This window comes from Tasmannia lanceolata, unplaced genomic scaffold (genome assembly GCF_043159265.1).
Source record: "Tasmannia lanceolata isolate RefF3 unplaced genomic scaffold, GAP_Taslan_0.1 ptg000026l, whole genome shotgun sequence".
In the NCBI taxonomy this organism is placed as follows: domain Eukaryota; kingdom Viridiplantae; phylum Streptophyta; class Magnoliopsida; order Canellales; family Winteraceae; genus Tasmannia; species Tasmannia lanceolata.
In genome coordinates this window covers 149,151-214,511 of record NW_027518703.1, presented here as the reverse complement: position 1 = coordinate 214,511, position 65,361 = coordinate 149,151, and the positions used below count along the sequence as shown (strand labels likewise).

At 38.3% G+C, this 65,361-nt stretch overlaps 3 protein-coding genes, 1 long non-coding RNA gene and 1 pseudogene across 10 annotated transcripts; 4 read left to right on the top strand and 1 right to left on the bottom strand.

The window, feature by feature from the left end:
- Positions 1–4,804: 4,804 nt before the first annotated feature.
- Positions 4,805–20,939, top strand: LOC143858605 (putative E3 ubiquitin-protein ligase XBOS34). Its single transcript, XM_077369295.1, has 9 exons — positions 4,805–5,339; positions 5,692–5,806; positions 11,555–11,635; positions 11,788–11,876; positions 12,004–12,095; positions 12,319–12,400; positions 14,381–14,483; positions 18,367–18,542; positions 19,886–20,939. The coding sequence occupies exons 1-9, from the start codon at positions 5,238–5,240 to the stop codon at positions 20,597–20,599; spliced, it is 1,554 nt and encodes a 517-aa protein (XP_077225410.1). The 5' UTR covers positions 4,805–5,237; the 3' UTR covers positions 20,600–20,939.
- Positions 12,862–12,971, top strand: LOC143858858 (U6 spliceosomal RNA; annotated as a pseudogene).
- A 2,265-nt stretch (positions 20,940–23,204) lies between the features above and the next one.
- Positions 23,205–39,148, top strand: LOC143858524 (putative E3 ubiquitin-protein ligase XBOS34). The gene is made up of 9 exons (XM_077369168.1): positions 23,205–23,509; positions 23,760–23,874; positions 26,804–26,884; positions 27,058–27,146; positions 27,273–27,364; positions 27,609–27,699; positions 32,310–32,409; positions 33,175–33,260; positions 38,048–39,148. Exons 1-9 carry the CDS (start codon positions 23,408–23,410, stop codon positions 38,759–38,761), a joined length of 1,470 nt encoding a protein of 489 aa, XP_077225283.1. The 5' UTR covers positions 23,205–23,407; the 3' UTR covers positions 38,762–39,148.
- A 2,259-nt stretch (positions 39,149–41,407) lies between these two features.
- LOC143858364 (putative E3 ubiquitin-protein ligase XBOS34) lies at positions 41,408–54,045 on the top strand. 5 transcript variants are annotated; one of them, XM_077368997.1, is made up of 10 exons: positions 41,408–41,596; positions 42,099–42,225; positions 42,520–42,634; positions 44,660–44,740; positions 44,913–45,001; positions 45,130–45,230; positions 45,475–45,556; positions 48,913–49,015; positions 49,744–49,829; positions 52,753–54,045. In XM_077368997.1, the coding sequence occupies exons 2-10, from the start codon at positions 42,124–42,126 to the stop codon at positions 53,467–53,469; spliced, it is 1,476 nt and encodes a 491-aa protein (XP_077225112.1). In that variant the 5' UTR covers positions 41,408–41,596; positions 42,099–42,123; the 3' UTR covers positions 53,470–54,045. The 5 variants fall into 5 exon arrangements, with proteins under 5 accessions (XP_077225112.1, XP_077225111.1, XP_077225113.1 ...); XM_077368996.1 differs by having other exon boundaries at positions 42,092–42,225; XM_077368998.1 differs by having other exon boundaries at positions 41,409–41,596; positions 42,116–42,225.
- Positions 54,046–55,625: 1,580 nt separating this feature from the next.
- LOC143858670 (uncharacterized) lies at positions 55,626–57,610 on the bottom strand. Of its 3 annotated transcripts, XR_013238994.1 has the most exons (5): positions 57,477–57,610; positions 57,056–57,161; positions 56,649–56,749; positions 55,752–55,816; positions 55,626–55,665 (listed from the first exon to the last, which is right to left on the bottom strand). It is a non-coding gene; the product is annotated as an uncharacterized LOC143858670 (long non-coding RNA). The 3 variants fall into 3 exon arrangements; XR_013238993.1 differs by having other exon boundaries at positions 56,649–57,161; XR_013238995.1 differs by having other exon boundaries at positions 55,629–55,658; positions 56,649–57,161.
- Between the last annotated feature and the right edge of the window lie 7,751 nt (positions 57,611–65,361).

The following is a 65,361-nucleotide window of genomic DNA, read 5'->3' as shown; positions in this document are numbered from 1 at the left end:
TGTTTTAATAAATAATGGCATTTAATCGAAATTTCGGACTGAAATCCGAAATTTGGTAAATGGTGAAAAATGAAATTTCGAAAAATTTCAGTTTCGGTCCCCACTGAAAACGGTCGAAATTTAAAACCATGGTTTTGAGTGCTAAATAGTGGTTCTTGGTGTTTAAATAGAGGTTAGGAGTAATAAATATGGGTTCTTTAGTGTTAAAACAATGGTTTCGAGTGTTAAATAGTGATTCTTAGTGTTTAAATAGTGGGCTGGAGTGCTAAATAGTGGTTCTTAGTGTTAAAACAGTGGTACTAAGGGTTAAAACAGTGGTTTTTAGTGTCAAAACAGTGCTTCTGATTGTTAAATAGTGGTTCTAAGTAACTAAATAATGGTTATTAGTGTTGAAATAGAGGTTCAAAGTAACAAAATAGTAGATCAGAGTAACTAAATAGTGGTTCTTATTGTTAGTGGTTCACTTACTCCTATCTTATCCTTGCAGGGTTTGTAAATATGGTAGAGCGAAGGGCTTCCTTTCTTATCCTTTCAGTGTAATTACAACCTGGTGAGCAAAAACAGAAAGAGGTCGACCTGTTCAGTGCAATTACAACATAATGAGCTAAGAAGTAAAGAGGTCGACTTGTAGGTCGACCTGTTCAGTGCAATTACAACCTGATGAGCTAAGACGGAAAGAGGTTGACGTGTTCCCCAACAAAAAAAAAAAAAATTCACGTCGATGTGCCCCACTTAATTTGACATCAAGGGCAAGGGACAAAGAATGAAATGGACAAAGATGAAAGGGAGATAGAAATAGATCTCACAAATAGGTGCCACACATTTACATTAAGTAACTTTAGAGATCGCCTTTCATTTACATTGTTTATATGTCTTCAAATCACCACCACCAACACCACACTGACTACTCCTCATACTCTCCTTTCGTTTACAATCAGAACATCTCTTCTACTTAGTATTTACTCTCATATACTCCATCTAAGACTAGTGCTACATCCCTCACTTGAAAGGGAACTACCTTCCCACCTATTAAGAATGAATTGCTTTTACATTGATAGGAACGTACCAAAGTGGTCAAAATTGCCTTGTGCAATTTGACACCTTCTAGGTTAACTAAATGACGAAATTGGCTTCTTTGTATCCATTTCTCATGGGCCTTCTTAAGATTCAAGGATTGGATGCGGTTGTGAAACTTGGAAGGACAACATCTAGATATAACGTAACTTGGCTGCATAAAAATGAGTTATCATAAAAATAGAAAAACTTACCATAGACTTAAAATGAATGAAAACTAATGCTTTAGGGTCCAAGTTACTCACCATGATCACTAGATGGTGAAAGTTCACTGTCCGTACTAATAAGTTTCTGCCTTTCTCCACAAAAAATATTTATGTTAAAAGATGTGAAATCAAATTATCAGAATATGAATTCAATTTGAAAGTAACAAAGACACTAAATTTGAGCTCTCTCTTCTTCTGGCTATTTAGATGGAATCAAACACAATGAAACTAAATTATACCTATTTAGATGGAATCCAATCCAGTGAAAACAAATTAGAACCTATTTAGATGGAATCCAACCCAATGAAAATTAATTACACCTATTTAGATGGAATCCGGAATCCGATCTAATGAATCCAAATTAGAACCTATTTAGATGGAATCCAAAGCAATGAATCCATATTAGACCCATTTACATGGAATCCAACCCAATAAATCCAAATTAGACCTATTTAGATGGAATCCTATCAAATGAAAACAAATTAGACCTATTTAGGTGGAATCCAATCCAACGAATACAGATTAGACCTATTTACATGGAATCCAATCCAATCAATCCAAATTATAACCTATTTAGATGGAATCCAAACTAATGAATCCAAATTAGACCTATTTAGATAGAATCCAACCCAATGAATCCAAATTAGACCTATTTAGATATAATCCAATCAAATGAATCCAATGTTTGAACCATTATTGAGACCCTCTAAACCATTAACAGAGCCTCTGAACCACTATTACTTCCTTGGAACCACCATTAAACCCTCTCAACCACTATTTACAATGTGTGAACCATTGTTGAGGCGGCTCTTTAAACCACTATTACACCCTTGGAACCATCGTTAGACCCTCTCAACCACTATTTACAATGTTTGAACTATTGTCGAGGCCCTTTGAACTACTGTTATACCCTAGGAACCACTGTTAGACATAATTACAGTGTTTCAATCACTATTGAGAACCTACGAACCACAATTGGACCCTTGAAATCACTATTGAGGTCCTCTTAACAACTATTAGACACTTGGAACCACTATTACACCCTTGGAACTACTATTCAGGCCCTTTAAACCACTATTAGACATTCAGAACCACTCTTGAGAGGTTTTGAACCTCTAATTACAATTTCAGAACCATAGTTGAGGCCCTTTGAACTACTATTATACCAATGAACCACTGTTAGATACTGGGAACCAACTCTTAGACCCTTGGAACTATTGTTGAGAGGTTACGAACCTCTATTACACCCTTGGAACCACTGTTAAAACATCTATTACACCCTTGGAACCACTGTTGAAACATCTATTACACCCTTGCAACCACTATTACGCCCATGGAATCACTATTTAGGCCTTATGAACCACTATTAGACATCTATTAGACCTTTGGAACCACTATTAGACCCGTGGAACCACTATTAAGGCTTTCTGAACCACTATTAGACATTTGGAACAATTGTTGAACTACTATTGAGGCTTTCTGAACAACTGTTGACTTTTAGAACCACTATTAGAGGCTTTCTAGACCACTATTGAGTTTCAGAACCACTATCACACCCTTGGAACCACTAGTGCAACCCTCTGAATAGTGGTTGAGAGGGTGTTTATAGTGGATCCAAGTGTGTCAATAGTGGTTCCGAGAGGCTTAATGATGGTTCCGAGCCAGAGGAAATAAAAAAAACGACACACGAAAATATGTTCGTTGAGAACCAGAGGAATGAGGTGAAGATGGAGATGGAGGGTCTCAAACTTCACCCTAAACTCAAAAGAACCCTAAACCCATATGGAAAAACGAATAAACTGGAGAAAATATAAAACGAGAAGGGACTAACCTCAACTTCGATTGCTCCAGGGGGTGGTTCTTGTTGCCGGTGGGAAATGGAGAAGAGGAGGCAAGCTACAGTGAAAATGGAGTTGGAGAAGATGAGGTAAAATGATGAAAGATGAAAAAGTAAAAAAATACATTGAAAAGCGCTACAAAGGGCATTCTCGTCCAGAAATGGGCTAAGTTTTCTCCCTCCTCCCTTCTTTGGTAATTTAGAGAACAACCCCCTTTTCTGACAATTTCAGTCAAAAGGTACATTTTTTAAATCATTTTCCCTTTTTTTTAAAATGTACGACTATTTCAGTTATTTAAATACATAATTTGAGATTTGAGGTTTATGAAATGCAATTGAAGGCGTGTTTTACTTACCCATCTAGAATCCTTGAAACATTTTTTAAGTAGTTTAAACTTAAAATCAATGGCCAAATATCCTATCAGATAAACGCCCTGCGATAGGGACATCCTTTTTTACACCACTTGAGACCATAAATTTTTATCATATAAAATATGGGAAGTGATATACTTGCCCCCTTTTCTATCCGGTCCGCCACCTTCTACTGAGAACGATTGTTTGTTTTTGTTTTCGCGCGGCCTATGAACGTGTGGTCATACTGATGCTTCCATTCTTTCTAATTTTCCCTTGTAAAGTAAGACCCAACATTCTCGACTTAAAAAATGATCCTTTGAATGTAATGCTACATTCAATAGCCATTCTCTATAGCATTATTGACGACCCCATTTCTTCAAATGCCACCTTTTCGAGTAGTGAAAATCAGTTTTTTCCTAGGCCAAATGAAGTTACTTGGGGCTTCGGGCAATCTGTTATAAAACTCCAACTTGGAGGGAAGGATCAGTCCTCATCTTTGCATAGACTGATAGACACGGTTTTGAGTTTGAAATTCTTCATTTGAAAAAGGCTACTTGCGTGTGTTATTCATACGAGCCCCTTGACCACTCCATCTAAATATTTTAACCCTCTATCTCTCATACTTCTACGCATACTAAACAACTATAGAGCAAAGTCAACAAATAACAAAATCTAAACTAATTTATTCCATCCCGAGTGGACCCATCTAGGCACGTAACACCACTCTCATTCTCCAATTTCTCCCCATTTTCTTCTTCTCAAAATGAGAAGCATTGTCATACTCATACCCCAAACCGCAAACTGGTCATTGCAAAACCTTAAACAATAAACCCCTAACCTTAGATTTTTTTTCAATTTATCATCTGAAATCTACAAAGATTTGGAACTTGATCTCATTGAAATGTGTATTCAACTACGAGGGTGAAGATCATTCTACAATTGGTTAGGACCCGAAATCCCCAAAACCCGAAATTTAGGCCTAAATTTCGGAAAAATGAATTTTGTTTTCAAAATTTTACTAATATTCGGAAATTTCGAATTAAAAAATGTAATTCAGTTTTGTTTTTTTTCTCGAAATTTAATAATAAAATTGGTGGGCCTTCAAAAAGCCCTCTAATAAAAGACCGGGACTATAGTAGTCCGGCAACAATAGAGTCCAAGGTCCGATGGACTCAGAAACTGGAAATGGATTGACTAGAATCAGATCAATCCCGCGTTTTTGACTGGACTTCTTCATTCCACGTTTGCTTCGCCCCGAAAGGAAATTTTAAGAAAATTTTGGGAAGTTTCGATTTTACCCTTTTTGGTGCTCTTAAAAAGGTAGTGTTCTTTTAAAAATTAAAAAGGAGTATTTCTTTTCATTTTGTGCTTTTTGGGGATTTGATCGTATTTTATTGTTGGGCTTTTTTGCCCTAGATTTTGTCCTAGGGTTTGAGGATCTCTACTATTTCTAGGGCGCTTTGATTCTCTTTTTTCCCGCTCTCAGAAGTTCTGTTTTTGTAATTGTCATTTGATTGGAATCTAGATTTTGCCCTAGGGTTTAGTCATTTCTATCATTTAAATCATAGTACAAACTGAAATTTTAGGGTTTAAGAAACGCTTTTGCTTTGATTTTCCCCTTGTTTTCTTTTCTCTGTACTCGTTTGAGAGATTTCTACTCTGCATTTAGTTTCGCTTTTCAAAATCCTCTGAGAAATCGAATCTTAGGGTTTGTTTTGTGAAAATTTTGTCTATGATTTTAGGGTTTTGTTTCTGAAGTGAGAAAAATGGGACAAACTCAATCCAAAGACCAGCTGCTTTATCAGCTGGTCAGTTGTGGAAACATAGAAGAAATCAAAGTTCTTCGCCGTGAAGGTGCTGGCCTTGAGGTACATGACATTGCATTTGGTTTTAAGTGTTTGTGACATTTTTATTATAGCTTGATTGCGTTCTGAGAATTTTCGCATTCATTACTGATTGGTTAGAGTTTAGACCTATGTATTATTCAACAATAACATGAATTAGTTATCAATGTATGGTTTGATTCCAATGCCGAATGATGATCGTGTGGTTTAACTTAAGTATTATGTTGTGGCACGCTATATTTTGTCCATTGGATTGACAAGGGGGGAAAAGCTTCCCTGATAGATTTTGAACAAAATCTGATTAGATCAACCAAATTCTGACATCTATGTATATTATAAGTGGAGGAATTTACATGACATGATAAATTTTGTGCAGTGGATTGACAGAGAAGGAAAAACTCCTCTGATTGTAGCATGCATGATGCCTGATGGTTTTCTTATTGCTAAAACTCTAATCGAATTGGGTGCCAATGTGAATGCTTACTGCCGAGGTATGACTATTATTGTTTAGTTGATTCTGTGTCTGTTATATTTACCTCTTTTTTTTTCTCTTAATCATTTCAATTTCTGATATGATTTCTTGTGGTGGATTGGCTTATTCAATTACCAAAGTTAGGTTATTAGTTTGATTAATCTAATGATTGTTACATATTGAGTACGTGGTTGGTTCCTGTTTATGGTTTTCATGCCCAGGTCATGCTCTGCTATACCTGTAATATACCAGGGCAAAACATGAAATAAGATGGAAAGAGCCTAAGAATATATTTGTTCCTGAAAAATTAAAAACTCTGCCACTGGGAACTATTAGAGTGAAATTTCCAAGATCTATACCAACTATTGAATATCAACTGATATTTTTACTGCTTTACTTTTCTCCCATCCTTTTTTTTTCATATGTTAGTTAGGTAGTGTAAGTGCTGTAGAATTGGCAAAAAGACCCTTTGGAAGCTTATTCCGAAATATGAATGTTAATTCACCTCAATACATTGGCCTTTTCTACTATTGTTGACCATTTGGTACCATATAGACGTCATACTTCATCTTCATTGTATTTAACTGTAAACTTCCTGAGAGGGAAATGATATTTCCATCCTCTTTAGGGGCATCACCACCCCTTTTTTTGTCTTTTTATATGAAGACCCACTGGGGTATGTGATGCAGATAATAGGCCAAATAAGTGGCATATTTGCCCATTAGGATTTCTAGGCATTTATTTTTCATGTTATTTACTTTTTAGGTTTTTATTTTTCATGTTATTTAGAATTAGGAAGTTTAGTCTTTTAGGAATTCTTATTTTAGTAGGTTTATATCTTTTAGGTTGTTAATTGCATGTTTATAGGCCTCTTTACAGCTTTATTGTGAACCTTTGATGAATTATTGAATTGAATTGAGAGCTTCTCCCCCATATTTCTTCCTTCCTCTATTCCTCTTTTCTTCTCCCCAAATTTCTTCTTCTTCTACTCTTCTATTATCTTCTTCCCCTACTCTTCTTTTATTCTTTTCCTTCTATTCTCTTCTTCCCCTATTCTTCTTCTCTTCTTCTCCCCTTTCTTCTATTTCTCTTCCATATCCTACAAATTTGGTATCAGAGCTAAAGATCCGAGAGCTCTTCGGCAAAATCCACCATTCACAACCACGAATCTCCAAAGCTACTTACAACCAAATCTATCTCCATTAAGCTCCTACCCCAAACCAGCCCCTGTTTTCAACCCAGACCCTCTCTTTCTTTCCTTATCTGCAGCCCTAAAGTCCACCATCAATCAGTCCCTCCTAGCCCAGCTACCATACTAAACTCAGAAAATCTCATACGAAACCCCAATTCATGCTGTCCCAAAAATCCTTTAGCAAAGCTTTTGGTTTCAGCCTTGTCTCTTACTCTTTATCTAATCCCAAAAGCACCCATACACTGCTACCCTTATTCCTTCACCAACTTAAATCGAAACCAGCATCAAACCCTCTTTCCATCCTTCTCCATTCTAGCATAGAAGACTCGTAGTTTCGCAGTTGCAGAGGTGTGTCTGTCTCGTCTCTCCATCTGCAAGAGGTTTCCACGGCCATTTCGGCTCGAAATTTGATTTCGCCATTCACACGAAAGTTGTTCTTGTTAACTTTTAGAACCTATGCAACACATTTTCAATAGCCAACAACAAGTGCAAGCATTACAATGACCAACTTTGGCCGTCTATCCGTTTTGGTCCTATCGCAGATCCGAGCCATCTGGAGTCTGATCTGAGATCTGCGAAAAGTATTGTGTTCCTTTCGACATGACATATATATCAGACGTTTGATTTCATTTATCGACACTGATCTCAATGGCTTCGCCATATGTTCCACTTTTTTATGGGTACGGCGATCAATATTTGGAACACCGTCACTACCGCTATTATGAGGATGCATGTCTATAGTGGATCTATGCTCTAGACGCATATCATGAGTCATGTTGCTATGATCACCGCAAGACTATCTCTCGAGCCAGAGATACTGTACTACGACAAGCCCAGTTGTTCTGGCTAGAGGTTGTGAGGGCGCGTCGAATTGCAGGTGCACCTCAATTCAGTCGATGGGAGGAGATCCGTTCTGAGTTTATGAGAAATTATGCATATCAGTATGAACAGAGATTGAAACGTGAGTGAGCAGTGTATAAACAAAGATTGATGCATGAAGAAGTTGCTCGACGGGCTGAATTTCAGGCAATCTTGTAAAGTACAGTGCGTTACTTGAATGAGAGGAAATTGGTACGTGAACGTAAAGCCGCAGCCCGCTGCGAAGAACATGAAGCCTTCGCTCGCCTTGAACGAAATATCGCAGACCGTCATGCACGAGAGACTGAAATTGAAGCAGCGAAGGAATTTGCGAACACTATTGACAAGCCAGACACAGATGATGCTATTGGTCCGACATATGACATTGTATATGAGACCATTATAGTTGTTGAGCCCATGATTATGTCAGATACAGAGTCTATGATGGCAGATACTGAGTTAGAGATATCTGATATAGAGCCAGAGAGTCCAGTGATTGCTGAGGCTGACGACAATGAGCATGACGATTCAGAGATTTCGACAGGGCCGATTGCCGAGCATCTAGAGAGATAGATTGGCACTTCCACAGTCGAGACAATTATTGTGACAGAGCCATGTGAGGCTGATCCTTTGACAGAGTCGACCGACCACCGTTATGAGTCAGAGGAGCATCATGGCAGTGTTGCGTCTCCAGTGGAAATTCCGACAGAGGATTTTAGCACACTAGTTGACATCACTGAGCCTGATACAGTTCTACCAGATGGTTTTGTTGCTGATTTCATTGAGCCGGATTTGATACCAGCAAGTGATATCTTTATTGAGGTTGGTCATGGATTGGTACCGCCCATAGCTGTTATGCCGATCCCATCGATCCAGGAGGAGTACGTTACCATTTTTCCAGCTTCGTTACTTATCAGGAGAGGTTCGCGTATTTATGATTCTACGTGGGCGATTTCTTCACTCTCATTCCATTGGCATTTCAGACGCTTCTTACGGTTATCACGCGCATTTTACATGACAGAGTTTGATGTGTTACCACTGCTATTGCTCGAGTTGCTCATCTACATATTTGATCCAGGTAGACTAGAACTCGAGGTCGAGTTCTTTTCAAGCGGGGGAGAATGACGTAGAGACAGAGTTGACCGACCACCGTTATGAGTCAGAGGAGCATCATGGCAGTGTTGCGTCTCCCGTGGAAATTCCGACAGAGGATTTTAGCACACTGGTTGACATCACTGAGCCTGATACAGTTCTAGCAGATGGTTTTGTTGCTGATTTCATTGAGCCGGATTTGATACCAGCAAGTGATATCTTTATTGAGGTTGGTCATGGATTGGTACCGCCCATAGCTGTTATGCCGATCCCACCGATCCAAGAGGAGTACGTTACCATTTTTCCAGCTTCGTTACTTATCAGGAGAGGTTCGCGTATTTATGATTCTACATGGGCGATTTTTTCACTCTCATTCCATTGGCATTTCAGACGCTTCTTACGGTTATCACACGCATTTTGCATGACAGAGTTTGATGTGTTACCACTGCTATTGCTCGAGTTGCTCATCTACATATTTGATCCAGGTGGACTAGAACTCGAGGTCGAGTTCTTTTCAAGCGGGGGAGAATGATGTAGATAATATGCCAAATAAGTGGCATATTTGCCCATTAAGATTTCTAGGCATTTATTTTCCATGTTATTTAGTTTTTAGGCTTTTATTTTCCATGTTATTTAGAATTAGGAAGTTTAGTCTTTTAGGAATTCTTGTTTTAGTAGGTTTCTATCTTTTAGGTTGTTAATTGCGTATTTATAGTCCTCTTTACAATTTTATTGTGAGCCTTTGATGAATTATTGAATTAAATTGAGAGCTTCTCCCCCATATTTCTTCCTTCCTCTTCCTCTTTTCTTCTCCCCAAATTTGTTCTTCTTTTTCTACTCTTCTATTCTCTTCTTCCCCTACTCTTCTATTCTTTTCCTTTTATTCACTTCTTCCCCTATTCTTATTCTCTTCTTCTCCCCTTTCTTCTATTTCTCTTCCCTATCTTCTATTTCTCTTCCCTATCCTACATCAGTATGGGGAAATCCCCCATCTTCATAGATTTCCATCCTCTTTTTATATGAATTTGGCTAGCTTCCTTTTCCCTTCTCCCAACCACAACAAAGTAAAAACTCCAGCCACTGAGGTCTGGCGAAATCTTCATAGATTTCTTGTATTCGTGCAAATAGAAATGCCATAATTTGATGAATTTTTCTCTGGAGAAAGTAGCTATTGAGGGGGAAGATTCAATAGGTAGGACAACGACCAAAACATTGTAATAAATCTCACTGGGTGCTCTGGGTACCAATAATGTCTTGATCCAGTACTCACCTAAAGTGGGTGAGAGGGAGGGAGATTTTGGTTATCGTTGCCACACCATTGGTTCTCCTCTTTACACTTTCTGCAGGCAAGAGAAATGGGGACAATAAGCCAAACCCATCAGTGTTCACCACGGCCTGAGCTTTCTGACCCTCCCTTCACCTATTTTTCACAAGTGAAAAATGGGGTTGATTTTAGCCTATGTCACAAATATCTCCGATATTTTCAAAATATAGCATTTTTATCACGAGATTTTGATAAAACGACAAAATCCTGAACTAATCCTGAGATTTTAAAAATATAGCGATATTTTTCGTTTTTATCATAAATATCGCGATATTTTTACGATATTTTTATTTTATATTTTTTTCTTAAATTTAATAATTATATATATATTTTTAATTAGTTTTAATTTTATCGCTTATTTCCCGATATAAACCCGAAAAAATTAATAAAAATTAATTTATCCCGAGATTTTCCCTTGCTGAGAAATTCCCGAGAACGACATTTGTGACATAGGTTTTAGCCCATAATCCATCAACTGACACACATATGAAGCTCATATTCGCTGCTTGCTATTGCTACTTTCCGTTATCGTCGCTGGTAATAATAAATGTTGCCGCCACTCGCTGCCTCATCTCCATCCTATCCATAGTTGTAAATTTCGTTTTGGTGGCCATTTCGTTTTGGCCACCGAAAAGAAATTTCGGAAAATTTCGAACAATTCAGATAATTTCGTTTGAAACTTTTCGGTAAATTTCAGCCGAAATCCGGTACGAAACGAAATTTCATCATTTCGTTCCGGTTTTCGGCCGAAACCGAAACGTTTCGTCCATTTCGGACGAAACGAAACGAAATTTACAACTATGATCCTATCTAATTTCTAATGCACCCTTTATTGTTCCGTCCGTACCAAACCCACCCACACTCCCAATTCCAAGCCTTTCACCTCCCAACTCCCAGCCTTTCACTGTCCCACCCACTGTTCCAACTCCCGGCCTTCGCTATCCCACGCGTACTCCCAACTCCTTGCCTTGTAATGTCCCACCCAAAGTCCCAACTCCCAATCTTTTGTTGTATCGTCTATCCCCATATCACCCCAAGGGTCATTCTTTAAATCACTTTGATTTGACCTATTAAAGAATTAATTTAAGGTGTTCTTACCTGCTTCGAATGTAATGGGGCAAAAAGGCACTGGCTAAGAGGGTAAAGGGTTGGAAAGGCAACAAAAGTGGATGGAAAATGTGGAAATATCATATAGGACACCTTTTTTATTTTTATCAATTGAAACTTGAAAGTACGATCGGGACTCAGGAGTACTTGTAAATGATAAAACCATGGATCTCATACCTCTTTATGTACTGTAGGGTCTCATGCAGGAACTCCTTTACATCATGCTGCAAAAAGAGGCCTGGAGGAGACTGTTACATTACTTCTTTCTCATGGAGGTACATTTTATTGACTTCATATGGTTTGAGCAATGTGCTAAAATGGTGTTTGGACTTTGGATTATAAGGTTTTCCGGGAACTAGGTCATTTTCGTTATTCTTCCGTGTATAATATTGATATTAATAGGTGATTGGATGTTAAAACATTTCAGCAAATGCTTTGGCTCTGAATGATGATTGCCATACTGCTCTCGATATGGCTAGAGCAAAGGGACATACCACAGTTGTCCGTGCTATCGAGGTATGCCACCTATCCCTAAGTTCTACACAAATTTTCTGCTTCTAAATTTAATAGGTTATCTATGCATGCATGCATTTTGCTTATGATTTCCTCAGCTAAAGACATTTTTTGATCAACTTGTACACAGAGCTACATTTGCCTTTTCTCTGGTTGGCTGCGGGAGCTGAATGGGCCGGGCTTTCTCGTAAAATTAGCTCCTAATTTGGTGTCACGAAAAATGTGGGTCTATTAGACTTTTGTTGACATTTGGGATCTTTGTTGCTACTTCTTTCTTCTCTTTCTTTATGTATAGTTTTCATTGTGAAAGGGCTGAATTTACTTGAAGAGTGGAAGTTGGAATTCAGTGCTATTTTGATCTTGCATTGTGGCTATCTTGCTATTTAACTGTTCCTTGTGAGAGTTGACATGGTATTTGTGGTGACTTTATTTGCATTATTTACAGTTGGGCTGTGGTCGTACCCTGTGAGTCTCGTAACCGTCGTAAGCTTCCCAAATTTGAGCTTGCTATATATCCTGGACCACAGGTATGACGGAACCCATACTTGTCATATTAGCATAAAGGATGGATTATCTGTTGTTATTGAGTATGATTTTCATTGGCTTTTTTCCTCCATTGCAGTTGGTTTATACAATCTATTATTATTTTAGTGCTTATCTCCTATTTAAATGACATTGGAAATACTCATCTCACCCTCGGGGCCTGTAGGAGTTTGCAAAAATATTGTCTTTTTTTTTTCTACTTCAAAATTATCCTTTTCTATGTTTTTCCTATCTACTTTTGCCTACATCTTAGTTGAGTTGAGTACTGTTGCCTAAATCTTAGTTCACATCAGTTCAGGTCTTGGTGTACAGTGTGGTTGAAAGTCTGGTTGTCATTGGGGGCAGACATTAGTTGCTCAGTTCATACTTTGAAGAGACAGATTTATGAGTTTATTCAAGATGTGCTTGGATCATAGATTCTCATATGATTTTTTTTTGAATGGGTATGATATTTTTTTATAATCCTATCCGATAATATTGGAATGCGACAGAGAAGATTAGCATGGCCCCTGCACAAGGATGACACGCTCAATTCCAGAAGTGGTCCAAATTTTTTTACTTTTCAAAAAATAAAAGAGAGAACTAAATGTTCCGTAGATTCAATAGTTTATTTTACATAGTTCTATAGATTCAATAGACATTGGCATCCATTGATATCAGCGAACATCCTGATATCTGGATCTTCCGGCCTCCCCCCATAACTAGGGATTTAGAGAACAAAAGGTTGTCCTTTGCACATTGTAGGTATCTATGATTGGCCAATTTTGAAACTTTTTATTAGACCTCTTGATTTGGCCTTGTCTATCATTTGGCTCAGCCCGTCCGCCAGAATCTTAAAGAGTAACGAGGATAAAGGATCTCCCTAACGAAAGCTTCTTGATGTCTTGAAAATGCCTTTTGGAGTCCATTAATCAGTCGAACACCATATAGATGACATGCACTTCATCATTTAACCTCTTTATATTCTTCCGAAGGCCATCTTACTCAAAAGATAGTCTATGAAATTCCATTCTGACTATTGTATGCTTTTACACCTCTTTATATTCTTCCGAAGGCCATCCTACTCAAAAGGTAGTCTATGAAATTCCATTCTGACTATTGTATGCTTTTACATGTTAACCTTACATAGGACTCCGGATTTGCCCACTTTGTGATAGTAATTAATGCACTCATTTTCGAGTACGCAGCCATCAAGGATCTGTATACTTTTAATGAACACACTTTGGACCTTTGAAATGATATCCCTTAAGACACTCCTTAGAATGTCTTCAAAGATTTTGTAGACACTCCCTCCATGGTTGGTGCGTCGAACCTACTTTCTACTATAATTAATCTTTTTTTTCTCCGGAAATGCACTTAATTTTCTTTGCAAGGTCAGGATGTTAAAACTTTTGTGTCAACTGGCTATGTGCAAAAAGAGAATTTTTTTCTTTCTTTGTATTTTATTTGTTAAGATGGTTCATTATGAAGGGAAAAAATATAAAAGACTAGCAAAGGTAAATGCTATTTTGGGAAGAAAAGGTGATGGCAATTTTTGAAATTTTACAATAAATTTTGACTGACAAAAATAGATATTGCTCACAAAGGTGGCAAAAGTGATGTTTTTTCAATTGTATGTGGCAGAAAATTAGGCTTCCTTTTAAATTTTCTGTACCTGGGCACAAACTTGGAGCGAACTGAGAAATAACTAAGACCAGACTGGGAGGAATTTGAGCTCCAACTGGGCTGCGATTAATGACCCAGATATACTTGAATTCTTACAAAACCAATATAAACTGTGGCTTTGTTGCCCAATTTTGCAGCGGCTTACACAAAATCTGGTAGCTGTGTTTTGTAACTTTAATGACCATATTCTGCATTAGTTTTCCTCAAAATTTCTTCATCGGGGATTGAATATTGTCTCATCTAAAACAGTATCATAAACTCTGTAATTTGTTGAGATGGAGCTTTTGATGAATGAGCAGGTTGCCCGGCCTAGTACAGTTATTCCACTGTGGAAGGTTAAAATTGAGGAATTAGATTTAAATCATCCAGCTCCAGCAGTGGCTATTACTGACAAAGCAACCAGTAAGTTCTCTTATTTGAGAATGTTATCTTTAGTAATTTGTTCTGGGCATGTAATGGGAGATCTTTTGAAAAATTACTCTATGACCATGTTTAACTGATGAATACTGGTATAAAACATGTGACAGGAAAATGTTCTCTCTCCTCTTCCAAACCAGGCACTTATAAGATGATAAACGAGCCACCTTTGTTATCTCTATGATTTAGCCGACACTTTGAATTTACAGCTGACACGCGTGTCCTGCCGTGTCCGATACGACAAGCTTGTCCACACGTGTTGACACTCCTTTGGACACTTTTAAATGTGTTGCAAGGAGTGTTAGAGTGTTAGAGTTAATGTGAGTGTGTTGACACGTATTTGTGTAATAATCAATAATCTTATATGTATGTACGTGTCACCATTTATAGATTTATAGATGTTGCCATGCCAGACAACTTATATCCGTGTGGAAACTCGACACACAAATCCATATCGACAAACTATGATTATATATGCTCTCTATTTTAGCCGTGTCCCCCCGTTTCTAAATTTTGGGGGTTTGCCGTGTCCGACACTCTGTATCAGTGTCGTCACGCTACATCCATGTCCGTGTCCACAAATCATAGGTTTATCTTATCCAATTTTGAACACACACACACACACACACACACACACAACAGACTTTCGCCTCCTGAGCATAACAAGCCATTATTATTTCATTTGTGTAAGTCTTCTGTGCTGAACTTATATGGTAAATTTTAAACACCTGATAGAAGTCTGCTCTCTGTACACTGTAGATGAGACTAAATCAGTGGTTACTGATTATTTTATTGCTAGTGCTCTTTTCTACTACGGTATTTCAGCTATTTGCAGCGTCCTATAAATGTTGGAGGTGTACATTCTTTTTTTTTTTTTGGAAATGGCGTGTTGGAGGTGTACATGTGAAATGTATTAAGAAAGAGTGCAACTTCTGTTTCCCTCATATTACACATCACTGCATTTTTTACGTTTTTAAGCTATTGTTGAAGATGGAGCTTTACATCACATTCGTGAAGGGTGGATGTAAGGACTTGGTTTACCATCGTACTATGTATCCAGTAACCGCATATGACAAAAATTGAAAGAATTGGCGAAAACTAAATTAAAAGTACACAAGCTAGACCACCACACAAACATGAGAAAACGGTTTCTACACACAAGTATAGATAAGTTATCTACACACTAGCTTGAAACACAATGGAGGGCATATTGTTTGGGTGATCCAAACCATTCATTTGATTAGCCCTCACATAGATAGGGTGTCCACAAAAAATCAGCTCCATAGGATCATCCCAACCCTACGATTTGTGGAGGTAAAATGGACGTGTATAAACCTTCACCAATCTGTCCATTTTTTGCCTCCACGGTTCGAAGGGTTAGGATGATCCTATGAAGCTGATTTTTTGGGCACACCCTATCTATGTGAGGGCCCATCAAATGAATGCTTTGGATCGCCCAAACAATGTGGGCCCCCACTGTATTTTAAGCTAATGTGTAGATAACTTATCTACACTTGTGTGTAGAAACCGTTCTCTCTCTCTCTCTCTCTCTCTCTCTATATATATATATATATATATATATATATATATATATATAGAGAGAGAGAGAGAGAGAGTAGAGAGAAGCTACACATACGTGTAGCTAACTTAGCTACACCGATGGCTTAAAATACAATGTGCCTACATTATTTGGGTGATCCAAACCATTCATTTGATAGGACCTCACATTGATAGGGTGTGCCCAAAAAATCAGCTCCATTGGATGATCTCAACCCTTCAAACTGTGGAGGCAAAAATGGACAGATTTGTGAAGGTTTTTACAGGTCCATTTTTGCCTCCACAAATCGTAGGGTTGGGATGATCCTATGGAGCTGATTTTTTGGGCACACCCTATCTATGTGAGGGCCCATCAAATGAATGGTTTGCATCACCCAAACAATGTGGGGCCCATTGTATTTTAAGCCGTCGGTGTAGCTAAGTTCGCTACACGTATGTGCAGCTACACTTTTCTCATATATATATATATGAGGAAAGTGTCTCTAGTCTGCCAACCAAAAACACATGGGTCCCACATTCTTGTGGTGATCTAAAGCATTCATTTGATGGGCCCCATTATAGATAGGGTGTCCACAACAAATCAGCTTCATAGCATCATCTTAACCCTTCGATTTGAGGAGCTAAAAAATGGACAGATTTGTGGCGGTTTATAGCCATCCATTTTAAGCTCCACAAATTGTAGGGTTGGGATGATCCTATGGAGCTGATTTTTTGTGGATACCGTCTCTATATCAGGGCCCATCAAATAAATGCTTTGCATCACCCAAATAAGGTGGGACCCATGTGTTTTTGGTCGGCGGACTAGAGAATGATCTCTAGTCGGCACACTAGAGACACTTTCCTCTCTCTCTCTCTCTCTCTCTCTCTCTATATATATATATATATATATATATATATATATATATATATATATATATATATATCCTGAGGTGGCGCTAGCGGTGGCTTATATGAGGTGGCGCTCACAAAACATTGGGGGCCCACTTTGTTTGGATGATCCAAAGCATTCATTTGATAGGCCCTCACCTAGATAGGGTGTGCCCAAAAAATCAACTTTATAGGATCATCCTAACCATTCCATTTGTGGAGGTTAAAATGGATGGGTATAAACCTCCATAAATCTAAACCTCCACAAATGGAAGGGTTAGGATGATCCTATGGAGCTGATTTTTTGTGGGCACCCTATCTATGTGAGGGCCTATCAAATGAATGCTTTGGATCATCCAAACAAAGTGGGCTCCCTATGTTTTGTGAGTGCCACCTCATATAAGCCACCACTACCGCCACCTCTGGAACTGTTTACTCATATATATATATATATATATATATATATATATATATAGTTTACTGTTCACAGCTTCCACAGCCGTGAACAGTAAACTCCAGCAGTGAACGGTAAACTCCCCTTCCTCTCTCTCTCTCTCTCTCTCTCTCTATATATATATATATATATATATATATATATATATATATAGAGAGAGAGAGAGAGAGAGAGAGAGAGAGAGAGAGAGAGAGAGAGAGAAGTGTTGTATCTACACGATCGAGTAGATAACTTGTCTACAAGAGAGAGAAGTGTTGTATCTACACAATCGAGTAGATAACTTGTCTACTCCATCGGCTTAAAATACAGTGGGCCCACATAGATAGGGTGTGCCTAAAAAATTCAGTTCCTTAGGATAATCGTAACCCTTTGAACTGTGGAGGTAAAAAATGGACAGATCTGTGAAGGTTTATATACCCTCCCTTTTTAACCTCCACAAACCGAAGGGTTGGGATGATCTTATGGATCTGATTTTTTGGGCACACCCTATCTATGTGAGCACCCATCAAATGAATGCCCATGAAATGAGTAAAGTGTTTTTGAGCTCAAGCTCAGATAACTTATCTGAGCTCGAGCATAAAAAACTCATAGGGGCCCACATTTTTGGGGTGATCCAAAGCATTCATTTGAAAGGCCCTTACATAGATAGGGTGTGTACCAAAAATCAGGTTTGTAGGATCATCCTAACCTAATTCATTTGTGGAGGGAAAAATGGACGGATACTGTTTCTCCACAGATCTGCCCATTTTCCCTCCACAAATAGAAGGGTTAGGATGATCCTAACCACCTTATTTTTTGTGGACACCTTATCTATGTAAGGGCCTTTCAAATGAATGCTTTGGATCACCCAAAAAATGTGGCCCACATGATTTTTCAACTACTGGTCCATTTTCACGTTTCTATGAAAAATTTGTTGATTAACACATTGAATGCAAATTTCTATATGCTTAACTATACTTGATTTTTTTAATTGTTGTGTGTCATATGCAGGGGTAAGGCTGCGTAAATCTAGGCCTCCCAGGACCCCGCAATGGCGGGAGCGTCGTGCACTGGGCCGCCCTTTTTATGTGTCATATACAGGAAGACAATTTAAGTTCTTATCTGGGAATGAGGGTGACAAGCAGCAAATACAGTGGTTTTTTAATGCCTGTATAGGTTTGCAACAGGTACTGTTATGATCGAGAGTTCTCAGATGATAAATTTTCAGTACTTAAAAAATTAAATCTTTTTTTTTAATGGCTGCCAAAAATTATATCTGTTGGGTCCCAACACTTGAAACTGCTTTGGTTGACTTTTAAGATTTTGCCTATTTCTTTTTTTTTTTGAAAGGCAACAGTTTTTATTTATAGCTGTCACCAGAATACAACCATGGGGACGCGTCCCACCAGTGTACAACATTTACAGCAAAAGCCCCCTAAAACTTCACAGATCCCCCATTACAAGATCCGACCTGAGAAACTAGTAAACATCATAATACGCCAGTACAGAAAATAATTTCTCCAAGTCTGTAGCCATAATATGTGTATTTACAGCAGAAACATAGTTCCTTCCCAATCCAGCAGCCTGTCCTTGATCAGCTTGACAAGGTCCCTCCTTTCTTCGATGATGTTCGCTAATGTCCACGGACCGATCGCTTTGTTGCTGGCCCAGACTATGACGTTTGATGAACCACCTTCTATTAGCAAAGGCGCCAAACCATGTTTCTCGTACCATCTCATGCCCCATAGTAACGCTCTTGCGTCCGCTTCGTTAGAGTCACAGACCCCCTGTCATGAGTACAATAGGATTGTATGCCCACTTGAGTTCCGGAAAAGGCTGAATGCTCGCTCGTCCTGGATTTCCTTCAGAGCTCCCATCAGAGTTCAGCATCACTTTGTTTTTTTTTTTCTTTTGTTCGAACACCATCACCTTCCCATTTCGTAAAATCTCCCCAAAACTATAGTGTCACAACTTTATCACTCCTACACCATTGGATAAGATCAGCCTTGATGTTTAGAGCAATCTTGACCTAACTTCACTTTTTATCCTCGAGTATGCCTTTGTTCCTTTACGAAGCTTTGGAAAGACCATGAGAGCACAAAGCTTTTGATGACGCACATTGAAAGATGGCAAGAGAAAGGGCAATGCACCAATAAATGCTCCAAAGATTCATCACTGAGCTTGCAAAGAATACACCAACTTGCTAAGCAGCTTTTCCTTCTATTGAAACGATTACACGTGCTGCTTCTTTTATTTACCTATACTCCTGGTGATTTGAAAAAAAGAACGACTTTATTCGACTGATTCCACACACTCCTTTGGGGTTGTATTTCATCCACCGATTTTGATCATATCATTCATGCAGTGAATTGAAATTAACATATCTTTATATTTTTCATCATTTGTGTTGTGATTGGGGCTAATTATCTGCTGGGCCACCAATCTGTGGTCCTGAATTAGGCCTAATACTTGTCATGTAGACTGTGACACCACAATTATGATTTGTTGAGGGATTGCATCTTGCCTGCAGGTCAACTTTCCCAATGTAGCGATTCCTGCAACTATGCCGGCACCTACTCCCGAGGATCTAGAGTTAGCCATGGCCATCAGTGCCTCTCTTCAGTCGGCTGTGGAAGATCGACCACCAGTCTTTCCTGACACCCACCTGGGCACTGAAATAAACAACACAAATGGTTGGGGAAACTCTGCAGACATTGCTAGTCACAATGGTTGGGGCCCACCAGAAGGAACTGTACGTCCTTCAAAATTGGGTAGCGGTGGATGGTCCGACAACTCTTCTAGTAGTTCACATAATGGCTGGGATATGCCATCTGGGCCAAGTGGCAATCCAACTCAGCTTGACCATAGCCGAAATACCACACCAGTTGTCGCATTATCAACACAAAGCGTCCCTCCTACAACTTCTGCAATTCCTTCAGCTCCACCAGTTCCCGAGGAGATCCCAGATGACGGCCCAATCCACTATCCCTTGATCGATTCCCGCCCCATTGATTTATCCATGCCAACGGTGGAGATCAAACCAGCAACAAGTGAACTGAAGGAAGAAGATGGTGCTTCTGACTTGTGTGTGATTTGTTTGGATGCCTCGAAAGAGGGGGCATGTGTTCCCTGTGGTCACGTGGTTGGTTGCATGTCGTGTTTGAACGAAGTTAAAGCCAAAGATTGGGGTTGCCCTGTTTGCCGTGCTAAGATCAATCAGGTTATAAGGATCTACACTGTTTGAGTCTCAATGCTGAAGACATGGATTCGGGTTGTTTATAAATTTATATAATTTTCAGTGGTGCAAGGAAGTCTTTGTATATGATGTGTATTGTGGTAGTGGCGCTCTGTTTATAATTCTTTACATGCTATGAAGTGCACAGATGTACAAACAACCCCTGAGCCTTGTAGTATCATCAAAAGAAGCAATGTTGCAGGTTCAAATTCCTGCTTGACGGTTTTAGTTTTTTGGTGCATCTTGTTATTATTCACATATGTAGACTTTTGTCTGTTGGATTCCTATGAAGGTGAAGGGCCTTGATATGAACTGTTCTTTATTCTCAGTGACGAGAAGCTTTACCTGATGACCAAACAGATACAGGTATGCTGTGACGCCATTTGGTTTCTGTTTCAGATCTGTGTAGAATTTTGGAGTTGACTGTTTTGATGCATATGCGATTCATGATCTTCTCCACCCAATATACAGGTAAATAATTCATATGTCAAGTAGTAGTCATTGTTGTCTTAGCTTGTTATTATTATTAGATATATGTTCAGGATTCGGTGGAAGAAAATGTGGAGGTATTAGACAAGGAGAAGCAGGCATTCCAGGAAGAATTTGACGAGATGTCAAAAATGGGTAAGACGTTGGGCATTGGCTTTGAGGAAAACACAGAGAAAACAAAGGAGATGCTTCTGGACATAGAGAAGCGAGATGCGATGGAAAAGGGCAAGGCACCGGGAAGGGGCAGCAGGGAGCTTAAGGCTCTAAAGAAGTGGGGTTCTTATTTTTTCCGGTGTAAATGTTTTTTGGCGGTTTTCTGTGGGTTGTTTTGGAGGTTTTAGTTTTTTGGAAGGATTAAGAAGGTTGGATGATAATGAGCTTATCTGAGAGTGCTCGAGGGACGTACTCGAGGAATTATCCTTTGTCAATCTCTATTTTGCTAGGGTGAATGGGTATCTGAAATGTTTTACGAATGATTGGGTTAAGATAGAGTAGGTTTTTGGTGAAAAGCTAATTTGTGGAAATGTAGTCGCCTTGTAGACTCAATAGGTTTACTTTTCAGTCGTATGCTTTTCATATTCTCTAATCAGGGAGACTCCTGGTCCCCTATGTTTTTGTAATGATCTCAGTATATGAATATATTGTCACTTTTCCAAAATAATTATTGGATATATGTTGCAGGTCTTGTATGGATATTTGGCCAGAGACATCTTCATGTGCATTCTGTTTACTCTTACATTCGGAAATCTATTTCACCTGTTAGGCTCCATTTGGTTGCTGCCCTGGGTGGAGAGGAAAATGAAGGAGAGATTTGTTTTCATCAAGGCAACCAAACGGAGCCTTAAAAAGTTCTCATCACAACTATTTCTTCCCTCAATTGTCTGGATTCCATTTCAAACGTGACTCAAATTCAGTGCTTGGCGGGTTTGTATTGGTACATCCCTCGTCAAGTTCTCTCCCCCAAAATAACTGGATTTGTGATGGCCAAAAATATTTAGGGGGGCCCCTGGGCTCATAACGTACATGCTTGACCCAATGGACATAAAGGATTTTAGACCCAATGTTTCCACCTAACACAAATCGGTGTGTGCTTTGGCAAGGAAAAATATTTCTCAAATTTTGTATCTTTTTTTATACACAAGAAAAGCCTTGAATCAATGTTACCCATAAGAATATAATCATGCCGTAGCACTAAGGTCCTGTTTTGCATCAAATATAGTTAGCAGTGAAAAATTTTGCTTTGTTAATGATGCAGATGCAGATTTGTTAATTATGAGGAAAGTGTTCCTAAGCTATAGCTTAGATAAGCTTATCTGAGCTATAGCTCAAAAACACATGTGGCTCTACATTTTTTGGGATCCAAAACATTCATTTGGACGGCCCTTCCATGCTGTTGAGGGGAAAAATGGGCAGAAACATGGACACACAGTGTCTGTCCATTTTCCACTCCACCTTTGATTATCAAAGGTTAGGATGATCCTATACGGCTAATTTTTGGTACACACTCTATCCATGAAAGGGCCTTCCAAATGAATGCTTTGGATCCCCTAAAAAATGTGGGGCCACATGTGTTTTTGAGCTATAGCTTAGATAAGCTAAGATAAGCTAAGATAAGTTATAGCTTAGGAACACTTTCCTCTTCAATTATTTCTTTTACCCTTTTTACCGCAAAGGCAACTTTTATTATTGCAACATCTCTTTTATGTGGTATAAGTATTTTTCATTTGATGAGCACACTGTAGGATGATCCAAACAGCCTATTTGATTGGCACACCGGAGGATGAGATTTTATGTGGTATAATATAGCTTGTATGGTTATTTTTCATTTGATGGGCCACAGTGTAAATAGGTTGTGGCCAAAAAATCATCCGAACCCTCTGATCTATAGAGGAACTGCATATTATGGAAACCTAGGACCGAAACTGAAATCCCCAAAGCCCGAAATTTTATGAAGAAAATGAATTTTGTTTTCAAAATTTTACAAAATTTCCGAAATTTCGAATTAAAAAAGGTAATTCAGTTTTTTTTTTCCCCAAATTTCGGCCGAAATTGCATAGTAAAATTGGTGGGCCTTCTTCAAAAGCCCATTAATAAACGACAGGGACCATAGTAGTCCGGCAAAAAAAGAGTCCAAGGTCCGATGGACTCATCAACTGGAAGCAGATTGACTAGAATTAGACAAATCCCACGTTTTTGCTGGACTAAATCAATTTGTTTGACTCTGCATTTAGTTTCTCTTTTCAAAATACTCTGAGAAATCAAATCTTAGGGTTTGTTTTGTGGAAATTTTGTGTACGATTTTAGGGTTTTGTTTCTGAAGTGAGAAAAATGGGACAAACTCAATCCAAAGACGAGCTGCTTTATCAGCAGGTCAGTTATGGAAACATAGAAGGAATCAAAGTTCTTCGTGGTGAAGGTGCAGGCCTTGAGGTATATGACATTGCATTTGGTTTTAAGCCTTTGTTCTAGCTTGATTTAGAGGATTTTCACATTCGTTCCGATTGTTTAGAGATTAGACCTATGTATTGTTCAACTGTAGCATGAATTAGTTATAAATTATGTTGTGGCACGCTATATTTTGTAAATTGCAAAGAGCGGGGGGAGATTACATTAGCAAAACTCTGATATCTATGTATGTTATTAGTGGAGGAAGTTACATGACATGATAAATTTTGTGCAGTGGACTGACAAAGAAGGAAAAACTCCTCTGATTGTAGCTTGCATGATGCCTAATGGTTTTCTTATTGCTAAAACTCTAATCGAATTGGGTGCCAATGTGAATGCTTACCGCCCAGGTATGACTATTATCGTTTTAATTCATTCTAATTCTATTATATTTACCTTTTTTTTCTTCTCCTAATCATTTCAATTTCTGATATGATTTCTTTTGGTGGATTGGGTGATTCAATTACCAAAGTTATGTTTTTAGTTTGATTAATCTAATGATTGTTACGTATTGAGTATGTGCTTGGTTCGTGTTTCTTGTTTTCATGCCCAGTTCATTCTCTGCTATACCTGTAATATACCAAGACAAAACGTGAAATAAAAAAAGGGCGGCCCAGTGCACGAGGCTCCCGCCATTGCAGGGTTTGGGGAGGCCTAGATGTACGCAGCGTTACCCCTGCTTGTTACCCCTGCTTTGCAGAGAGGCTGTTTCCATGACTCGAACCCGTGACCACCAGGTCACAATGGAGCAACCTTACCGTTGTACCAAGACAAACCATGAAATAAGATGGAAAAAGCCCAGGATTATATTTGTACCTGAAAAATTGAACACTCTGCCTCTGGGAACTATTAGACTGAAATTTCCAAGCTTTATCCCAAGGATTCCACAAAACTGAAATTATGGGGATCTTGAATATGAACTGATATGTTTACTGCTTTGCTTTTCTCCCATCCTTTTTTTTCATATGTTAGTTAGGTAGTGTAAGTGCTACAAAATTGGCAAAAATAATTTTTTGAAGCTTATTGTGAAATATGGATCTTAGTTAACCTCAATTCATTGTCCTCTTGTACTATTGTTGACCACTTGGAAGCATATAAACCTCATTCTTCATTGTATTGAACTGAAAATTTCCTGAGAGGGAAGTGATATTTCCATCCTCTTCTGGACCATCTCCACCCCCAACTTCTCCCCACCCCCATTTTGTCCTTTTTTATATAAAGACACACTGGTACGGTATTGGTTGCCCCAGCCAGTGAATTGAGTTCTTTATTTAATACATATCTTAGCAAAAAACGAAGGGAAAGTACTTGGCTAGCTTCCTTTTTCCTCTCTCCCAACCACAACACAGTAAAAACTCCAGCCGCTGAGATATGGGAAAATCTTCATATATTTCTTGTTTTCTTGCTAATCGAAAGGCCACAACCTAATGGAAATTTCGCTGGAGAAAGTAGATGTTGAGGGGAAAATTGAATAGTTAGGAGAGTTACTAAAACAGTGTAGGAAACCTCAATGGGTGCTCTGGCAACCAATGATGTCTTGATCCAGCACTAGGGAGGGAGATTTTGGTTATCGTTGCCTCACACCATTGGTTCTCCTCTTTCCACTTTCTGCAGGCAAGAGAAAAAGGGCCAAGAAGCCAAACCCATCATTGCTCACCACAGGCAGAGCTTTCTGACCTGACCTTCACCTACTTTTCACAAGCGAATAATGGAGTTTGTTTTTGTCCGTAGTCCATCAACTGACACACATATGGTGTGTCATATTCGCTGCTTGCCATTGCTACATTACGTTATCGTCGCTGGTAATCAACAATGTCGCTGCGTCATCTCCATCCGTCATCTAATTTCTAATGCACCCTTTATCGTTCCATCCGTACCAAACCCACCCACACTCCCAACTCCCAGCCTTACGCTGTCACACACAACACACCACTCCCCCCCCCCCCCCCCCCACGATGCCCCCAACTCCCAGCCACAGTTCCAACTCCTAGCCTTCGCTGCCCACTAGACCTGGCAAAAGCTACCCGTGCCCGTGGGTCGACCCGACCCACCCGCAAATTTGCGGGCACGGGTCTAAGTTTTAGTGACCCGTGAAAATCTAACCCGCGGGTGACCCAACCCGCAAAAACATGGGTCGGGTCGGGTCAACCCGCGGGCACCCGCATTTTTTTAATCTTTTTTTTTAGAATGTCATCATCACTCAGCAGTACTGTTTTTTTAGAGGGAACTCTCACTTTATCAAAGTACGGTATGGAAGTACGGTATGGCCCGCACCATAGGATTATCCAAACCGTCCATTAGATGGGCCATATCCTAAATAGGTTATCCCCCAAAATTATTTCCATTGGTTGATTCTAACCCTCCGATCTATAGAGGGTTAGGATCAACCCTCTAACATTCAGATTGGAGGGTTAGGATCATCCTATGGAAATGATTTTTGGAGCATAACCTATTTAGGCTATGGCCCATCTAATGGACGGTTTGGATCATCCTATGGTGTGGGCCATACCATACTTTTAATAAAGTGAGAGTGCGGTCATAAGAAAACAGAGTGTTGATAACATTTTCTTATGTTTTTTATTTTATAACAATTTGCTACCAAACTTCTCCTCCGGGAACTTCTCGGCATGTGGCGTCATCGGGGTGCAAATATAAGCACATGGCAAATGTTGCTACCAAACAAAAAAACAAAAAAAAAGTAATCATTACAGAGAAAAAGTAAAATTGCTAAATTATAAAGTTTTAGATGAAAAATTACCTACAAATGGTTATACAGTTATAAAATTACGAAAAAAATACCAATAAAACATAAAAAGTTATGACAATTACCTGAAAAACAGATGCGGTCAAATCCAGATAATTATTACAATCCATATTTGCGGGGGCATGACCCGGCCCACCCGCGGGCCGCGCGGGTCACCTAAATTCTGACCCGCAAAAATGCGGGTCATTTCCTCACCCGACCCGTGGACCCGCACCCGCATCATTTCCCCATATCGCCCCAAGGGCGATTCTTTAAAACACTTTGATTTGACCTATAAAAGAATTAAATAAAGGTTTGCTTACCTGCTTTGAATGTAATGGGGCAAAAAGGCACCGGCTAAGAGGGTAAAGGGGTGGAAAGGCAACAAAAGTGAAAGGAAATATCAGCCCCATGTGGAAATATCATGTAAGACACCTTTTTTATTTAGATCAATTGAAACTTGAAAGTAAGATCGGGACTCAGGAGTACTTGTAAATGATCAAACCATGGCTCTCATACCTCTTTATGTACTGTAGGGTCTCATGCAGGAACTCCTTTACATCATGCTGCAAAAAGAGGCCTGGAGCAAACTGTTACATTACTTCTTTCTCACGGAGGTACATTTTGTTGACTTCATATGGTTTGAGCAATGTGCTAAGGTGTTTAGATTATAAGGTTTTTGCGGGAGCTAGGGCATTTTCGTTATTCTTCAGTTTGTAATAATGATATTAATTGGTGCCATTAAAAAAATAATGATATTAATAGGTGATTGGATGTTAAAACATTGCAGCAAATGCTTTGGCTCTGAATGATGATTGTCATACTGCTCTCTATATGGCTAGAGCAAAGGGACATACCAAAGTTGTCAGTGCCATCGAGGTTTGCCACGTATCCATAAGTTCTACACAAATTCTCTGGTTCTAATTTTAATAGGTTATCTATGCGTGCATGCATTTTGCTTATGATTTCTTCAGCTAAAGACATTTTTGATCAACTTGTACTCAGAGCAGCATCTTCCTTTTCTCTGGTTGGCTGCGGGAGCTGAATGGGTTGGGCTTTCTGGAAACATTAGCTCCTAAATTGGTATCACGGAAAATGTGGGTGTACTATTGAGATCTATTGACTTTTGTTGACATTTGGGATCTTTTTTGCTACTGCATTCTTCTCTTTATTTATGTAAAGTTTTTATCGTGAGCAGTGTATATAAAAGGGCTGAATTTTCTTACAGAGTGGAAGTTTGTTTTCTGTGCTATTTTGATCTTGCATTGTTGCTATCTTGCTATTAAGCAGTTCTGAGAGTTGACTTCGTATTTATGCTGACTCGAATGGCATTATTTACAGTTGGGCTGTGGTCATACCCTGCGCCTCTCGTAACCGTCATGAGCTTCCCAAATTTGAGCTTGCTATATATCCTGGAGGACCTGTACAGCAGGTATAACGGAGCCCAAACTCTTCATATTAGCAAAAAGATTGGATTATCTAGTTGTTATTGATAATGATTTTCCTTAGCTATTTTCCTCCATTGCAGTTAGTTTATACAATCTATTACTATTCTAGTGTTTAGCTCATATTTAAATTAATTGTCATTGGAAACACTTATCTCACTCTTTCGGTCTGTAGGAGTTTGCAATAATAGTCTTTCTTTTTCTACTTCAAAATTATCCATTTCTATGTTCTTCCTATATACTTGCCTACGTATTAGCGAGAGATTCGCTAGGGAGGGATTAGCTATGAAGCACGGGTACGGGTACGACACGACATGGGTACGTGATTTAAAAAAAAAGAGGGTGTGGGTACGTTCGGGTACGCCGAATATAATAATATATTTTAATATTTTATTATATATTTATAAAAAATAAAAAATAAAATTGTAGAGCAATCAAATAACAATAACATCACCAAAATGGAAAATTCTAATATTACTTTTCATTTCATAAGTGATTAGGTTTCATATTTCATAACATGAGGCATCAATACATCATTCATTAGAAAAAAAGTCGGTCGCTAGTGTGTTGACCAGTGCCTGACAAGGTGAATTATTTTTAGAGACCAAATTATGAGATTTTTTATACCGGGCTTTTGGGATTTAATAATGTTTGGACATGATAGATTTTATGAATTTTTAAAATTTGAAAAATACCCCACCGTTTGGAAGTTAAGAAAGTTAAATTTTGACCCGACCCTTTTTCTTCGGATTTTGTATTAAAACAGAAGAGTTGACTTTTTTTCCTTTTAGATTTGGGTCTTAAACTATTTTTAATAAATCCAAATGAGGAGTATTCCGTTATTTACATGTAAATGTTAAGTAAATGGACATTTACTTAAATTGTTTACATGTAAATAATAAGTACATGAGAGGAGAGAGAAGAAGCACAGGAAGGATTTACACCAGATAAGAGAAGCAGGAGGTGTCGGGTACGCGTGGGTGTGCACCCTAAACGCACCCGACACGCACCCAGCAACCAAAATTGGGTTTTTTTTTAAAACATTGGAGTACGTACCCAGGGCGTACCTGAATGTACCCGCACCCCATACGTGTCAGGTACGGGAGCCTCAGGAGAGTACCCGTGCTTCCTAAGGGATTAGCGAGAGATTCTTTGGATAGAGTGATCATGGAGGGTGACTCCCTCCATGATAACTTCTATTTAACAAAATCTTCTTACCATTTAAAAAAAAAGGTGCCTACCTCTTATAGTTCACATCAGCTAAAGTCCAATTCATATTGGCGTACAGTGTGTGGTTGAAGGTCTAGTTGTCATCTATGTCACAAATATCTCCGATAATTTCAAAATATTGCGTTTTTATCACGACTCTTTGATAAACGACAAAATCCTGAAATAATCCCAAGATTTTAAACATATAGTGATATTTGCATTTTTATCATAAAATATCGTGATAATATCATGGTAGTATCCTGATATTTTTACGATATTTTTATTTTATATTTTCTTAAAATTTATATATTTATATACTTTTTAAATAATTTTATTTTTATCGATTTTTCCCGATATAAACCCGAAAAACATCCCGATATTTTCCCTGGCCAAGAGAGTCCTTAGAACGATATTTGTGACATAGGTTGTCATTGGGGGCAGACATTAGTTGCTCAGTTCATGCTTTGAACAGACAGATACATAGCTCAGTTCATGCTTTGAAGAGACAGATACATGAGCTTATTCAGGATGTGTTTGGATCATAGATTCTCATATGATTTTTTACAGAAATGATAAATGCGCCCCTTTTTCACTTGGGACACCCTGCTGCATTGTATGTGGAAATCAGTTCACTTCATTTCTTCAAATGTGAAGTACACAGCCCCTTTGCAGTCATAGATACACTCTAGCTGTGCAATATACGTGGCAATCAGGTCACTTATTTCCGGCAAATGTGAAGTACATCAGCCCCTTTGCAGTCATAGATACACTCTAGCTGGGTGTCCCCAAGTGATTAAAAGGGGCGCATTTATCATTTCCCATTTTTTATAATCGTACCTGTATTAATTACAGCCGAACCCAACTAGTTTTGGGACAAGGCTTAGTTGAGTTGAATTGAGTTGAGTATCTGTATTAATTACAAAAAGTTCTGTAGATAGAATAGAATTTTTTTTTTTTTTTTTGATAAAGTTCTATAGATTTAATAGATGCTGTCATCCTATGATATCAGCGAACATCCCAATATCTGGATCTTTCAGCCTCACCCCCATAACTAGGGATTTAGAGAAGTTTACCCTCTGACCCAACATTGCCTTGAAACACCATAGAACAACCTTCAGGACTACTGAACAGAAGGTTGTTCATCTGCACATTGTAGGTATGATATTTCAACCTATGGTTGACCAATTTTTGAAACTTTCGATTAGACCTCTTGATTTGGCCTTGTCGATCATCTGACTCAGACCCTCCAACGGAATCATAAAGAGGAATGAGGATAAAGGATCTCCCTTACAAAGGCTTTGCCTTTTGGAGTCCCATTAATCATTCAAACACCATATAGAGTACAGACGACATGCGCTACAACATCCAACCTCTTCATATTCCTCCAATGCCCATCCTTCTCAAAATGTAGTTTATGCAATTCCATTCTACTGACATATGCTTTTTCCATGTCAACCTTACAGAGGACTCCGGATTTGCCCACTATATGATAGTAATTAATGCATTCATTTTCTAGTAGGGCGCCATCAAGGATCTGTATACCTTTAATGAATACACTTTTGGACATTATAAATGATCTTTCAATACACTCCTTAACATGTTTGAGAGGACTTTAGCGAAGATTTTGTAGACAATCCCTACTAGGTTGATGTGTCGAACCAACTTTCAACTATAATTAATTTTTTTTCTCTGGAGATGCACTTGATTTTCTTTGCAAGGTCAGAATATCAATCCCTTTGTGTCAACTGGCTTATGTGCAGAAAGAATAAAATGAGAATTTTTTCTTTCTTTGTATTTTAGTTGTTAAGAATTTAAGATGGTTCATTATGAAGGAAGAAAAATTTTCAAAAAAAAAAGAAAAAGAAAAAGAAATTATAAAGGAAGAAAATACCATTAAAAAAAATTATAATGGGGGAAAATATAAAAGACTGGCAAAGTCAAATTTTATTTTGGGAAGAAAAAATGATATAAGAAGGTGGTGGCAATTTTTGGACATTATAAATGATCCGTATACCTCTAATGAATACACTTTTAGACATTTTCCAGTAGGGCGCCGTCAAGGATCTGTATACCTTTAATGAATACACTTTTGGACATTATAAATGATCTTTCAATACACTCCTTAGCATGTTTGAGAGGACTTTAGCGAAGATTTTGTAGACACTCCCTACTAGGTTGATGTGTCGAACCAACTTTCAACTATAATTAGTTTTTTTTTCTCCGGAGATGCACTTGATTTTCTTTGCAAGGTCAGAATATCAATCCCTTTGTGTCAACTGGCTTTTGTGCAGAAAGAAAAAAATGAGAATTTTTTCTTTCTTTGTATTTTAGTTGTTAAGAACTTAAGATGGTTCATTATAAAGGAAGAAAAATTCTCAAAAAAAGAAAAAGAAAAGAAAAGACAATTTCAAAAAAAATTATAACGGAAGAAAATACCATTAAAAAAAAATTATAAAGAGGGAAAATATAAAAGACTGGCAAAGACAAATGCTATTTTGGGAAGAAAAAATGATATAAGAAGGTGGTGGCAATTTTTGAAATTTAAGAATAAATTTTGAGTGGAAATTGTATTACAACTGAACTCAACAAAGCCTTTGTCCCAAACTAGTTGTGGTCGGCTAAATGAATCCTTTAGAAAAATTTCATAAAAAAGATGAAAGGAATCTACCCGGCTCTAATCATGGCTGTAGTTGGGTTCTTCTACGTGGATCATTTTCTTCCATTCTATCCTATCCAAGGTCATGTTCTCTGTTATGTTCCTAGCTATCAAGTCTTTCCTCACTGTTTCTACCCAATTTGTTTTTGGTCTGCCCTACCTCTTTTTACTCCATCAATTTGGCACGAGTCGCCTCTTCTCACCGGAGCATCCAAAGGCCTACGTTGGATATGTCCAAACCATCTTAAGCAGTGCTCTCTCATCTTCTCCTCAATTGGTGCCATCCCCACCTTTTTACGGATGTCTTCATTTTTAGTTCTAACCTTGAGTGGAAATTGTATGTGGCAAAAAAATAGGTTTCCTTTTAAATTTTATGTACCTGGGCACAAACTTTGGGCAAACTGAGCAGACATTGAGAATTAACTAAAGACCAGACTGGGAAGAATTTGAGCTCCAACTGAGCCATGATTAATGACCCAAATTTGCTTGAATTCTTACAAAATCAATTTAAACCGTGTCTTTGTTGCCTAAGTTTGCAGCGGCTTACACCAATTCTGCTAGCTGTGTTTTGTAACTTTAATGGCCATATCCTGCATTAGTTTTCTTCAAATTTTGCTTCAACAAGGATTGGATATTTCCTTATCTAAAACAATATCATAAACTGTGTAATTTGTTTTTTTGAAATGGACAAACTCTGTAATTTGTTGAGAAAGAGCTTTTGATGAAGGACAGGTTCTGCCTAGTGCAGTTATTCAACTTTGGAAGGTTAAAATTGAGGAATTAGATTTAAATCATCCAGTTCCAGCCGTGGCTATTTCTGACAAAGCAACCGGTAAGTTCTCTTATTTAAGAATATTACCTTTAGTAATTTATTCTGGTCATGTAATGGGGGAGCTTTTGAAATATTGCTTTATGACCATGTTTAACTAATAAAATATTGGTATAAAACATGTGACAGAAAATGGTCTCTCTCCTTTTCCAAACCAACCACTTATAAGATTATAAATGAGCCACCTTGTTTATCTTATCCAATTTTTATATATTCAAAGATATCTTCTTAGTTAATAACGTAGGTCATCTCCTCGACATAATGTGCCAATGCTTCTTAAACATAACATGCCATTATTATGTCATTTCTGTAATACTTCTTTGCAGAACTTACATGGTAAAATTTAAATTCCTGATAGAAGTCTGCTCTCTACACTGTAGATGATAACTATAGTACTAAATCAATGGTTTTTTTTGAAATCAAGTACTAAATCAATGGTTGCTGATTATTTTTTTTGCCAGCGCTCTTTTAATGCACTAAATAAGCTACAATAGGTGGGGAACTTTTTGCGATTTGTAATAGCTTTTGACAGCTGGTTAAATAATAAAAGATAGGTGAGTTTGGCCCATTATCAAAACAGGGTAGTGCCAATATCAGTAGCCTATTAGAAGTTTAGAACTACTAGTGTGATGCTGCAAAAATAATATAGTTTTCAGCTATTGGTCCATTTTCATGTTTCTATCTAAATTTTATCGTTTAACACTATGAATGCAAATTTTTATATGCTCAATTATACTTGATTTTTTTTAATCTTTGTCTCATATTCAGGAACACGATTTAAGTTCTTATCTGGGAATGAGGGTGACAAGTGGCAAATCCAGTGGTTTTATAATGCCTGTAGAGGTTTGCAACAGGTACTGTTGTGATCAATAGTTCTCAGATGATAAATTTGCTCTACTTTTATAGATACTACAAATGTTTCATTATATGATCTTTTGTTTTAATCAGTAATGAAGAATTGTATTGAAGCAAAGAAAAAATACGTTTATTCATAAAGAATACAAAATGGCTGGTAAACCTCATTCTAAGAAATGAAGATTAACGTTTTTGGAAACCGGATGGGAGATGGGAGATGTTCGGAGGATTGACAGTGCTCCTTTGCTGTTACCAAAATTTCAGATGGCAAAAAAGTTCTAGAATATGTAATCAAGATAAAAGGAAATCGGCCTGGCTGTCTAGGGGAGGAGCTGCGCCTGAAGGGAGATCGAAATCAGAGGTAGGTTCTGCCCATGGAAACTGGTTCTGCTTTCCTTGTAGGTACCTTAATTTCAAATGGAGGGATAATTGCCGCTGGTGTCGCCGGCTTAGGATCTCTTCCTCCTGGGCACCCCATGCTCGTCCCTTACCTCGATTGGAAGGGGATCTTGGTGAGACCAATTGCTGGCCTGATTATGATACAATCACCTCACAAGAGACTGGAGGTAACCCGACTTTAACCATTTCGGGTAGGGAAGTACAAATCCGAATGGATTCTCTTAAATCCTGTTTGATAGGGAAAAAGAAAACCACAAAGGATCTTTAGAGGACCTCTGGCATTGGGCACAAAAGCTTTGGGACATTCCATCCTTAAAGTGCCCCTGTACCTTGGCAGAGGATGAATTCTTATTTTTATTCGAATCAGAGTTGCAGGCCTTGCCGGTCCTCTCCAAAGGCCTGGAAGCTCTGGGAAATCATTTGAGCTCCTTCTCACCATGGAATAAGGAAGTTATTCATGGAGAGGAACCTTTGTGGGTTAATTTTTATGGTATCCAATTACATATTTGGGCTGAATCTACTGTGGAGGCTATAGGGAATCTTTTTGGTTAGGTCCTGGAAATAAAGATGGAAGGTTGTCACCAACATTGTATGAGCTTTGTTTCGGCCAAAATTTTGGTCCCCTGGCTTTCGTGGTCATCTGTTAAAATTCGGGTTCTTGACTATGTCTATTCCATTGGGATTGGAATTCCGGAAAAATCAGACGGCTATTCTTTGACTAAATCCTCATTGGGTTTTGCAGGCTTGGATTTTCCGTCGTTGCCGCCGACAGAAGGTCAACCGAGAATGCCTTCCGGCGAGCTTTTGGCCCCTAATCTGAATTCAAATTTCGAATCGTCCTAGGCGCGCTGCCCAAGGTCGGATCTGACATAGATCCTGGGCTCGCCTTACCTGAAAGTGAGATCCGTTCCTGCCTTTCCTTAGTAGGATCTGGGTTAATTGACCTTCCTACCCTTGGGCGAAAAGTATCGTGGTTGGACCTATCTTCCAAGTTAAACAAAAAAAGGTGCCTACCAAGTTAAAGCAAGGAATTTTGCCTCTGGCTAGACCATCCCTGGTTCAAACCTCAAAGCGAAGGTGGCAAGATCAAAATCTTGTTCAATCTATTTGAAGAAGCCCGTGGGTGCTATAAGTGGGCTCAACAACAATCGGTTCCCAAAGCATATCAAATTAGCTTCCCCTCTTCCCAGAGTGGGATTCGCTCTTGGTTAATTCATCATTAAGCCTCTGTCTCTTGTAGATTCTCGCGGTTTTGTTCGGGGGGCCCACCCTTTAGTATGTTCTAGATGGTGCAAGGCCTTTAGGTGCATTCGTGGAGTACAAGCTTCGTTAAAGTTATTTCTTTTTGGTAATTGGAAATGAGCTGTAAATTTCCCTTGGCACTTTAACCTAACCGTTGTGTCTTCCTGTCCTTTGGACACTTCTCTCTTCCCCTAGTAGTTTGTTGTTATTGTAAAGGGGGGCGGGTTTTGGAACATCTTGGGTCTGGCCTTCTAGGGCATCTGGGGTATAGAGCTTGAAGAACAATACGATTAGTAAAACAAAGTATTTGGACTAGATTTGTGGGCAATTTTACCTTCAACCAACAGGTATGGATAGCGAAATTTCTTCATCCTCTGGAGGCAGGAATAGGAGGTCTCTTATGGAGATTATGGTACTAGAAAACATTCTCATGAGAATGAGGATGATGACCAACGATGAAGAGAAGGCCTATATCACTGATCTGACCCACAAAGAGTTGTCGGGGGATCTTCTCCAAAAACAGTGGGAATTATTTAACCTTGAGGCTGCAGATCGACCTTTCACCATGTTTAGACTTTGTGTGAAAGATTCCGTCAAGGATACCCATTCGTTGGTGTGCGATCATCCTTTCTTCCAACTGATGCTAAGAGATGAAAGGTCTGTGAGGAGATTGAACTGGGAAGCCAACAAGATTGTAGGCATCCGTTTGGTGGAGGAGAGGATTGCCAGCAGAACAAACCCTGTTTTCTTGAATCGGCTGCCAGCTCACCTCCTCATTGACATGCCGGATTTCTCAATCAAGCATATCATGGAGGAGTTGGAGAAGTGCTCGGCATAGGAGAGCTGGTTGTAGATCTAAAAGGGTATCCTGAAGGGACTAATGAAGATGGAGGAAGAATTGTGTGGAATCCTGTAAAGTAATTGTGCATGCTAACGGAAAGTCGAAGGAAGGAAAAGATGCATGACTGTTTTTGCTTATTTTAAGACCTCTCTGGTTGGGTATGCCCATCCTAGTCCCCATTGATATTTTGTAACGTAGGGGGATTACTCGTCCCTAATGCTTATCTAATCTCAATGAAATGCCACTTTTCAAAAAAAGAAAAAAGAAAAAGATACAGAAATCACATGGGGTACAGAGTTTGCCCAACACACATAGATTATGCGTGTGTGTGTGTGTAAAATTATATATATATATATATATATATATATATATATATATATATATATATATATATATATATATATATAAAATTTTACACACACACACATATGACCGTATATGTGCAAATGAAACAGCCTCTCTGCAAAGCAGGGTTAAGGCTGTGTACATCAAGCCCTCGCCTGACCCCGCAATGGCTGGAGCCTCGTGCATTGGGTCGCCCTTGTATGTGACAGTATATGTGCAAAGGAACTTCATTTAGACTTATAACATGTGTCACTCAATGGTATCCAGAATTCTGTATGCAACAATATGTCATGTGTACGGGCAAATGGCTTTGAACCTTTTTATTCAGCTCTCATTTTGGTGTCAACTACAAAAGCCAAAAGTTATATCTGTCGGGTCTCGAGACTGAAAACAGATTTGGTTGACTTTTATGCTTTTACCTATCTTCCTTTTTGTTTGAAAGATTACTGGTTTATTTATAGCTGTAACCAGAATACAACCATGAGGACAAGGCGTCCCAGTGTATGACATATACAGCTAATGCCCCAAAAAACTACATACAGAAAATAATTTCTGAAAGTCAGTAGCCATCATTTGTGTATTTACAGCAGAAATATATTTTCCTTTCCAATCCAGTGGCCACACCAATCTCTTTCCTCATTGCTAATGTAATGAGGCAGCCTGTGCTTCAGCTCATACCCTAAGTCACGCTGAAGGCACAATAGGGCACAATTCAACTGATGCTCCCATCTCAATGCCAGGAACCGGCGGTATGATCTGCATTTCCTCTGTCCGTTCCATCTTTGGCTAGTTTGTCCACATCTTCATTGGCTGATCGTTGCCTATGCTGAAACGTAGGCTCAATCAGCTTGATAAGGTCCCTTATTTCTTCGATGATGTTTGCTAGCTGCCATGGACCGATTGCTTTGTTGCTGTTCCAAGCTATGAAGTTTGACGAATCACCTCCAATAATCAAAGGCCCCGAACCATGTTTCAGATAACATCTCAAGCCCATAGTAATTCTCTTGTTCTCGCTTTGTTAGAGTCACAAGCCCTTATGGTTCTGAGTATGATAGAATTGCATGCCCACTAGAGTTCCGGAATAGGCCGAATGCCCACTCGTCCCGGATTTCCTTCTGAGCTCCCCATCAGAGTTCAATTTATATTCCATCCGGCAGGAGGTGGTGACCACCATCACTTTTTTTTTTTTTTTTTACTTTTTTCGAACACAATCACCTTTCAATTTCGTAAATCTCACTAACACTATAGTCTATAGAGTGTCACGACTTTTTCACTTATACACTAGTGGATAAGATCAGCCTCGATATTTAAAGCAATCTTGCCCTAATTTCGCCTTTTATCCTTGAATATGTGGTTCTTCCTTTACTTCCATAGATGCCAAATGGTACCAGCCACCACATCGCCTGACCCACCTCTCCAAAAGGTCCCCTACTCCACTCCAAAAGAATGTCATTTTGAAGCTTTGGAAAGACAATGAGAGCACAAAGCTTTTGATGATGCACATCCAAAGACCATAGGAGAAAGGGCAATGTACTAATAAATTCTCCGCAGATTATTTACCGAGCTTGCAAAGAATATACCAACTTGATAAGCAGCTTTTCCTTCTCTCAAAACGATTACATGTTGATTCTTTTATTTACCTATACTCATGGTGATTTGAAAAAGAACGACTTTATTCGACTGATTACACACACTCCTTTCGGGTATTTCATCTACCAATTTTGATCATATCATTCATGCACTGAATGGAAATTAACATACCTTTATATTTTTCATCCATGTGTGTTGTGATTGGGGATATTTATCTGCTGGGCCACCAATCTGTGATCCCGGTTTAGGCCCAACACATGTCTCACGTATCGGTGGAGGGACTGAAAAAGTAAATATCAGTATTTAGACTTGCATGCAGACTGTGACACAACAATTATGATTTATTGAGGGATTGTATCTTGTCTGCAGGTAAACTGTCCCAATGTAGCAATTCCTGCAACTACACCACCATCTGCTCCCGAGGATCTAGAGTTAGCCATGGCCATCAGTGCCTCTCTTCAGTCGGCTGTGGATGATCGACCACCAGTCTTTCCTGACACCCACCTGGGCACTGAAATAAACAACACAAATGGTTGGGGAAACTCTGCAGACATTGCTAGTCACAATGGTTGGGTCCCACCAGAAGGAACTGTACCTCCTTCAGAATTGGGTAGCGGGGGATGGTCCGACAACTCTTCTAGTAGTTCACATAATGGCTGGGATATGCCATCTGGGCCAAGTGGTAATCCAACTCAGCTTGACCATAGCCGAAATACCACACCAGTTGTCGCATTATCGACACAAAGCATCCCTCCTACAACTACTGCAATTCCTTCAGCTCCAGCAGTTCCTGAGGAGATCCCAGATGACAGCCCTATCCACTATCCCTTGATCGATTCCAGCCCCATTGATTTATCCATGCCAACGGTGGAGATCAAACCAGCAACAAGTGAACTGAAGGAAGAAAATGGTGCCTCTGACTTGTGTGTGATTTGTTTGGATGCCTTGAAAGAGGGGGCATGTGTTCCCTGTGGTCACGTGGTTGGTTGCATGTTGTGTTTGAATGACGTTAAAGCCAAAGATTGGGGTTGCCCTGTTTGCCGTGCTAAGATCAATCAGGTTATAAGGCTCTACACTGTTTGAGTCTCAATGCTGAAGACATGGATTGGGGTTCAGAAATTTATATAATTTTCAGTGGTGCAAGTAAGTCTTTGTATATGATGTGTATTGTGGTAGTGGCGCTCTGTTTATAATTCTTTACATTTCTATGAAGTGCACAAATGTACAAACTACCTCTGAGCCTTCTAGTATCATCAAAAGCAGGAATGTTGCAGGTTCAAATTCTTGCTTGACGGTTTTAGGTTTTTGGTGCATCCTGTTATTATTCACATATGTAGACTTTTGTCTGTTGGCTTCCTATGAAGGTGAAGGGCCTTGATATGAACTTTTCTTTATTCTCAGTGATGAGAAGCTTTACCTGATGACCAAACAGATACATGTATACTGTGATGCCAAATGGTTTCTGTTTCAGATCTGTGTAGAGTTTTGGAGTCGACTGTTTTGATGTATATGTGATTCATGATGTTCTCCACCCAATATATAGGGAAATAATTCATATGTAAAGTAATAGTCATTGTTGTCTTAGCTTGTTGTTATTATTATTAGATATATGTTCAGGATTCGGTGGAAGAAAATGTGGAGGTATTAGACAAGGAGAAGCAGGCATTCCTGGAAGAATTTGACGAGATGTAAAAAATGGGTAAGACGCTGGGCATTGGCTTTGAGGAAAACATGGAGAAAACGAAGGAGATGCTTCTGGACATAGACAAGCGAGATGCGGTAGAAAAGGGGAAGACACCAGGTAGGGACAGCAAGGAGCTTAAGGCTCTAAATAAGTGGGGTTCTTATTTTTTCCGGTGTAAATGTTTTTTGGTGGTATTCTGTGGGTTGTTTTGGAGGTTTTAGTTTTTTGGAAGGATTAAGAAGGTTGTTTTTGGATTGGACCTTGGTGGAAGATGAGAGGAGGAAAGTTGTTAATTGTCTGGTTACTGAACCTGTTACCCTAATTGAGGAATTGGACGATAACGAGTTTATCTGTGGGTGCTTGAGGGACTTACTCGAGGAATTATCCTTTGTCAATCTCTATTTTGCAAGGGTGAATGGGTATCTGAAATGTTTTACGAATGACTGGGTTAAGATATAGTAGGTTTTTATATGTCAACTTTCAAACAAAAAAAAAAGATATAGTAGGTTTTTGGTGAAAGGTTAATTTGTGGAATTGTAATGTCTACTTGTAGACTCAGTAGGTTTACTTTTCAGTCCTATGCCTTTCATATTCTCTAATCAGGGAAACTCCTGGTTAATGATCTCAGTATATGAATATATTGTCACTTTTCAAAAAAAATTATTGGATATATGTTACAGGTCTTGTATGGATATTTGGCCAGAGACATTTTCATGTGCATTCTGTTTACTCTTACATTCGGAAAATAATCTTTTCTGCTTGGTTGACACTTTTTGTGTGTGGGTAAGTTAGATATGTACATGTAGCCTCTGCACTGTGATCTTATGTCTTACCTGCCATGGCTAGGGGCTTGATCCCCTTTGTGGGCTTTGATATTTGTGGAAATTTATTTCACCTGTTAGGCTCCCATTTGGTTGCTGCCCTGGGTGGGGAGGAAAATGAAGGACAGATTTGTTTTCATCAAGGCAACCAAACGGAGCCTTAAAAAGTTTTCATCACAACAACTATTTCCTCCCCCAATTGTCTGGATTCTATTTCAAACGTAAATCAAATTCAGTGGGTTTGTATTGGTATATACCTCCTCAAGTTGTCTCCCCAAAAATAACTGGATCTGTGATGGCCAAAAATATTTAGGGGGCCCCTAAATATTTAGACAATGGACAAAAAAGGATTTTAGACCCAATGTTTCCACCTAACACAAATCAGTGTGTGTTTTGGCAAGGAAAGATATTTCTCAAATTTTGTATTTTTTTTTTTACACACAAGAAAAATCTTAAATCATTGTTACCTATAAGATATAATGATGTCCTAGCACTAAGGTCCTGTTTTGCATCAAATTTAGTTAGCAATTTGCTCTGTTAATGATGCAGATGCTGCTTTGTTAAATTTTTTTTTTTGGGAAAACTACTTGGAATAGAAATTCCTTTTTTTTGGGAAAACTACTATAATCCCCCAAAATTTTCATAATTACCAATAGTACATTAAGCATCTAATTATTTTCTTTTACCCGTAACATAGAAATTTCTAGCTCTGTTCACTTGCGTTCACGGGAAAGCAAATCCCGACAACACCCTCATTTTTCCTTGACAAGACCTTGACGAGACAGAATTCTGGCATTCACTTGCTTTCCAGGGAAAATAGAATTACACATGTGGAATTTCTACAATAAATCAAAAAATGACAATGAAAAGCCCATTTCTCCTCCTCTAGGGATTTCATTTCCTGGGAAAACTAGTGCAAAAAGAAGGGCAAGAAGTTTCCCCGGAAACCTATTCCTGCGCAAGTGAACAGCTCAGAAACAGTCTAGGGAAACCTTTTCCTGCACAGATTCTCTAGATTTCTTTTCCTAATGCCACGTTAGATTCCCGGAAAACATTTTCTTTTCCTTTTCAGGGAAAACAAGTGAACAGAGCCAATATGTCCCACTTCAACAATAAAGGTAACCTTAAATCGCCTAAACATATATTTCTCTCTCTTATTAGTTATAAAGGCAACATTAAAAAAAAGCCCATTAATAAATGACCGGGAACATAGTAGTCCGGCACCAAAAGAGTCCAAGGTCCGATGGACTCATCGACTGGAAATAGATTGACTAGAATTAGATAAATCCCGTGTTTTTTGGTAGAAAAATAGAAAAAAGTCGTCGGAAGGTCCGAGCAACAACACGTTTGCTTCGCCCCGAAGGAAAATTTGAAGGAAAATTCGATTTTACCCTTTTTGGTGCTCTTAAAAAGGTAGACTGCTTTTAAAAATTAAGAAGGACCATTTCTTTTCATTTTTCTACTTTTTGGGGATTTGATCGTATTTTATTCTTATGTTTTTTTTGCCCTAGATTTTGTTCTAGGGTTTGAGGATCTCTACTATTTCTAGATTCTCTTTTTTGTCCCGCTCTCAGAAGGTCTGTTTTTGTAATTGGGATTTGATCGGAATCTAGGGTTTAGTCATTTCTATCATTTTAATTTAATTGTAGTACAGATTGAAATTTTAGGGTTTAAGAAACCCTTTTGCTTTGATTTTCCCCTTGTTTTCTTTTCTCTGTACTTGCCTGAGTTGAACTTCAAGCTTTGATTTTGGTTCTACGCTTTTCTGAATTGAAATTCTTTGAAAAAGTCGAATTTTTTAGGGTTAAAGGCATCTCAATTTGTTTGGCTCTGCATTTAGTTTCTCTTTGATTTAGTTACTCTGAGAAGTCGAATCTTAGGGTTTGTTTTGTGGAAATTTTGTCTAAGATTTTAGGGGTTTTGTTTCTGAAGTGAGAAAAATGGGACAAACTCAATCCAAAGACGAGCTGCTTTATCAGCAGGTCAGTTATGGAAACGTAGAAGGAATCAAAGCTCTTCGCGGTGAAGGTGCTGGCCTCGAGGTATACGACATTGCATTTCGTTTTACGACTTTGTGATATTCGTGTTCTAGCTTGATTTAGAGAATTTTCACATTCATTCTGATTGGTTAGAGTTTAGACCTATGTATTGTTCAACTGTAGCATGACTTAGTTGTAAATTATGTTGTGGCATGCTATATTTTGTACATTGGATTGAAAAGGGTGGGAAAGCTTCCCTTATAGATTTTCCATGAAGCCTGATTACATTAACAAAACTCTGATATCTATGTATGTTATAAGTGGAGGAAGTTACATGACATGATAAATTTTGTGCAGTGGATTGACAAAGAAGGAAAAACTCCTCTGATTGTAGCATGCATGATGCCTGATGGTTTTCTTATTGCTAAAACTCTAATCGAATTGGGTGCCAATGTGAATGCTTACCGCCCAGGTATGACTATTATTGTTTTAGTTGATTCTAATTCTATTCTATTTACCTTTTTTTTTTATCTCCTAATCATTTCAATTTCTGATATGATTTCTTGTGGTGGATTGGCTGATTCAATTACCAAAGTTATGCTATTAGTTTGATTAAATCTAATGATTGTTACGTATTGAGTATGTGCTTGGTTCTTTTTTCTGGTTTTCATGCCCAGTTCATTCTCTGCTATACCTGTAATATACCAAGGCAAAACATGAAATAAAAAAAAGGGCGGCCCAGTGCACGAGGCTCCCACCATTGCGGGGTTTGGGGAGGGCTAGATGTACGCAGCGGTACCCCTGCTTTGCAGAGAGGCTGGTTCCATGATTCGAACCCGTGACCACCAGGTCACAATGGAGCAACCTTACCATTGGACCAAGATAAAACAAGAAATAAGATGGAAAAAGCCCAGGATTATATTTGTTCCTGAAAAATTGAAAACTCTGCCACTGGGAACTATTAGACTGAAATTTACAGGCTTTATCCCAAGGTTTCCGCAGAACTGAAAGTATGGGGATCTTGAATATGAACAGATATGTTTACTGCTTTGCTTTTCTCCCATCCTTTTTTTCATATGTTAGTTAGGTGGTGTAAGTGCTACAGAATTGGCGAAAATAACTTTTGGAAGCTTATTTTGAAATGTGGATGTTAGTTAACCTCAATTCATTGTCCTCATGTACTATTGTTGACCACTGGAAGCATATAGACCTCATACTTCATCTTCATTGTATTGAACTGAAAACTTGTTGAGAGGGAAGTGATATTTCCATCCTCTTCTGGACCATGTCCGCCACCAACTTCTCCCCACGCCCATTTTGTCCTTTTTTTATATAAAGACATACTGGGGCGGTATTGGTTGCCCCAGCCAGTGAATTGAGTTCTTTATTTAATACATATCTTAGAAAAAAACAAAGGGAAAGTATTTGGCTAGCTTCCTTTTTCCTCTCTCCCAACCACAACACAGTAAAAACTCCAGCCACTGAGGTATGGGAAAATCTTCATATATTTCTTGTTTTCTTGCAAATAGAAAGGCCACAACCTAATGGAAATTTTGCTGGAGAAAGTAGATATTGAGGGGAAGATTGAATAGTTAGGAGAGTGACTAAAACAGTGTAGGAAACCTCAATGGGTGCTCTGGCGACCAATGATGTCTTGATCCAGCACTAGGGAGGGAGATTTTGGTTATCGTTGCCTTGCACCATTGGTTCTCCTCTTTCCACTTTCTGCAGGCAAGAGAAAAAGGGCTAATAAGCCAAATCCATCAGTGCTCACGAGGGCAGAGCTTTCTGACCCGGCCTTCACCTACTTTTCACAAGCGAAAAATGGGGTTGGTTTTTGCCCGTAGTCCATCAATTGGCATACATATGGAGCGTCATATTCACTGCTTGCCATTTCTACATTACGTTATCGTCGCGGGTAATCAACAATGTTGCTGCCTCATCTCTATCCGTTATCTAATTTCTAATGCATCCTTTATTGTTCCATCCGTACCAAACCCACGCACACTCCCAACTCCCAGCCTTTCGCTGTCGCCCCCATGCTCCCAACTCCCAGCCTTTCGCTGTCCCAGCCACAGTTCCAACTCCTAGCCTTCGCTGTCCACACACACTCCCAACTCCTTGCCTTCTAATGTCCCTCTCAAAATCCCAGCTCCCAATCTTTTGCTGTATCGTCTATCCCCATATCGCCCCAAGGGCTATTCTTTAAAACACTTTGATTTGACCTATAAAAGAATTAAATAGAGGATCATTAAAAAAAAGAATTAAATAAAGGTTTTCTTACCTGCTTTGAATGTAATGGGGCAAAAAGGCATCGGCTAAGAGGGTAAAGGGGTGGAAAGGCAACAAAAGTGAAAGGAAATATCAGCCCCATGTGGAAATATCATGTAAGACACCTTTTTTATTTAGATCAATTGAAACTTGAAAGTAAGATCGGGACTTAGGAGTACTTGCAAATGATCAAACGATGGCTCTCATACCTCTTTATGTACTGTAGGGTCTCATGCAGGAACTCCTTTACATCATGCTGCAAAAAGAGGCCTGGAGCAAACTGTTACGTTACTTCTTTCTCATGGAGGTACATTTTATTGACTTCATATGGTTTGAGCAATGTGCTAAAGTGTTTGGATTATAAGTTTTTGCGGGAGCTAGGGCATTTTCGTTATTCTTCCGTTTGTAATAATGATATTAATTGGTGCCATTAAAAGAATAATGATATTAATAGGTGATCGGATGTTAAAACATTACAGCAAATGCTTTGGCTCTGAATGATGATTGTCATACTGCTCTCGATATGGCTAGAGCAAAGGGACATACCAAAGTTGTCCGTGCCATCGAGGTATGCAACCTATCCATAAGTTCTACACAAATTTTCTGGTTCTAATTTTAATAGGTTATCTGTGCGTGCATGCATTTTGCTTATGATTTCTTCAGCTAAAGACATTTTTTTAATCAACTTGTACTCAGAGCTACATCTGCCTTTTCTCTGGTTGGCTGCGGGAGCTTTCTGGAAAGCATTTGCTGAGCTTTCTGGAAACATTAGCTCCTAAATTGGTATCACGAAAAATGTGGGTGTACTAGTGAGATCTATTGACTTTTGTTGACGTGTGGGATCTTTTTTGCTACTTCCTTCTTCTCTTTATTTATGTAAAGTTTTCATTGTGAGAAGTGTATATAAAAGGGCTGAATTTTCTTAAAGAGTGGAAGTTTGTTTTCAGTGCTATTTTGATCTTGCATTGTTGCTATCTTGCTATTACGCAGTTCCGAGAGTTGACTTGGTATTTATGCTGACTCCAATGGCATTATTTACAGTTGGGCTGTGGTCATCCCCTGCGAGTCTCGTAACCGTCATAAGCTTTCCAAATTTGAGCTTGCTATATATCCTGGACCACAGGTATAACGGAGCCCAAACTCTTCATATTAGCAAAATGATTGGATTATCTAGTTGTTATTGATTATAATTTTCGTTAGCTATTTTCTTCCATTGTAGTTAGTTTATACAATCTATTACTATTCTAGTGTTTAGCTCATATATAATTAAATGACATTGGAAACACTTATCTCACTCTTTAGGTCTGTAGGAGTTTGCAATAATAGTCTTTCTTTTTCTACTTCAAAATTATCCCTTTCTATGTTCTTCCTATATACAGTTGCCTACGTCTTAGTGAGAGATTCTCTAGGGTGGGATTAGCGAGAGATTCTTTGGATAGAGTGATCATGGAGGGTGATTCCCTCCATGTCATCCGCTGGCTTAGCGGCTTTCAAGTTCTCCCTTGGAGATTTGCCTAATATTTTGATGAGATCCAAGAAATAGTGGGAGGCTCATCGATGGTTTTTCATCATGCTAGAAGGTCTGCTAATGGTGTGGCAGATAGGCTAGCTAGGGAAGGAGTCGCGAAGGAAGGGTTGGAAATGTTCGATTTTCTCCCTCATTAATATATTGGTTATTTTTTCTATTCTTTCTTTCTATCTTTTTTTATCTTTTCTTGTATCTCTCTTAGCTCTGACCACCTCGGTCTTTGCTTTTTTCTAACAAAATCTTCTTACCATTTAAAAAAAAAGTTGCCTACCTCTTAGTTCACATCAGTTAAAGTCCAATTCATATTGGTGTACAGTGTGTGTGGTTGAAAGTCTAGTTGTCATATATGTCACAAATATCTCCTATAATTTCAAAATATCGCTTTTTTATCGCGACTCTTTGATAAAACGACAAAATCCCAAAATAATCCAAAGATTTTAAACATATAGTGATATTTTCATTTTTATCATAAAATAGCGTGATAATATCATATTAGTATCTTGATATTTTTATTTTATATTTTTCTTAAATTTTATATATTTATTTATTTTTTAAATAATTTTATTTTTATCAATTTTTCCCGATATAAACCTGAAAAAAAATCCCGATATTTTCCCTGGCCGAGAAAGTCCTGAGAACGATATTTATGACATAGGTAGTCATTGGGGCAGACATTAGTTGCTCAGTTCATGCCTTGAAGAGACAGATACATGAGCTTATTCAAGATGTGTTTGGATCATAGATTCTCATATGATTTTTTACGGAAATGATAAATGCGCCCCTTTTCATCACTTGGGACACCCGGCTGCATTGTACGTGGCAATCAGTTCACTTCATTCCTTCAAATGTGGAGTACATCAGCCCCTTTGCAGTCATAGATACACTCTAGCTGTGCAATGTACGTGGCAATCGGGTCACTTCATTCCTGCAAATGTGAAATACATCAGCCCCTTTGCAGTCATAGATACACTCTAGCTGGGTGTCCCCAAGTGATTAAAAGGGGCGCATTTATCATTTCCCATTTTTTATGGTACCTGTATTAATTACAGCCGACCCCAACTAGTTTTGGGACAAGGTTTAGTTGAGTTGAGTTGAGTATCTGTATTAATTACAAAAAGTTCTGTAGATAGAATAGAAATATTTTTTTTTAGATTCAATAGATGCTGTCATCCTATGATATCAGCGAACATCCCAATATCTAGATCTTTCAGCCCCACCCCCATAACTAGGGATTTAGAGAAGTTTACCCTCTAACCCAACATTGCCTCGAAACACCATAGAACAACCTTCAGGACTACTGAACAGAAGGTTGTTCATCTGCACATTGTAGGTATGCTATTTCAACCTATGGTTGGCCAATTTTTGAAACGTTCGATTAGACCTCTTGATTTGGCCTTGTCGATCATCCGACTCAGCCCCTCCATCGGAATCATAAAGAGGAATGAGGATAGGGGATCTCCCTAACAAAGGCTTTGCCTTTTGGAGTCTCATTAATCATTCAAACACCATATAGAGTACAGACGACATGCGCCACAACATCCAACCTCTTCTTATTCCTCCAATGCCCATCCTTCTCAAAATGTAGTTTATGCAATTCCATTCTACTGACGTATGCTTTTTCCATGTCAACCTTACAGAGGACTCCAGATTTGCCCACTATATGATAGTAATTAATGCACTCATTTTCCTGTAGGGCGCCATCAAGGATCTGTTTACCTTTAATGAATACACTTTTGGACATTATAAATGATCTTTCAATACACTCCTTAGCATGTTTGAGAGGACTTTAGAGAAGATTTTGTAGACACTCCCTACTAGGTTGATGTGTCGAACCAACTTTCAACTATAATTAATTTTTTTTTTCTCTGGAGATGCACTTGATTTTCTTTGCAAGGTCAGAATATCAATCCCTTTGTGTCAACTGGCTTATGTGCAGAAAGAAAAAATGAGAATTTTTTTTCTTTCTTTGTATTTTAGTTGTTAAGAATTTAAGATGGTTCATTATAAAGGGGGGAAATATAAAATGCTGACAAAGACAAATGCTATTTTGGAAAGAAAAAATGATATAAGAAGGTGGTGGCAATTTTTGAAATTTTAGAATAAATTTTGAGTGGAAATTGTATTACAACTCAACTCAAATCAACAAAGCCTTTGTCCCAAACTAGTTGGGGTCGGGTAAATGAATCCTTTCGAAAAATTTTATGAAGAAGATGAAAGGAATCTACTCGGCTCTATTCATGGCTCTAGTTGGGTTCTTCTACGTGGATCATTTTCTTCCATTCTATCCTATCCAAGGTCATGTTCTCTGTTATGTTCCTAGCTATCAAGTCTTTCCTGACTGTTTCTACCCAAGTTGTTTTCGGTCTGCCCCTACCTCTTTTTACTCCATCAATTTGGCACGAGTCGCCTCTTCTCACCGGAGCATCCAAAGGCCTACATTGGATATGTCCAAACCATCTTAAGCAGTGCTCTCTCATCTTCTCCTCAATTGGTGCCACCCCCACCTTTTTACGAATGTCTTCATTTTTAGTTCTATCTAACCTTGAGTGGAAATTGTATGTGGCAAAAAATTGGGTTTCCTTTTAAATTTTATGTACCTGGGCACAAACTTTGGGCAAACTGAGAAAACATTGAGAAATAACTAAAAACCAGACTGGGAAGAATTTGAGCTCCAACTGAGCCATGATTAATGACCCAAATTTGCTTGAATTCTTACAAAATCAATTTAAACCGTGTCTTTGTTGCCTAAGTTTGCAGCGGCTTACACCAATTTTGCTAGCTGTGTTTTGTAACTTTAATGGCCATATCCTGCATTAGTTTTCTTCAAATTTTGCTTCAACAAGGATTGCATATATCCTTATCTAAAACAATATCATAAACTGTGTAATTTGTTTTTTTGAAATGGACAAACTCTGTAATTTGTTGAGAAAGAGCTTTTGATGAATGAACAGGTTGCCCGGCCTAGTACAGTTATTCAACTTTGGAAGGTTAAAATTGAGGAATTAGATTTAAATCATCCAGTTCCAGCAGTGGCTATTTCTGACAAAGCAACAAGTAAGTTCTCTTGTTTAAGAATATTACCTTTAGTAATTTATTCTGGTCATGTAATGGGGGAGCTTTTGAAAAATTGCTTTCTGACCATGTTTAACTGCTGAATACTGGTATAAAACATGTGACAGAAAATGGTCTCTCTCCTTTTCCAAACCAACCACTTATAAGATTATAAATGAGCCACCTTGTTTATCTTATCCAATTTTTATATATTCAAAGATATCTTCTTAGGTAATAACATAGATCATCTCTTAGACGTAATGTGCCAGCGCTTCTTAAACATAACATGCCATTATTATGTCATTTCTGTAAGGCTTCTGTGCAGAACTTATATGGTAAATTTTAAACCCCTGATAGAAGTCTGCTCTCTACACTGTAGATGATAACTATAGTACTAAATCAATGGTGGCTGATTATTTTTTTTGCCAGCGCTCTTTTATGCACTAAATAAGCTACAATAGGTGGCGAGTTTTTTGCAATTTGTAATAGCTTTTGTCAGCTGCTTAAATAATAAAAGACAGGTGAGTTTGGCCCATTATCGAAACAGGGTAGTGCCAATATCAGTAGCCTATTAGAAGTTTAGAACCACCAGTGATGCTGCAAAAATAATATATTTTTCAATTATTGGTCCATTTTCATGTTTCTATCTAAATTTTATTGTTTAACACCACGAATGCAAATTTCTATATGCTCAATTATACTCGATTTTTTAATCTCTGTCTCATATTCAGGAACACAATTTAAGTTCTTATCTGGGAATGAGGGTGACAAGCAGCAAATACAGTGGTTTTATAATGCCTGTAGAGGTTTGCAACAGGTACCGTTGTGATCTATAGTTCTCAGATGATAAATTTGCTCTACTTTTATATATACTACAAATGCTTCATTATATGATCTTTTGTTTTAATCAGTAATGAAGAATTGTATTGAAGCAAAGAAAAACTACAGAAATTACATGGGGTACAGATTTTGCCCAACACACATAGATTATGTATATGTGCACACACAGACACATATAATTTCACACACACACACACACACATGATTTCACACACACACACATAATTTCACACACACACACACACAATTTCACATGCACACACACACATACATATAATTTCACACACACACACACACACACACACACACACACACGTGCGCGCGCGCGCAAGTGAAACAGCCTCTCTGCAAAGCAGGGTTAAGGCTGCGTACATCTAGCCATAGTTGCCGGAAACTCCTTGGGCGGGTGGGAAACCCGTTCCCCCTAAAATGCGTTTCTCATGGGTGGGAAACTCATTTCCCCTAAAACGTGGGAAACGCGTTTCGGAAACGTTTCCGAAATATGATAAAAAATTGGAGAAATGTTTCCGAAATGCATAGGAACATATGAGAAACTTTTGTAAATCATGTGTGAATGCAGGATAAAATTATGCAACACTCGTAGAAAACGCATGTGAAACGTGTACGAAATATGTGGAACTTACGAAAATCATTTTGGAAAAAATGCATCAAAAATTGTGAAATAGATATTAAAAAATAAAACAATAGCATATATTGTAAGAAAAATAAAAATAAGAAAAATTCAAATAGAAATTTGAAATTAACAAAATTTAAATCTACAAAGCGACATATTTCATGTGTGTTTTTCCATCGCTTCTGAAACGCTTATAATACGTTTACTAAGATATTTCTCGTACGATTTTCTATTGTTTTCTCGTTTCTCGTTTCCCCTAATATTTTTTTCAAGCGTTTCACGTTTCCGTTTCATGTTTTGTTTCCCGAATTCATTTCCCACCCTGGTAACTATGCATCTAGCCCTCGCCAGACCCCGCAATGGCAGGCGCCTCGTGCACTGGGTCGCCCTTGTATGTGACAGTATATGTGCAAAGGAACTTCATTTAGCCTTATAGCATGTGTCACTCAATGGTATCCAGAATTCTGTATGCAACATTATGTCATGGGTACAGGCAAATGGCTTTGAACCTTTTTATTCAGCTTTCATTTTGGTGTCAACTCCAACAGCCAAAAATTATATCTGTTGGGTCTCGAGACTGAAAACAGCTTTGGCTGTGATTTGGCCGACACTTCAAATTTATTGCCGACACGCGTGTCGCGACACGACACCCGTGTCCACACGTGTCGCGACACGACACCCGTGTCCACACGTGTCGCGACACGACACCCGTGTCCACACGTGTCGACACTCCTTTAGACACTTTTAGATGTACTGCTAGAGCGTTAGCAACTTTATATGTATGTGTATGAGTGTGACATTATTTCTAGTTTTTTAGGGGTTTCCATGTCAGATACCTCATATCTGTGTCGAAACTTGGTCAAAACTTTGCACACGAATCTGTGTCCACAAATCATGAGTATATGTATTTTCTATTTCAGATGTGTCACCGTTTCTAAATTTTGGGAGTTTGCCGTGTCCGACACCCCGTGTCCGTGTCGATACGCGACACTCGTGTCCGTGTCCACAAATCATAGCGCTGAAGGCACATTAGGGCGCAATTCAACTGATGCTCCCATCTCAATGCCAGGAACCGGCGGTATGATCTGCATTTCCTCTCTGTCCGTTCCATCTATCGCTAGTTTGTCCACATCTTCATTGGCCGATCGTTGCCTATGCTGAAACGTAGGCTCAATCAGCTTGATAAGGTCCCTTATTTCTTCGATGATGTTTGCTAGCTGCCATGGACCGATTGCTTTGTTGCTGTTCCAAGCAATGAAGTTTGACGAATCACCTCCAATAATCAAAGGCCCCGAACCATGTTTCAGATAACATCTCAAGCCCATAGTAATTCTCTTGTTTTCGCTTTGTTAGAGTCACAAGCCCTTATGGTTCTGAGTATGATAGAATTGCATGCCCACTAGAGTTCCGGAATAGGCCGAATGCCCACTCGTCTCTTATTTCCTTTTGAGCTCCCCATCAGAGTTCAATTTATATTCCAGCCGGCAGGAGGTGGTGACCACTTTGGCATCACTTTGTTTTCTTTTTTTTCCTTTTTTCGAACACAATCACCTTCCAATTTCGTAAATCCCCAACACTATAGAGTGTCATGACTTTTTCACTTATACACTAGTGGATAAGATCAGTCTTGATATTTAAAGCAATCTTGCCCTAACTTCGGTTTTTATCCTCGAATATGTGGTTCTTCCTTTACTTCCATAAATGCCAAATGGTACCAGCCACCACATCACCTGACCCAGATCTCCAAAAGGTCCCCTACTCCACTCCAAAAGAATGTCATTTTGAAGCTTTGGAAAGACAATGAGAGCACAAAGCTTTTGATGATGCACATCCAAAGACCATAGGAGAAAGGGCAATGCACCAATAAATGCTCCGCAGATTATTTACCGAGCTTGCTAAGCAGCTTTTCCTTCTCTCGAAACGATTACACGTGTTGATTCTTTTATTTACCTATACTACTGGTGATTTGGAAAAGAACGACTTTATTCGACTGATTCCACACACTCCTTTGGGGTATTTCATCTACCAATTTTGATCATATCATTCATGAACTGAATGGAGATTAACATATCTTTATATTTTCATCCATGTGTGTTGTGATTGGGGATATTTATCTGCTGGGCCACCAATCTGTGATCCCGGTTTAGGCCCAACACGTCTCATGTATGGTTGGAGTAACTGAAAAAGTAAATATCAGTATTTAGACTTGCATGTAGACTGTGACACAACAATTATGATTTATTGAGGGATTGTATCTTGTCTGCAGGTAAACTTTCCCACTGTAGCAATTCCTGCAACTACACCTCCATCTGCTCCCGAGGATCTAGAGTTAGCCATGGCCATCAGTGCCTCTATTCAGTTGGCTGCGGAAAATCGACCACCAGTCTTTCCTGACATCCACCCGGGCACTGAAATAAACAACACAAATGGTTGGGGAAACTCTGCAGACATTGCTAGTCACAGTGGTTGGGGGCCACCAGAAGGAACTGGACCTCCTTCAAAATTGGGTAGTGGTGGATTGTCTGACAACTCTTCTAGTAGTAGTTCACATAATGGCTGGGATATGCCAGAACCTGGGCCAAGTGGCAATCCAACTCAGCTTGCCCATACCGAACATACCATACCAGTTGTTGCGTCAACAACACAAAGCGTTCCTCCTTCAACTGTAATTCCTTCAGCTCCACCAGTTCCCGAGGAGATCCCAGATGATGGCCCAATCCACTACCCCTCGATCGATTCTAGCCCCATTGATTTAACCATGCCAACTGTGGAGGTCAAACCAGCAACAAGTGAGCCGAAAGTAGAGGATGGTGCTTCTGACTCGTGTGTGATTTGTTTGGATGCCCCGAAAGAGGGGGCATGCGTTCCCTGTGGTCACGTGGTTGGTTGCATGTCTTGTTTGAACGATGTCAAAGCCAAAAATTGGGGTTGCCCTGTTTGCCGTGCTAAGATCAATCAGGTTATAAGGCTCTACACTGTTTGAGTCTCGATGCTGAAGACATGGATTGAGGTTGTTCAGAAATTTATATAATTTTCAGGGGTGTAAGTCTGTCTATGTATATGATGTGTTTTGTGGTGGTGGTGTTCTGTTTATAATTCTTCATATGCTATGAAGTGTACAAATGGACAAACTACCTCTGGGCCTTCTAGTATCAGCTAAAGCAGCAATGTTGCTGGTTCAAATTCCTGCCTGACAGTTTCAGGTTTTTGGAGCATTTTTATTGTTCACATATGTTGAATTGTCTGTTGGCTTCCTATGAAGGTGAAGGACCTTGATATGAACTGTTCTTTATTCTCAGTGACAAAAACCATTGCCTGTGTCAATACATTTTCTCTGATGACGAAACAGATACATGTATTATGATGCCAAATGCTTTCTGTTCGAGATACAGGCTTGGAGTTGACTGTTTGATGTATATGTGATTCATGATCTCTTCCCCCCAGTATATAGGTAGATAATTCATATGTAAAGAAGTCATTATTGTCTTAGCTTGTTACTATTGGATATATGTTATAGGTCTTTTATTTATGGATATTTGGAGAGACATTTTCATGTGCATTCTGTTTGCTTTTCAATTCTGAACATAATCTTTTCTGCTTGGTTGACACTTTGTGTGTGTGTGTGTGTGTGTGTGTGTGGGTAAGTTAGATTTGTATATGTATCCTCTGCACTGTGATCTTTTGTCCTACCTGCCATGGATAGAGGCTTGATCCCCTTTGTGGGGTTTGATATCTGTGGAAATCTATTTCAGCTTTTAGGCTCCATCTGGTCGCCTCCCTGGTGGAAAGGAAAGTGAAAAAGGGCAGATTTGTTTTCATTAAAGGCTACCAAAATGGAGCCTTAAAAAGTTTTCATCACATCTACCTTGTTTTTGTTATTTGTGCAGTTATAGCTTGTCTCTCTTTATTCTTAAATGTCTTGTGAGCTTTTTGGAACTGTAATATCCTTCTGACAGCTCTTTAAACATCAAAAGACAAGATAGGCTAGCGTGGATATCAAACCATAGTTGTGGTGATATCATTTCCCAGAAGATAACTTGAACCGAACTTATTCAATTTTCATTTTGAGGGATCTTCAGTTTATGATGGTGTCCCTTTGAATTAACCTTAAATTATATCATTTATCCTTAAATCATGAAAACAATATTCCCAGGAATATTTTTCCTTCAGAAATGTATCATTTGCAGCCCTTTTTGTGTTGTGATTTGGATCTTGATCAAATCCTTTGATTTCCAAATCAGCGACTGACAGTGAAAAAAATCAGATTTCCAAATATGCTGTGGAAATAAGTAACTGGAAATCCACAGATATGGCAGTTTCCTCCACCCTCTTTGCTCCTCAACCTCTCCCCTCCAATAAGAAGTACCCCCTTCCCCCCTCTCCCTCAACATGAGCTGGCGGATCTATTCATTTTGTATTCAAAACTCAATTACAAATCCAAATAAAAAACATGAGGTATCCAAACAGGTCCTCATTGTATTCTTAAGAGAGTAGGCTGTTACAAAAATACTAGGCTGTTACAAAGAAGCCTTTGAAATGTATATATATTTTTGAATGGTAAAGAAGCCTTTGAAATATATGTGAGGGTGGAATGTATTTTTAATCCATTAGATTTCCATTGCTAATCTTCAAACAGTAGAAAGCCTTCATTATTAAGAGGGATTAGCTAGCTAATTTAGCGGAAAGCCATTTAGCGTCTGGCTTTTGCATATGAGGAAAGCCACCAAAAAATCAGCCAAAAAGTCAACCTGTGAGGCTGTTCTATGCAAAGGCCAGCCGCGAAATGGCTTTCCGCAAAATTGGCTAGCAATTCCCTTATTAAGAAACACTGATAGTAGGGCCCATAAGATGTATGGTTTGAATCAGCCAAGAAGTGGGTAGTTCTTTTTCCTGCTACTTTTGTCCAATTACTCCTTTATTTTTAAGTGAGAGCTGTTAGGAAGACACTTCTCTTGAGCCATTTTCATACTTCAACATCTTTAATGTAACAAAAAGAAGAAAAGACTAGGTAGAAGTTAGAACAGATTTAAGAGTTTCAGTAGGAAATATAGCAAAATAAACATTCATTAATGAAAATACATGAGAAAGAGAAAGGAAAGCTGTTTTCAGTTGAGGCCAGTACCCCCTCATATCATTTTGAATGGTTTCGGCTTATAGTCGAAGAACAGCTTGCTGCAAACTTCAATTAACCAGACATTAGGTATGAAGAGAACAAATTTCAGTAACCTGAATGCATGAGATGAGATTGTTGAACCTATTGATCACCTGAATGCATGAGCGTGTACTGGACGTCACTCTCTGAAATTTGGAAGTGAAGAACTATCCTGATACTGAAATAATGAGAAACAATTGTTAGATCAACGCACAGATTCATGGTGAGGGTCTGAAAAATAAGATCAATGGGAAGATCTAACTGATCAGTAGTGATCAAGAGGTACAGGTTAGAGTCCCTGACTGATAGATACATTAAATGGATTCTATATAACTTTTCTTATATTACTACGAACTATGAAGTGTCAAGAACAAAAAAGCACAAAAGGAGGAATAGAAAATAAGGTACTTTATGATTTGAAACATCTAAATCATGAGAGCAGCGCCATGGTAGACTCTTAACCAGCCAGAGGTCCTTATTGTCTAGAGAAAAACAATTGGTTATTTGATCAATGAGAAATGCACTTTGAAGCAAAGATTGGGCTGAAGATTGCAGAAGCCTGTTATGCCCATTATCAATTTATTAGGATGATTGTGGTTCAAATTGACTGCAATTCATTGAAGCAAATTCCTGCTCCAAGTTTCCTACACTCGACACATGTAAGTCTTAACAGTGCATGCTAAGTTCAGAGTCTGTCTAAAGCCCGACCACTAACTCCTTCTTTCTGGAATGCAAATACCAAGTCATACTCAGGTATTATTGTAAAAGATAGGCCAAATCGATGTCAATTCGGGTGATTTTTATAAGGTCAATGAGTTTTTTTTTTATTGGCTTGGCTGAGTTGGACTCAGAATCTGAAAGACGCTATAGAACTTGTAATGGAATTACATTGTGGCTATCATGAGGGCAGGAAGAGAAAAGCATAAAAATGCCCAAACATGATTTTCTGGGTAAAACGTTCAACTGTAATAAATGACAACCACCTATGCTCTTAAAAACTGAAAACCTACCTAGCTGAGCTTGCTCCCATCACAAGTATACCATGTTCCTCCAAAATATTGGAGAGCTTTTCCACCATGATGTTTGAATCCTCCATGATATTAAAAAATATCTGTCCATACAAGAAAAAGAAAATTCTTTACTTGGCTGCAATCATTATATGGACTATGGAGTTCCTAGAAAGGTAAACCTTATCTGGCACATGGAATTCTTGAGAAACTTGCTGAATTAACTTGAGACACTCAAGACTTAATTTATCGGGCCGGTAGCTCAGATTTCATAAAACCCAGAAACTTGTTTAAGTACTTGAGAAACTAAGAAAAAAAAATCAAACTACACCATAAGCCTTTTAAAATGGGAAAATGCAATTGAATGCTAAATCAATTTGGAGTCCAGGTGAAGATTCAAGAATTTAAACCTTGCTTCAATTCAAACACATTAAGTGTTGCAGCTAGTGATACTAATGATGTTGGTCTCCACTGCAGCTGTGTCGACATTAAGTCCTTTGATTTGATTCAGTCCATCTGCACAAGTTTGCGATTGATACATTTATCAAGCCAGACCATTCTCCATTATAAACAACATTTGCAGAAGAATTTCATGCTATATAACTCGATGGAATATCCCTTCTCATGAGGACAATCTAAACAAAGCAGTGGCACTATTTTGTACAAAACTAGTAATTACAACTGAGTTTAGAAAATCAAACATCTGTGCTTTAGATCAAAAGTGGTCAACGATGATAAATAGGGACTGAAAATCACCACAAACAATTAGATAGACAAATGGAACTTATGATGGAAACTATCTATAGGTGACACAAAAGATATAAATGAGACCTGCTAAGATCTTTGCTTTCCTGTGATCATCCTCGAGCCTACCGACATTCTCTTGCAATGCAACATAAGCTGCAGCACATAAGATACCGACCTGCCTCATCCCACCACCTAGGGTTTTCCGAAGTCTCTTCGCCTGCAAAGAAAATGAAAAATGGATCTACACTAATTCTCTTTAGATAAAACACTTAGTACTGGAACCATTTCATCAGTATCTTGGTAAAAAAGCCTTTTGAGACTACAATGACAGATTCAACAGAAGCACCCAAACCTTTAGAAAGACACACCTGGTTTGCAAATTTGGTGAAGAGTTAAAACATACAAAGAATCAAGTCATACTGTACGATAGAGAAATAACAATATTTGTAAAGGGAAATGATATTTACGCCCCTTTTATCACCAGGGACACCCATTTGCTAGTGTACTTTGCAATCAAAGCCTCTCGATTTTTCTGACATAAAGTACATGAGCCCACTTTTTGCCATTGATACACTGATGCTGGGTGTCCCTGGTGATGAAAAGGGGCGTAAATATCACTTCCCATTTGTAAAACAGCTGAACAATTTATAGCTATATATTGAGACAACTGGTTTAAGAGATAATTTTGCATGATTGTCCAAAAAAGATGACATTGCATGATTGTGCAAGAAGAGATGATATTGCATGAATATGCAAGAAAGATTAGAAAACATTAATAGTGAAAACTGAAGAAAAGATAAAACAAAAACAGAGTAATACAAAATTTAAGGCGTACATTAATAATAACTAGGAAAATTAAAGGGAAGTGATATTCGAACTCCCTTATTTAATAATGGAACTCCTCTTTACACTTCCCAAATTAGTTGAAAAATGCTGTTACAGTTCCTAAAAATTATCAACATCCAATAAAAAATGTGTTTAATAAAATGAAGAGTGCTATTATCAAAATCTGGAGTGCTGATATAATTTCCCAAGTTACAAATTGGGCCTAATCATGTCAGTTAGATAAGACATTCGCCATTCATTGTATTTCATGATCTAAATGTACCAGGAAATATGGGCATTTTGAGTTGTATTTCCACTTTCATGAGCTGGGGATTCCAAGCCTAATCATTCATATAATAGGGTAGATCAATGTAATGTAGTTCTATGGGTTGCTATGGTTTTCTCATTTCAAGTTTTCCCAGTTCATATATGGTTATTTTCTTTTTTTTTTATGGGTAAGCTGGGGTGAGGTGGACCCCTACCAGTATACTAAATAAAGAAAGATGATACAATATCAGGAACAAGACCATAGCCCAATCTTTAGACCAATGTCTAAGGAAAAGGGCAGAACAACTAGGTTCATGATACCTTGAAGACAAACTCACAACAAGCAAGAAAAATAAATACACGAGCTAGGAACGTGATCCCTAGAGCAGGGCCCCATACTCAGGTGAAGCCCTGTTTACTGTGATCCACGAGTTCATATATGGTTATGGTCCAAGCAAAATTAAGAAAGAAATAGCACCAAGTCGCACTGGAAAATTCATAGAAAGCTTTCATGCAAAAGAATAAATCAAACATGTATGGGATACAACACATTAACCTAAAATATACTTAAAGATGCATAAATAGAAAGGTAGCATGGATGTTGAAAATACATAGGATGCATAGAAGTTAAAATGCATCAGATGGCTACCATACAATGGAATAGCTTAACCATTCAGGGTTCAGACAATGAGAAATAATTACTTACGGCTGATGTATGGACACAATATATTTAACCTCATATATGATTAAAGGAGAAATTATATGGTGCACCCTTGATATTTGATCCATCAGCAGCCCCTTAAAAAGATGAAAGGGGGGCTGTTGTTGGATCAAATATCAAGGGTGGTACCTCTTGCATGAGCACGCCAGATCGAGCACCATATAAAAACTCTGATTAAAGATGCATAAATGAAGAAGTAACAACTAACAAGGATGACGAAATTACTTAGCATGCACAAAAGCTAAAAAGGCATTAAGATGGCTACAATAGCATGAAATAACTTAATTCATCATTCAGATTTCAGGCATTGAGAAATAATTACTTATGACCGATGCATTGAAAATGCGTACCCCATCGATATGGAGCTTAATGCCATGGTTTTTAGCCAGCTCTCCAACTCTGTCCGTATATTCTAAAGAAATGTATCTACCACCATAACTGCGATCAAAATCGAGTATCAATATATCAATTTGCAGTCAGACAATATAGATTTCTGTATTTCTAGTATGAGAATTGAATAAAACTATCATAAGAACTCAGATGGAGTGAAAGTTTCCAAGGGAAAGATTATCAAACCTGGCAATCTCCCAAGAGATAGAAAGTATGAAACTACTGACCTAAACCAAAATATGTTATACATTGTCTGCTCCTAGAGTCCCTTATGATCTAAACATTCATTGTATTTTTCTCTTAAAAAATGTTATAAAGAAAGGGTTAAGGTTAGTAATAAAGCAAACTCTGAAGTTGCTTGGCACATAGGATGTTAAGAACACGACAAGAAATGAGAGAAAAAGGAAACCAACGTAGCCTACGTTTGCACTTTCTCTATTAAGAACAGTGTTTAGACAAAAACTTGCCCAAGGTAAAGCTGAGTCAACTCCAGCGAGTAAATGATTGATACAGTGAGTTTTTATTGACTCAGGCAAGTCAAAGGAGTTTTTAGTTGAACAGCTAGGGGCAAAACCAAGTCGATAAGGCCGGTTCTATAACCCGGATGCCAATGGCTCAGGGATAGGAGATATTCCCCATAAGCTGTTCAACTAAAAACTCTTGAGAAGGATTTGGCTGGAAATATTGAAGCCTGTCTAGCTCGCTGTCAAGGAGAAGAATCACCGAGGGAAGACATTTGTGATGATGAATTCAATTCCTCGCCGGCGATGGGGGATGATCTGGGTCTCCTGTTTAAGGAGGATATGGGTGGCACATTGAAGATGCCTAAGGCAATTGAGAGTAGGGATCGAAAGGGACGCTCAAACGTAACAAATTTTGGAAAAAGGAAAAAGCAACTTAAGATCTTGCGACAAGCACGTTCTAAAGGTTACTTTGGGCGAACTTACCTTGTTTCCAAATGAAAACACTATTCTGGAACATTAAGGGTTTGGGGTAGGAAAGAAAGGAACTGGTGGTGAAGGAAATTCGTCGGAGGATATTTTTACCATAATAGATCCTCAAATGAAGTATCAATTTTAGGGGTTTGGGGTCGGAGAAGAAGAAGTTGGCGGTAAAGTAAATCCATCATAGTAGAAAACCTGACAGTTTGGGTATAATTGAATCATAATTACGGGGGTGGCGGAGAATTTTATTAATGAGATTTGGGAATTTTAGGAGGAGGATTTATTCCGTTTGGATGAGCAAACCATTAGGGGGTGGAATAGGGTCTGATTAATGCTGTACTTGTGGTGCTTGAGAAACATTCGTCTTTCGCGTGTTGAGTCATCTGCTATCCGTGTTTCTCTCTCAACCTGGGATTGGTAGGTTGGGGTAGTATAGACCTGTGATATTTTGTTTTTGGCTTTTATTATGTAATTGGGAGGGATGGGGGACTACTGGTCCCCATATCTTCTGTACTTCTATTATTATCAATAGATATGTCAACTTTCAAAAAAAAAATATGTTCTAGATTTCTTTATTTCTAGTATGAGAATCGAATAAAACTATCATAAGAACTCATATGGAGTGAAAGTTTTCAAGCGAAAGATTATCAAACCTGGCAATCTCCCAAGAGATAGAAAGTATGAAACTACTGACCTCAACCAACATATGTTATACATTGTCTGCTCCTAGAGTCCCTTATGATCTAGACATTCATTGTATTTTTCTCTTAAAAAATGTTATAAAGAATGGGTCAAGGTTAGTCATAAAACAAACTCTGAAGTTGCTTGGCACATAGGATGTCAAGAACATGACAGGAATGAAAGAAAAAGGAAACCAACGTAGCCTACATTTGCACTTTCCCTATTAAGAACAGTGTTCAGAAAAAAACTTGCCCAAGGTAAAAACTGAGTCAACTTCCAGCGAGTCAATGATTGATACAGCGAGTTTTTTATTGACTCAGGCAAGTCAAAGGAGTTTTTAATAGACCAGCTAGGGGCAAAGCCAATTCGACAAGGCCGAGTTAAAACAGTGATTACGAAAAGACTTACATGAACATGAAGCTACACCACATGCGTAATACAATAGAACTATAGAAACCTCATGGAAAAAGCTGTATCCCTATTCCATACGTATTTTTATACAACAAGGATCTTATCAATTGTTCAAGGAAATACAAATATTACATACATTGTTTGAGTAGTGACTTATACGTCTAATTTACACACGTAATCAGTAAACTATAAAGGAATATTTATATACTGTAAACATGTATGCATTACAGAGTAGTGGAAAGATCACCTAACACACTCAGGTTCAAATGTAATTTGCAGTTTTTCCCATGTTTAACACTTTAGGTAGTGTCCGACAAAGGTACAGTATCCATTTTTGGAGTGTAGGTGACACAGGATTTTTTCTTGTCTATGAAAAAAAGTAAATAAGTAAATAACATAAATGAAATGGTAGAAATGTTTCCTATATATGGCATTAGAGTGAGATGATATCCTCCCATCTGTGGGAAGTGTGCAGTTTTATGTAAGACAGGACCAAGATGACAAGTGAATACTATTTCTTGTTTGAATACAATGTATGTTCTCTCCTTAGAGGACAGAGCAGTAAAAATATGTGCAAACAAGAATATAAAATTCCCTTTTGGTAGGCACCCACCAAAGGGAGAATGACAAATAAAGAAGAAAAGGAATCAAACCCCACAACCATGTGAAGAGAAGAACAAATTTTAATAGAAAAGGTAAAAGGAATGTCCCCACCTCTCACAAGCACTGACACAGTGATTAGACATAAATTATCAAACTTAGGCAGGTAATCTACCAACAAATGAATAAACAATACATAAATTATCAAACATAGGCAGGTAATCTACCAAACAAATAAATAAACAATTAACTGAAATAGTCACCATGTAATCACACCACCACAAGCAAAAACAAATGAATATTAGCCTAGTCATTGGGCAGTAAAGCTCTCATTCAGGATTTCTAATAGCTGCTTCAATCAGAGCAATATCCATACAATCACTTGTCACAAATAGGAATTTGAATTCAAATTTCCCCTTAAAAACCCAACTCTCTAATGTTTTCACAATTGCTAAAATCTAAAAACTTAGACCCCTGAGTTATTACATGGTTGAACAAAAATCCAACTAGGGGGCTTATATTCAAATAAAGGAAAGAGCTTTGATCTTCTTATGAATAAAGAAAAGATAGAATTACACAACTGTTCAAAATTCAATCTTTACTAGTTCAGATGGGGAATGATCTGATTATTTTACCTCTCTCTGAGATATATTTTTGCTCTTCGATATTGAAAAACTGATAATTTTGGAAGATTTGAATGAAGACTCTGCTAATTTTGTTTCCTTTGTTTGAAGTTCAAAATCACCGAGTTCGATAAGAACTCTTTTACTTAAATACGACAAAAAAAGTGTAAACCTTTTGCTCGTTTTTTGTATAAAAATGCATGAAACCCTAAGCAGAAACCCTAGAATCTTATAAAGAATCACTTAAAAATGGAGAATCTAAAATGGAGACTGAATTCAAAACTCTACTTACAAGTTACAACAATTCAATAATCCGAGTCCTCGCCTCGAAAAATCCACAAATCCGACCTGATTAATTTGAAAAACCCTAAATTTTGCACCTCCTAAGTTCTGGAAACCCTAACCCTAGAATCTTCACAAATGCCTTTTTCCACCTTTTGGTTGTCTTTTCTTGAAAACATAAGAGATGGAAAAGCAGAGAAGGGGGTGGAAATATAATTTTAGTACCCCTTGTCCTCTTGTGAACATTTACAACTCTCCAAGGAAAACAACTACAGAAATGCTAAGCCTAGGCCATGTTTGGTTGCACAAAAGACAAGGACTCAGGGTTTTACTGGGCTTTTGGGTGGCAACTCAGCCTATATAGAGTTTTGAAATCCAAGAAGACTCTCTCTAGTATGTCTCCTAGCTTTTGTCCATGGAGAACTTGTCTACAAAATCCAAGCAAAAACCCACAATTTCTATCTCTCTCTCTCTCTCTGTATTGGTAATGACACCTCTTTTTTGTTACTTTACAATTTTTTTTTTTCTTTTTTATATATATTTTTTGGGATGACACAGGGTATCTAACGTTTTGTTGCAACAATTGGAAACGAAAACTAATTGGGCATGAAAACTATGAGGAGTTTAATTAGGGGTTTGGTAGCTATCCAATAAGCTTGAGAATAGGAGTTTAAGAGTTTTGTTTATAGCAGGAAGTTATTAGTTTATTTATAGCTACGTGAAAGGCTTGTTTCATGATTGATTTTTTTTTTTGAAATAAAATTTTTCTTCTTTCTTGGTTAGAGAAAGTGATATTTACTAGTTCTCCGTGGATTCGTTGAACACCCCTTCGTGGATTCGAAGGTTTATTCCGATCGGTGTTGATATTAATCGACCTCGACTCATTATTCACGCTTCCGGCTAAGCCAGTATCCCCTTCCCAATATATTCCCTATGGATGCGCGCAATCACCTGGAAACCACACGCGTCGGGTAAGCCCCGGAGGGACTCGAGCTCGCGTCAATGGGGAGCAAACCCATGACTTAAGCCAAAGAGACACCTGTACGGGTTAACTACTCGACAAAGTTTGACAGTCTACTAAACACTTATCATTATTCTACAAGGTAAGTTCCAGGTAATTACAAGGCTTGTCTCCTCCTTGTTGACTATTTACATCCTTATTCTACGAGGTTACTCCCTGCAGGTGGTAGGGTTCCTTCTTTCTCTACTCATGAACATCCTTTAAATTTTGTCCCGTTTCGCGCAGCATGCAATTTTTCCTCAATTGTTTTTTTTTTTAAAGATGCAGATAACAATTCTAATAAGAATAAAGGATTACAAGTGCACTTCGGGAGTAAAGATGGCCACAAATACAGTGAGACACTAGAAAACCTTGATTTTGTTAGGTAATTTGCCAAATCATTTACGCTTGTAAGGATTAGAGAAAATGAGAATACACCACATGCATGCATATATAGATCTTTAATCTCATCCATGAGATTGATAAATCTCCATGTCCCCGTTGCGTATACAAAATTATGTTAGAAGAATTACTTTCCACTTCCAAACGGCCCTTCCCCAATCTTTACTCAATTGTTTGTGTGTATTTATGCAAAAGACATTTTTGTTTGGATATTTTATTTGAATTAATGATTATTTATTTATGGCTTACAATATCATGATTGTTTATGGGTTTTGTTAGGTCTGATATGTTACAGACAAAAGGTCCCTTATGCAATATTGTATAGACCCCATGCTTGCGATTAGAGTCATTAGCAGTTCCCTAAAATAATCGTGTACTACGAGTTCATTTGGATTATTTTTATATCTACAAAGTAAGACATGTGTTCATTTGGATTTTTATATCTACAAAGTAAGATAGTCGCAGCCATAAAAAAAACAAAATAAGATAATCCCTAATTGTGGACTGAACCCGTGTTGAGAGTCATCGCCGACTCTACCCGTGTGCCGAAGGGGCCAGGTGAATGCGGGCCCACATATGGATCTTTCCTAGTTTAAACTAAGACCTTAATTTGGTACTTAAAGAAGTTTCTAATTTGTTATAGAGTTTGTTTTAATTAAGTTTCTAATTTGGGTTGTTGACTTGTTATACGAGTCTTATTAGAATATACTCGTTATACGATAACAAGTCATATATGTATACATGTCTCATTATCGTACAAATTACACAAGTAATCATACAAATCACACAAGTATATGACTTGTTATACAAGTCCTATTAGAAT

Coding starts and splice junctions, on each gene's coding strand:
- LOC143858524 (XM_077369168.1), top strand. CDS start 23,408: ATGGGACAAACTCAATCCAAAGACGAGCTGCTTTATCAGCAGGTCAGT. Junction 26,885..27,057: donor ATTACTTCTTTCTCACGGAG/GTACATTTTGTT, acceptor AAAACATTGCAG/CAAATGCTTTGGCTCTGAAT. Junction 27,700..32,309: donor CTGGAGGACCTGTACAGCAG/GTATAACGGAGC, acceptor GATGAAGGACAG/GTTCTGCCTAGTGCAGTTAT.
- LOC143858605 (XM_077369295.1), top strand. CDS start 5,238: ATGGGACAAACTCAATCCAAAGACCAGCTGCTTTATCAGCTGGTCAGT. Junction 11,877..12,003: donor CAGTTGTCCGTGCTATCGAG/GTATGCCACCTA, acceptor ACTTGTACACAG/AGCTACATTTGCCTTTTCTC. Junction 14,484..18,366: donor TATTACTGACAAAGCAACCA/GTAAGTTCTCTT, acceptor TGTCATATGCAG/GGGTAAGGCTGCGTAAATCT.
- LOC143858364 (XM_077368997.1), top strand. CDS start 42,124: ATGGGACAAACTCAATCCAAAGACGAGCTGCTTTATCAGCAGGTCAGT. Junction 42,226..42,519: donor GTGAAGGTGCTGGCCTCGAG/GTATACGACATT, acceptor AATTTTGTGCAG/TGGATTGACAAAGAAGGAAA. Junction 49,830..52,752: donor CCTGTAGAGGTTTGCAACAG/GTACCGTTGTGA, acceptor TCTTGTCTGCAG/GTAAACTTTCCCACTGTAGC.